At 43.4% G+C, this 60,948-nt stretch overlaps 1 protein-coding gene across 7 annotated transcripts; it reads left to right on the top strand.

Annotated features, from left to right (window-relative positions):
• Positions 1-11,416: 11,416 nt before the first annotated feature.
• On the top strand, positions 11,417-17,223 carry LOC107765886 (putative splicing factor 3A subunit 1). 7 transcript variants are annotated; one of them, XR_012706098.1, is made up of 8 exons: positions 11,897-12,075; positions 12,180-12,252; positions 13,598-15,762; positions 15,899-16,198; positions 16,370-16,540; positions 16,654-16,725; positions 16,840-16,911; positions 17,005-17,223. XR_012706098.1 is itself a non-coding variant. In XM_075246679.1 (4 exons), the coding sequence occupies exons 3-4, from the start codon at positions 13,606-13,608 to the stop codon at positions 16,166-16,168; spliced, it is 2,427 nt and encodes an 808-aa protein (XP_075102780.1). In that variant the 5' UTR covers positions 11,896-12,075; positions 12,180-12,252; positions 13,598-13,605; the 3' UTR covers positions 16,169-16,342. The 7 variants fall into 7 exon arrangements, 2 of the variants coding, with proteins under 2 accessions (XP_075102779.1, XP_075102780.1); XR_012706096.1 differs by lacking the exon at positions 12,180-12,252 and having other exon boundaries at positions 11,428-12,075; XR_012706097.1 differs by lacking the exon at positions 16,370-16,540.
• The last annotated feature ends 43,725 nt before the right edge of the window (positions 17,224-60,948 follow it).

Here is a 60,948-nt window from a genome sequence, read left to right as displayed (position 1 = left end):
ATTAAATAAATTACCCTATCCAAAATGATAAATTTTTTAAAATTCACCCCGGGCCCACGTGCCCGGGTTCTGAAAATTTTCGGATGAAAACGTTACACATAATCTCAAGAACTCAAATATATAATTTCTACCTAATTTCATAACTATTTTCGTGGTTAAAATCTCATTTTTATAAAAATCTAGGTTTTTCACCTAAACTTTTGATTTCTAAGATTTACTAGTTATAATCTACTTATAATCTATGTATTTAACTCAAGGAGTGTAGAATTAACTTACCTTCAAATTGTTAGTTGAACTCCCTTCTCAAAAGCTTTGAAATCGCCCGAAAATGGAGAGAAGATGGGCTCAAAATGTGTGAGCCCCGATTTTTAACCATTCTGCAAAGCAGTGGTTTCGCACCTGCGGAAGGGGTACCGCACCTGCGGATTTTGCACCTGCGGAAATTCCTCGCTGGTGCGAGTTTCACTCGCCTGGGCCACGATCGCATCTGCACAAAAATCCCCGCACCTGCGCGTTCGTAGGTGTGCAAATCGTCCGCACCTACGGTGGATTGCCCCTTCTCTTTTTCCGCTTATGCGCTCAAAATCTCGCATATGCGAGTGCCGCGCCTGCGAGCTTCTGTCGCATCTGCGAATGTCGCACCTGCGACTGGCTAAGCACAGGTGCGATTCTGACCGTAGCTAGGAGCTTCAGTTTTGGCTCCCAACTTCCAACTTGGTCCGAGCCTTGTGCGATTGACACTTGGGGTCCCCGGGACCCCGCTCGAACATACCAACAAGTTTGAAATCATAAAACGGACTCGCTCGAACTCTCGGGACGCGTAGAATAATATCAAAACTAAGAATCATACCCTAAACTAAATTGATTCAAACTTAAAAATTTTAATTTCTTCAAATTACTTTCAAATGCGCCGAAATATACTTAAACTACTCGGAATGACACGAAATTATGCGTGCAAGTCTTAAATCACTATACGGAGCCATTCCCAAACTCGGAATTCCAAACGGACTTTAATTTCTCAAAAATCTACTCCAAACCAAATTTAAAGAACTTTAAACCTTCAAATAGTTGATTTTTACTATTAAGCGTCAAAACGCTCCTGGGTTATCCAAAACCAGATTCGGACATACGCCCAAGTCCAAAATTATCATACGAACCTATTGGGACCGTCAAATCCCGATTTTGGGGTATCAAAATGTTGACCGAAGTCAAACTTGCCCCTTTAAGGTTAACTTAAGGAACCAAGTATCCCGATTTCAACCCAAACACTTTCAAATCCCGGACCAACCATCCCCGCAAGTCAATAATCATTAAAAGTACATACAGAAAGTTTTATTTTAGGGAATGGGGTTCAAAAAGTTAAAATGACCGTTTGGGTCATTGCATTTTCTACCTCTTAAACAAACATTCGTCCTCGAACGGATTTAGAGTTGTACCTGGAGTGCTGAATAAGTGTGGATATCTGCTCCACATGTCTTCCTCGGCCTCCCAAGTCGCTTCCTCAACTGGTTGGCCCCTCCATTGGACTTTTACTGCAGAAATCCTCTTGGACCTCAAGTGGCGAACTTGTTTATCAATAATGGCAAATGGCTCTTCTTCATAACCCAAACTCTGATCTAGCTGAACTGTGCTGAAGTCCAACACATGTGATAGGTCAGCATGATACTTACGGAACATAGCTACATGGAAAATTGGATGAACTCCCGATAGATTGGAAGGCAATGCAAGCTCATAAGCAACCTCCCCAACTCTTCTCAACACCTCAAATGGGCCTATAAACCTTGGGCTCAACTTTCCCTTCTTCCCGAATCTCATAATTCCCTTCATCGGCGAAACCTTCGAGAGAATTTTTTCACCTACCATAAATGATAAATCACGTGCTTTCTGATCCGCGTAACTCTTCTGTCTTGATGGTGCTGTACGGAGTCGCTCCTGAATCAACTTAACCTTTTCCAAGGCATCCTTTACCAAATTAGTACCATATAACTTAGCCTCACCGGGCTCAAACCATTCGATAGGTGAACGACATCGACAGTCATATAAAGCCTCAAATGGAGCCATCTCGATGCTGGATTGGTAACTGTTATTATAAGCAAACTCGGCCAAAGGCAGGAAATAATCCCACTGATCTCCAAAGTCAATCACACATCCCCTGAGCATATCCTCCAAAATCTGAATTGTCCGCTCTGACTACCCGTCGGTCTGCGGATGAAAGGTTGTGCTGAGCTCTACACGGGTCCCTAATTCACTCTGTACTGCTCTCCAGAAATGTGAAGTAAACTGAGGGCCTCTATCTGATATGATGGAAATTTGCACCCCGTGCAACCGAACTATCTCCTGAATATAAATCTGGGCCAATCTCTCTGAAGTATACGTAGTCACAACAGGAATAAAATCTGCCGACTTGGTTAACCTGTCAACAATCACCCAAACTGCATCAAACTTCCTCAAGGTCCGTGGCAACCCAACTACAAAGTCCATAGTAATTCGTTCCCATTTCCACTCTGGTATAGTCATCTGCTGAAGTAGGCCACCTGGCCTCTGGTGCTCATATTTGACTTGCTGGCAATTTAGACACCTAGCTACATACTCAACTATGTCCTTTTTCATTCGTCGCCACCAATAATGCTGCCTCAAGTCACGATACATCTTCGTAGTACCTGGATAAATAGAATACCGAGAACTATGTGCCTCCTCCAGGATCTTTTTTCTCAGTTCATCCATATTAGGAACACATAGACGATCCTAGAGTCACAGAACACCATCCGTATCAATAGTAACTTCTTTGGCACCACCTCGTAGTACCGTTTCTCGAAGAACCACTAAGTGTGGATCATCATACTGGCGAGCCTTGATCTGCTCAAATAGTGAAGACTGAGCTACGACACATGCAAGAACTCAGCTGGGCTCTGAAATATCTAGTCGCATAAGTCTGTTGGCCAAGGACTGGATATCCAAAGCTAATGGCCTCTCTTCTGCTAAAATGAAAGCCAAACTACCCATACTATCCGCCTTTCTACTCAAGGCATCTGCAACTACATTTGCTTTACCTGGATGATATAGGATAGTAATATCATAATCTTTTAGTAATTCCAGCCATCTGCACTGCCTCAAATTTAGGTCCCTCAGCTTGAACAAATGCTGCAAACTGTGATGATCAGTATAAACTTCACAAGACACCCATAAAGATAATGTCTCCAAATCTTAAGGGCGTGAACAATCGCAACTAACTCTAAATCATGTACCGGATAATTCTGCTCGTGGGGTTTCAATTGACGTGAAGCATATGCAATAACTCGCCCTTCCTGCATCAATTCACAACCTAAACCAACGCGTGAAGCATCATAGTACACTGTATATATTCCCAAACCGGAAGGTAACACTAACATTGGTGCTGTAGTTAATGCTGTCTTGAGCTTCTGAAAGCTTGACTCACAATCATCGGACAATCAGAACTGAACACCCTTATGGGTTAATTTGGTTAAAGGTGCTGCAATAGATGAAAAAACTTCCACGAACCGACGATAATAACCTGCTAAACCCAGAAAACTCCTGATCTCAGTCGCTGAAGTGGGACGATGCCAATTCTGAACTGCCTCAATCGTTTTGGGATCAACCTTAATACCTTCGCCTGATACAATATGTCCCAAAAATGCTACAAACTCTAGCCAAAACTCACATTTAGAGAACTTAGCATATAGCTTTTGTTCCCACAATGTCTGAAGCACTACTCTCATATGCTGCTCATGTTCCTCCTTGCTGCGCGAGTAGATCAAAATGTCATCAATGAAGACAATGACAAACGAATCAATATATGGCCCGAATACCCTGTTCATCAGATCCATAAACGCTGCCAGGGCATTAGTTAAACCGAAAGACATTACCAGGAATTCATAATGACCATATCTAGTACGGAAAGCAGTTTTCGGTACATCCATATCTCGAATCTTCAACTGATGATACCCGACCTCAAGTCGATCTTAGAGAACACCCTAGCACCCTGCAACTGGTCAAATAGGTCATCAATACGCGGCAACGGGTACTTGTTCTTAATAGTGACTTTGTTCAATTGGCGATAATCAATACATATCCGCATTGTTCCATCCTTCTTTTTCACAAATAATATTGGTGCACCCCAAGGCGATACACTCGGTCTGACGAACCCTTTGGCTAGTAACTCTTCAAGTTGTTCTTTCAATTCTTTCGGAGACATGCGATACTGTGGGATAGATATAGGCTGGGTATCTGGAGCCAAGTCAATACAAAAATCAATATCACGATCAGGTGGCATACCTGGAAGATCTGAAGGAAATACATCGGAGAACTCCCGAACTACTGGCACTGAATCAATAGCCGGAGTCCCTGCAGTAGTATCCCGAACATAGGCTAGATAAGCCAAACAACTCTTCTCAACCATGTGTTGAGCCTTTATAAAAGAAATAACCCGATTAAATGAACTAACCGACGAACCCTTCCACTCCAGCTTAGGCAAAGATGGAATAGCCAAGGTAGCAGTTTTGGCATGACAATCTAGAATAACATGATATGGAGATAACCAGTCCATATCCAGAATAATTTCAAAATCGATCATCTCGAGCGATAAGAGATCTGCTCTAGTTTCATAACCACAGAATGTAATAATACAAGATCGGTAGATCCGGTTCACAATAACAGAATCGCCTACAGGAGTGGACACATAAACATGAGTACTCAAGAACTCACGAGAAATACCCAGGAATGGAGCAAATAGAGATGACACATATGAATACGTGGATCCTGGATCAAATAATACTGAGGCATCTTTGCCGCAAATAGAAATAATACTTGTAATCACAGCATCTGAGGCCTCTGTATATAGTCTAGCCGGAAAAGCATAGAACCGAGCTGGAGCGCCAACTGGCTGGCCTCCGCCTAGCTGACCTCCACCTCTAGGACTGCCCCTACCCACTTGTCCTCCACCTCTTGGTGGTCGGACTACTGGTTGAGCAACTGGTCCGGTAAGCATAGGATGCTGACTCTGCTGTACTAGTCTTCCCCGAAGCCTGGGGCAAAACCTCCGTATGTGACTGGGATCCCCGCACTCATAACAACTCTTCGGTGCGATGGGCTACTGACTAAGTGTCTGGCCTTGGGGAACTGAATACCCACTGGGAGGACCCTGAATAACTGGTGGGCAGTAAGAATTCTCTGGTATAACACTGAGATAAGGTCGCACTAGAGCACCTCGAGGAGGTGGTGGTACTGAATATGGGGGTCTGCTGGACTGCCCCCTCACAAACTGACCTCTGTCCCCAGACGGAGCACCTCTGAACTCTCCAGAGTACCTGAACCGCTTATCTCTCATAATCTGATTTCGGCTCCGCTGACGCACACCCTCAATCCTCCGAGCTATCTCCATAACTCGCTCATAAGAAGTACCCATCTCAACATCTCGAGCCATAGTGGCCTGAATACCAGTATGTAAACCGGCTACAAACCTTTGCACTCTCTCCGCTTCAGTAGGGAGTATCATTAGTGCATGGCGAGATAATTTAGAAAACCTCACCTCATAATCAGTCACTGACATCTGACCCTGCTGGAGCTGCTCAAACTGAAACCGCAACTCTTCCCTCTGGGAGGGTGGAATATACTTGTCCAGGAAGATACGGGTGAACCTGTCCCAAGTCATGGGAGGAGAATTTGCTGGTCTGCCAAGAGCATAAGACTGCCACCATCTACGGGCTCTGCCCTCTAGCTGAAAAGTAGCAAAGTCTACCCCATGAGACTCCAATATTCTCATGTTGTATAGTGTATCCCTGCAACGATCAATGAAGTCCTATGGATCCTCATGTCGCTCACCCCCAAAGACATGAGGATGTAGTCTAGTCCATCTGTCTAATAGTTTCTGAGGATCGATGGCTAGAGCTGGCCTGGGCTCAGGTGTAGCTGCTGCCACTGGCTGGGCTCCACCCATGGGTAGTGCACCCTGGGTCTGAAATACAGCAGTTGCTTGTCCATGATCCTGCGCGGTAGGGGTTTGTGCTCCCCCGCCCGCCTGAGATGTGGCTGGGTCTGCCGGAAATAAACCAGCCATAGTCATATTGTCCATGAAATGCAGCATGTGACCCATGACATCCAGAAATCTCGGTACAGATGTGAAATTCACCGGAGCTGGCTCTGCCACAGGCACCTCACCCTGCTCCTCAATAATAGGATTCTCTGCTGGACCCACTGGCGGCATAGCTGGAATAGTCCTGGGACGTCCTCGCCCTCTACCACGGGCTGGAGCTCTCCCTCGTCCTCGGCCTCTAGCAACTGGGGAGTAGATCTTCCCCGGTCTGGAACTTCATTCGAGCGCGTTCTCACCATCTGTGATAGAATAAGAGAAGGATATTTAGTACTACATTAATTGCACGATGGAATATGAAGAAAGGTAATTTCCTAGCACCCTATAGCCTCTTGAAGATAAGTATAGATGTCTCCGTACCGATCCGCAAGACTCTATTAGGCCTACTTATAACTTGTAAGACCTAAGTGAACCTAGTGCTCTAATTCCATATTGTCACGACCCAGTTTCACCTATAAGTCGTGATGGCGCCCAACACTACAATTAGGCAAGCCAACTAATAAATTAAGCATACATTGATAAAATTTAAACCAGGAAAATATAATAAAATCCAAACTCTACCAATGTGTGTGCCAAGACCTAGTGTCACAAGTGTATGGGCATCTAGTAGATTATACAAAACCTCAATTACTGTCTGAAATAAAAATAGACAAAATAAAAAAAATACAATGAGAGACACTAGTAGCTGCAGAACGGATCAGAGAAACAGCTCACCACTATGCCCCTGAATAACGTGGGTGAAAGACGATAGGTCCCCCACTAGTACTTGCCTCAGTCCCTACACAAAAGTGCAGCAAGTGTAGTATGAGTACGTAAACAACGTGTACCCAGTAAGTATCAAGCCTAATCTCGAAGTGGTAAAGACGAGATGACCGACTTTAACACTCACTATGGGTCAACAATAATAATTGAAATATAACTAGGATATTTAAATCAGTGTAATTTACAGAGTTTTAAAAATAATTTATTTAATCAGCGGAAATAATGAAATTTCTCCAAATGCAACAATTCTCAATATATTAATTAAATTCTTTCAATTCAAATAATTTCTAATTTATCAATTAAATATCATTTACAGGAATAACAATTAATTCTTTAACAAGCAAGAATAATAATTCATTAAATTTCAAGGAATTTTTAATTTATCAATTAGATTCGCAAGCTGAAATAAATTATTAAAGTATCGTGTAATTATTAATATTATTAAGCACGATTTCTGCCGAGGACGTACGGCCCGATCCAGAGTGCCGTGTACACTGCCGAGGGACGTGCGGCGCGATCCATAGATGCATCTATCCAACCGAGGAGTTCGGCCCGCTCCACAAGAAAGGAGGACATTTTCTTATGTACCTCCGGAAGGAGAGTATATTTATTATGAGATAAACTCGGGAGGAAGAATAATTTCTTTTAATAATTAATTAATTTAAATAGATAATCAAACAAATAAATTTTTTCATCCTTTAATATTTTGATCTAACAATTCACATATATATATATATATATTATAATATATATATATCAATTAATATTAATTAAACAAAGAATACAATTTACACAAGTAATTCATGCTTTGAGTCCTAAACTATCCGGACTTTAGCATTAATAGTAGCTACGTACGGACTCTCGTCACCTCGTGCGTACGTAGCCCCCGCAATTATCAATAATTATTTAATTTAATCCTTATGGGGTAATTTTTCCCTCACAAGATTAGACAAGAGACTTACCTCGTCTCAAAGTCCACTTTCTGATTATCGCGTCGCGTAAAATTCTCGATTCGATGCCGAAAAATCCGAAACTATTCAAAAGTTATATAAAATAATTAATATATGTTCAATATTTCGAAATTCATCTATTAAATAAATTACCCTATCCAAAATGGTAAAATTTTTAAAATTCACCCCGGGCCCACGTGCCCGAATTCTGGAAATTTTTGGATGAAAACATTACCCATAATCTCAAGAACTCAAATATAAAATTTCTACCCAATTCCATAACTATTTTCGTGGTTAAAATCTCATTTTTATAAAAATCTAGGTTTTTCACCTAAATATTTGATTTCTAAGATTTACTAGTTATAATCTACTTATAATCTATGTATTTAACTAAGGAGTGTAGAATTAACTTACCTTCAAGTTGTTAGTTGAACTCCCTTCTTAAAAGTTCTGAAATCACCCGAAAATGGAGAAAAGATGGACTCAAAATGTTTGACCCCCGATTTTTAACCATTCTCCCAAGCAGTGGTTTCGCACCTGCGGAAGGGGTACCGCACCTGCCGATTTCGCACCTGCGAAAATTCCTCGCAAGTGCGAGTTTCACTCCCCTGAGCCACGGTCGCATCTGCGCAAAAATCCTCGCACCTGCGCGTTCGCAGGTACGCAAATCGTCCGCATCTGCGGTGGGTTGTCCCTTCCCTTTTTCCGCTTCTGCGCTCAAAATGTCGCATATGCGAGTGCCGCGTCTGCGAGCTTCTGTCGCATCTGCGAATGTCGCACCTGCGACTGGCTAAGCGCAGGTGCGATTCTGACAGTAGCTGGGAGCTTCAGTTTTGGCTCCCAACTTCCAACTTGGACCAAGCCTCGTCCGATTGACACTCGGGGTCCCCGGGTCCCCGCCCGAACATACCAACAGGTTTGAAATCATAAAACGGACTCGCTCGAATTCTCGGACGCGTAAAACAACATCAAATCTAAGAATCATACCCTAAACCAAATTGATTCAAACTTAAAAATTTCAAGTTCTTCAAATTACTTTCACATGCGCCGAAATATACTTAAACTACTCGGAATGACACGAAATTTTGCGTGCAAGTCTTAAATCACTAAACGGAACTATTCCCAAACTCGGAATTCCAAACGGACTTCAATTTATCAAAAATCTACTCCAAACCAAATTTAAAAAACTTTAAACCTTAAAATGGTTGATTTTTACTATTAAGCGTCAAAAAAGCTCCCGCATTATCCAAAACTCGATTCGAACATACGCCCAAGTCCAAAATAATCATACAAACCTATTGGGACCGTCAAATCCCGATTTCGGGGTCGTTTTCTCAAAATGTTGACCGAAGTCAAACTTGCCCTTTTAAGGCTAACTTAAGGAACCAAGTGTCCCGATTTCAATCCAAACACTTCCAAATTCCGAACCAACCATCCCCACAAGTCAATAATCATTAAAAGCACATACGAGAAGTTTTATTTTAGAAAATGGGGTTCTAAAAGTTAAAATGACCGTTTGGGTCATTACAATATAGTTCTCAATCATCTTGGTCAATATTTTTAACTTAAAATTTATTCATTGCTAATATTTCAGAAGTTGCCATGCTTATTTTTTACTTTCATCGAGAACACATAAACTTTTGAAAATTTATTTTTTTTCCCCCGAAATCTTCTTGAGAAGTATAGATTCTTAAATTCATTCAAAAACAAATACACACAGGATCATCTAACTGATAATAGACCTTCTGTTTTATCACAAGCAAAATGTAAATTAACCGAATTTATATTCTAAAATTATAAATTTTTAATGACGTCCTATTCCTAGCATCTCGGAGAATTAGGCCAGTTTTATCGTCTCGATAGTTTAGCCATGCACACTATTAACTGTAATGTGTTATATCTTTTTATATGAAATTTGATTAGTCGTATATATTTAAGTCTCATATTTCTAATTTTATGCAATTCTTTCTTCGTTAGAATTTTTTCTCAAAACAACAAATTACATGTTTATAGAAAATAGACATGTTAAATACAAATATTTCTCATGTAATATATAAAATACATTTATGATATAAATATAGTACTTATAAAAACTACAAGAACATCATTCAATATAATTATAGATTTTAATTGGTAGCTTGATCACTACGTAAAAATCACAAGAACTTTTGGCACTAAGAAAATCTTAAAAGACGTTTATTATCACAAAAGTCTGAGAACAAAATAAATGTTAGAAATTTTACCTCAAATATTCTTTTCCCCTTTTTAACTACGGAAAATTTGACCTCTTTAATAGCATATTAAATAATGGACCTCCTACTTATTGTCTTATTCTTTTTCCTTTTTTTAACCTACTAAACGTTTACCTAAAAGTTTGACTTTCTTACTTCTTCTCTTCTTCTTAATTTTTCCTTCTTTTTTTAATTTCATTTGTTTATGTTTACAATTTTATCCATTGTAAAGTGCATTCACGGAGGGTAAAAAAGGCAAACGATATTTCGCTAAGGGTCTTCGTGCTTTTAATATATATATATATATATATATATATATATATATATATATATATATATATATATATATATATATATATTATTTTACAGCCTTATGTACACCATCAAATACTACACACTATTTGTACTAATTAAAATAAGATATATGTACAACGCTCGTATCCAGAAAAGAAAAAGATGCTAAGAAACAAAATAGGTCCAGATTTCTAAAACCCCAAAAAATAAAGGGCAAAGAGAAAATAATACCAAAAAGAGAGTTGCAAGATATTTTTGGCATTTACGGCTTGTTTGGATGGTTGTTACACATTGTTTCATAATGTATTACATTGTACTGTATAAATTGATGAATATAATATTTGGATAGATTGTATCTTTTGTTGTTGTTTCATGATATCACACACCAACAATATGAAAAATAAACTTGCAATATTATAAAGAAAAATTATGATACGTGATAAATTTATTATATAAAAAAGTAGGGTAAATGATTAAATAATTTTTTTTAATAATAATGACGGGTGGATAAGAGAAAAAGACAAGATAACGGTGCAACCATACCAAATCGGTCGTTACATAAAGTGACACATTTCGTCGTTACGTAACGACAGATTTAACGATACGATACAATAAAATTTAAGTTACAACAAAAACAAACATCGTATTTAAAGTAACAATACGATATAATACAATATGTAACAACCATCCAAACAAGCTGTTAGGCACCAATTCTCCTCACCTTTACAAATGCTCCTTACAAATGCTTCTTTTGTTTTAACATTTGGACATAAATTCCCAAATATAATTTGAAAAAGTTATTTTAGGTGAAGTTTGATGTGAAATTGAAAATGTGTTTAGATGTGACATTTGGGGCAAATTTTGACATGTTAAAAAGTTTCAAATGATTATGATTTGGCCCAAAAATAGGTCTTGAGCTATATTTGAGATTTGAAAAATTAATTTTCAAAATTTCCTAAAAACTAGATTAATTCTATAAACGAACACATATTTGATTTTTTTTTTAAAAAAAATTCCAAAACTCATGACCAAACACCTACTAAAAATATCTGTCTTTTCAATTTTCATCTCTTAGATTTGTTCTTTCATATTTTTCTTTTTTGATTGTTCTATTTTTTTATATCTCGAACTTTTTCAACACAGACTGGATTTCATCATCCTCCAAGTATTCTATGTTTTTTACAGTATGAAGACAAAATGTTGGGGTGGTGCTTTAAGAACTGGTCTAATAATTCAATCATGAATTACTTGTCGGCAAAAATTAGTGCACATGTTTTAATTTCTTGTTTTAAATGTATCAAGACGCAGAGGTATACTTTGTCAACAACGAGGGAACAAAGCAGGTCTTCGTTTGACTTATCAAGAGTTCCTTTTCGACCAAAATATTGCAAGTTTAGATTTAAGGGCTAATGAGTTCCATTGTCAGCAAGAAAAGGGGGAAATCTGTACAGAAGCTCTGAATGTTAAGCTTTTCAATTTTAATCAGGAAATATTGCATAAAATTTCTCTTTTAAAAGAAGAATATAATGCATTGGAATGTGGAATCTTTTGATAATTTTCCCAAATTAAAAAAATTATATGGAGCGGGTTTGCGCGGGGCGGTTAAAAGCAGCAAATAAGCTTTGCGGGGCGGGGCGGGTTTAAGTCTTCACAGGTTTGCCCCGCCACCGCACCGCACCGTTTTGCCATCCCTATCGGCGAGCGACTCCTCTCCTCTTCAAGTCTTCAACAGGTTCGCCACTTCACGCTCAACTTTTTCATTCTTCAATCTTCATCATTTCTAAGGCAAACAGAAAATTATTTTTACTATACTCTGTGTTATTGAATCCTCCGCAGCATCTAATTATGGAAAGGTAATAACTTGCTAGAGCTACTATTACTTAATAAGAAAGAGAAGAGAATAAGCAAGGTATGCCCACTGCCCAAAACGTTTTTAAGATTTCAGGAAAAAGATACAATCTTTTGCAACATTTTTTGTGTTTTTTTTTTGGTTTTAGCCAGTTGTAAAAGTTCTCGTGTCAAGTTCTGATTATCGAATTGAGAATTTTAATAAACTAAATGAAAAACAATTGTTTTGGGATGATTTTCTGTTTATATAAATGGAAAATTGACAACTGAATTACAAACTAATTCTACTAATAAAGGAAATAGAAACTAGTAACTCTCCTGGGACTGGATACCTGCAGAAAAGAGAGGGTTAGATCAGAATTTAGAAGAAGAAGAAGAAGAGAAGGGAACACAAGGTTATAGAGAAGGAAGAAGGAGAAATTTACCCGAATTTTGTTATGCCCTTTCTCTCTATCCTAGCTGGCTTATATCTTCAATTGAACTGATCTGGGCCGTTTCTGCTCATTAAACTACTACTAATCTGGACCCTTAATTTGGGTATTTGTAATTCCGGTATAACTAATTCTTTCATTTACACAATTGAGCTTGAAGGTTCATGACATCTCGTGATTAATTTTGAGTTTTTAGCGCTTGTTGTTTAGAGAGCCCACTTTTAATTTGATTGATTAATTTTGGGTTTGGATAATTTTCTGATGCTTAATCAATGGGAATGTAGATTGCTTAGTTTGCCTTGTCTTGCTTCATATATTTTTTCTTCTCTGTTTGCATTACTCTTTTTCTGCATTTGGGTACTTTAGTTTCTGTAGATTGTTTACTATTTTTTGCTGGTTTTGTATGTAGTTCTGTTTGCTCAACGCTATTTTCTGCATATGACTCTCAGAAAATTGCCTATAAACTTTACAACTAAGTCAATTCAGCATTAATCTTCTGTAGATTCTTTTAGAAACTGCAAATGCACTAATAAGGCTTTCCGATGTTGTAGAATACTAGAATATGTATTTGCTTTTGCTTACTTGGGTGAAATGATACTATGAGCACATTTTTTTTTTTTTTTCTCTTTTAAATGAAAGTTAAGGTGTAAGTTTGTATTTAGGTTTTGCTTGCTTGAATGAAGTTTGAGTCATTGAGCTTACTTTTGGTTTTTGTTGTTGTTGCTTGAATGAATGAAGCTATCAGCATATTCTTGGGGTTTCTTTCTTGAATAAGTTGAGGTATAGGTTTTATTCTAGGTTTCGATTGCTTGAATGACAACTGAAGTGATGAGCATGTTCATGGGGTTTGCCTGAGGAAAGCAAAATGAAGATAGAAGCATATTTTTGGGTTTTTTTATACTATTATTGGTGCTTATGCTATGCCATAACTGCTTGATCGTTTTAAAAAAAAAAAGAATTTGCTGCAACTTGCAGGAATAGAAATGTTGAGCACCACGCCAATATTACCCCTTCCAGCGCCCCCGTTGGATGGGAATCTGGGACCAACACCTCCGGCGCAGGTGGTAGAGGAACCAAAGGATGATAACATGGAGGAAAATGAAGAGGACAACAATAAAGCCAATAATGTTCCAACGTCTGTTGCAACACATACGAGAACCATTGGTATCATTTATCCGCCTCCAGATATTAGGAGTATTGTCGACAAGACTGCACAGTTTGTGGCGAAGAATGGTCCAGAATTTGAGAAGAGGATTGTTCTAAATAACGCCGGCAATGCAAAATTTAACTTCCTGAATGCTTTTGATCCTTACCATGCCTATTATCAGCACCGTTTGGCTGAAGCTCGTGCACAGAATCAGGCTTCTGGAGAGCAGCCTACTCAACCAGCAGACCAAGAAGCAGCCCCTGCTCCTCCTACCGCTGATGGTGCTGAGGCAACTGCTAGGCCTGATCCGTCAGCTCAGTTTAGACCTGTCAGAAGGGTTCTTGAGTCACCTGAGGCAGAGCAATATACTGTTAGACTCCCTGAAGGGATCACAGGTGAAGAATTGGATATCATTAAGCTTACAGCACAATTTGTGGCCAGAAATGGGAAGTCTTTCTTAACAGGGTTGACGAGCAGGGAGATTAATAATCCGCAGTTTCATTTTCTAAAGCCTACTCACAGCATGTTCATGTTTTTCACTTCACTTGCGGATGCGTATTCGAAAGTTCTGATGCCTCCTAAAGGCTTGACGGATAAGCTGCGGAAGAGTGCTGCTGACATGACAACAGTCCTGGAGCGATGTCTGCATCGATTGGAGTGGGAAAAGTCACAGGAGCAGGCTAGGCAGAAAGCTGAAGATGAGATAGAACAGGAGAGATTGCAGATGGCTATGATTGATTGGCATGATTTTGTTGTCGTTGAGACTATAGATTTTGCTGATGATGAGGATCAGGATTTACCTCCACCTATGACCCTTGAGGAGGTTATAAGGAGGAGCAAGATGCCTACGTTGGAGGAAGAAGAGTATGTTGAGCCCGGAAAAGAGGTGGAAATGGAGATGGATGAAGAAGAGGCGCAGCTAGTCGAAGAAGGTATGAGAGCTGCGACTCTTCAAGAGAATGGTGATGTCAAGAGTGCTGCAACCATGGCAATTGCAGAGGAACAGGACCCACCTATGCGGATTGTGAAGAACTGGAAGAGGCCTGAAGAGAGGATCCCCGCAGAAAGGGACCCAACTAAGTATGTTGTCTCTCCTATAACTGGTGAGTTAATACCTATTAATGAAATGTCTGAACATATGAGGATCTCTCTCATTGATCCGAAGTACAAGGAACAGAAAGACAGGATGTTTGCAAAGATTAAGGAGACAACTCTTGCGCAGGATGATGAGATATCTAGGAACATTGTTGGGCTTGCAAGAACCCGTCCGGATATATTTGGTACTACGGAAGAAGAAGTTTCAAATGCGGTCAAGGCTGAGATTGAGAAAAAAAAGGAAGAGCCGAAGCAGGTCATATGGGATGGTCACACAGGTAGCATTGGTCGCACTGCAAGCCAGGCAATGTCTCAGAACACTAATGCAGATGATCAGAATGATGCTGCAAATGATGAAAGAAACCTTCCTGGTCCGCAGGCTCCTCCACCTCCGAGGCCTGGTTTTCCATCTGTTAGGCCACTACCTCCACCTCCTGGGCTTGCGCTGAATATTCCTAGGCCTCCTAATACAGTCCAGTATTCCACCTCCGCCAGTGCTGGGGTTGCTGCTCCGCCTCCACCTCGACCTCCTATGGTTAACATGATTCCTCAGGTTCGGCCCCCACCTCCTCCCATGCCACAGATGCTAGGTCAGCAAAATCTCATGGTAAATCGTCCACCAATGCCTCCATCAATGGCCATGAATTCGCATGGCCATCCTATTGCACCACCTCCTGGATCACAGTTTACACCTTTGGGAGCACCTCGACCCTTTGTTGCCCTCCCGATGTCCCAGCCCGGAATGTCTATGGTTCTGCCTCCTCCTATTCCCCAAGGAATGCCGCCTCCTCCTCCACTGGAAGAAGCTCCTCCTCTACCTGAAGAGCCAGAGCCGAAGAGGCAAAAGCTTGATGAGTCTGTTCTCATTCCTGAAGAGCAGTTTTTGGCTCAGCACTCGGTAGGGATAGCTTTCTTTGTTACTTTTTCCTCCAATATTTTTACATAATTGTCTGGGTCTCTTTTAGAACTTTGTTTAATGCCTCATGTTTACTTACATCCTTGCAAATTTTGTTTCCTGCTGGGTTGTATTGCAGGGTCCTGCAAGGATCAATGTATCCGTGCCGAATACTGACGAAGGGAATCTCAAAGGACAAGTTCTGGAAATCACAGTGCAATCTCTGTCTGAAAGCATTGCCAGTCTAAAAGAGAAGATTTCCGGGGAGGTTCAGCTTCCTGCAAACAAACAAAAGCTGAGTGGAAAGGCTGGTTTTCTCAAGGACAACTTGTCTCTTGCATACTATAATGTTGCATCTGGAGAAATTCTCAGTCTCTCTCTGAGAGAACGTGGTGGCAGAAAGAGATGAATGGGGAGTTATTTTGCATGGCCTTCAAAGGTTTATTTTGGAACTGTTTGGCATATCTAATCCTTGTTATGAATTTAAAGATTTCTCCATACTTCTTTCATGTTATTTTGGAGATTATATTGGTCTTGTACTTATAGTTTTTCTTTTTGCAATTTAATCAACTTTATCCTTCAAGCTGATGGTTGTGGGTATCTACTACAGATTTTGGCATGTTGGCGATCATCCATGAGGACAACAGGGAGTTTATTAGTTCTATGTTTATAAGTGCAATGACTGTGCGTTGTGTTTATGTTACTAATTTGTGTTTGTCTTGACGTGTGCAGTTGCTTCACCCTAACTAGAGCTCAGTTGTTATTTTGTTGTATCTTCTAGGTCCAAGGCCATTTTGGATTAGAATTTTCTAATGTATTTTTGGCAGATATTCCTTATAAATTTAGAGGCTTCGCATAGCAATTTAATATCTCTGATTCTTATCTGGACTTTAGGACTTATTTCTGTAGAAGATGTGCTTGTCGTGGTGGGAGATACTTGTCGCAAGCACAGCTGCCTCTTTTGTGGTGCGTTTTTTGGGGCACTTGAGCCCCTTTCATTGATTTGGTTTGTTTTGATGGAGTCTGCTGTATGGAGAAAGTGACTATGGTTTCTCTGATGCGTTTATTTTATCAACACAGCTTTCACCCTGTTAAGGGCTGTGATATATGCTGTATTTGTCGGTTGTTTTATGAGCTCGATAGCAAAAGCAGGTAGACTTATTGCCCTTTTCATTGGTGTGTTCATTTATTGTTTGGTGAGAACCTGTTGGAAGAAATCAAGATTCAACATTTTTCTTTTTGCAGTTTGCCCTGGCTTTTAGAGGATGTCGCAGATTGATGATTGATACATGCTTTTGTAATCTTTGGAAGTTACTTATTTTCTAGCGGATAATGTGCCATCTTAGGTTCATTAGCTATAATTTTTAACGGAATTGGTTGATCGGGTTATATGTCTGTACTTTTGTGCAGTTTGTAGCTTGCGCCACGCATTTGTGGGGTCTATTAATCATAATTTCACTCCAATTGATGATATTAGTACTAGTGAGATTTGGCAGCTGGGAATGTGACGGACATATTTTAAGAAGCTGCATCCTATGAAATCATGCTCTCTATCCATGTGTTATCTTTTAACTGCCCAGCTTTCCCTAGCAAGCAGAAGTTATGAACAGAAACCATTGGATGCGACTTCTAGATGAGGTGGCTTTTTTGGTGAGACAATGAAGTTTCAAGGAGTTTGCTTGGATTTTACCTGAATTAGATAATCGCCGAGAGGGCAGAGTGCATTGTTGACTCGTTTAATTTTCAGTTTTAAGACTAAATCACTAAGTGAGTGCGCCACATGGCCATTTCTTAGTTAATTTCCTATGTAGGTTTCACCATCCTTGGAAAATTCTAGTCTTCATGCGTTATGGAGGGGTATATGTTGCTTATTCTCGTAATGGAGTGCTTCCTGCTAACAACTTTTTGATTATATGATGGAGTGACAAGGGATTAGAGGGGTCAGCGTTAAAGTATGTAGTAGGGGAATGACCAACGAGGGGTAGAAAGAAGGGTTCGTTCTCCACCTGTATGAGATTTGATTGACACGATGCGGATACTAGTACTAGTTTAAAAGAAAAAGGTTGAAGAAGAAAGAAGTCGAAGATAGTGATATGGATGATTGAGCACAATGCTGAATTTGTGACCCCGGAGCAAACTATATCTCTAATTTACAACCAAGACAAGATGAATGCAGCAGCTGCTGGATGAGTTTGTTCCTTCTAGCGACACCATACGGGCAAAATAATAAGATATTACTTTTTCATTTAGACACCTTGATTAAACCTTGTTCCTATTCAATGCTTCAGTTTTTTGACCATTAGCCAAAAATTAATGTGCCGTGTTGTGGAACAAAATTTTCTTATCTTATATTGGCAATCATTTGGTGGATTTTTCCGCAGTGGTGAGCTTTCCAATGGAGTGGTTACGGGTGGTTTTCCATTGCTGGTGAGGTTTTTGGCATGGACAATGGGGGACAGTGGAGGAGGTGGTGGCATGGAGAGAGCGAAAAAGAAGAGAGTTTTTTTTTTAAAGAGAAAGATGGCCTCTCACGCGCTTAGAAAAAATGTGGTACACTCTTTGTGTCATGTCAGCAGTATGTGTCTAATATGCATAGTATGACTCAAGTTTAGGATTTAATAAAAACAAAGCTTAGTTTAAGTGCCTAAATGGAAAAATCAGGCAAGTTTAAGGGAATTAAATGGTATACCAATTACTACGTACAAGATATAAATAGTACTGGACAACGTAAACAATCATGTGTTCCTTTAGCACAGATGAATCCTCCATTTACATCGCAGAACTCTATATACATAAAGGGAAATCATCACAACAACAAAAGGAAATCACGTTACCCAAAAAAGAAAAGGAAACCAATTTTATGGACTCAACAGTTGGCAAAGGAGCATTAGGAATCTCATTGTAGTTTTCTACTAAATGTGACTCTTTGTGCTCCTGCTTCTTCAAGATCCATAATGTCAAAAAGGGTCCCAAGAGGAGCTGAAAATCATACGTTTTCAACAGTTGGCTAGGATATATAGAAAATATAAGGACCCGTCCAACCTTTGATGAGTGCCTTTTTGTACAATTTAGGAACAAGGTAAAAGAGCATAAGTCCATCCTTTTCTCTGTAAATAAATAATGGACAAGATTACATATGGAAGAAACAAGCTTGTTCCTACCAAATAGTTAATGATGGCATTAAAGATTATCATGGATATGAAGCTTCATAATTTCAAGAAATGGAATTTTTAAGGGAAGTAGGACATTATACATTTCAATTCAGAGTTCCGCTATCTTGAAAGTTGAACAATTAATATTTGCTAATAGTACTGAATCAACTTCATTAATGTGGTGCTTATGCTTTCCTAAGCCGATGTTCTAGGGTAAGGTCTGCGTACACACTACCCTTCCCAGACCCCACGGTGTGAGATAATACTGTTGTTGTTGTTGTTGTTGTTGTTGTTGTTGTTATTGTAGTACTGAATCAACTTTAAGCACATGAAATAGTTAAAACTTCACAAAATTCAGATCCAAGAAAGTAGTGATTTTACTGAACTGAACATGCTGAGAATGTTTCTCCATTTCTGGTTTCTGACCAGCATTTTCCATTGTTAACCGAACACCTTCAAGTCCAACGGCTGTCAGTTAATAGCAAGCCAGTTAGGTGGGAAAAAAAATTAAGTTGTCTAATGTTCAAAAGGGACTAGCAACTCAATAAGCCGATTATCTTCTAAACTTTCCTATGCCACTAGTAACTCCTAGCAAGAGGATTGCTAGTACAACTCAAATTGAAAGATTGAGCTCTTAAAAGTATTCAAGTGGGGACGTAATTCTGGACTGAAAATATCAATAAGCAATATTCTGATGAGATGAGGGTAACTTCCTAAACCAAGAACAGACATGTCAGCCTGTTGCTCAGATTCTCCAAAAATGCATAATATATTTTGAAGGATCCGAGCAACATAACCTGTAAAATTGACCATTAAATTCGGAGAAACCCACTTTAGTTTATCAGAAACAGAAAATGGGCATCTATATGCTTCTATTTAACTAGTCTTGCAAAGTTTACCAGAGATTAAAAAGAAGTTAAACAGCTATATTCTGGTATATATGTTCACATCCAGTAAATCTCTGTTTCCAAAGTGAAAACTATTGTCCATTGAGAATAAGCAGCAATTTAGCATACTCAGCTTATTTTACGCTATATGTTTTATGCAGGGCAGTTCAAAAAGATTGGGGCCTAAAACCAAACTATAACAAGAGGCCATTCAAAGTTGCAAATTATTTTTCTCTATATTTTTAAGGGGAAAAAAGAAACCAGACCTCTTAACGGTTTATTGGCAAAAAAAAAAAAAAAAATATATATATATATATATATATATATATATATATATATATATATATATATATATTTTGATGGTAAACTTTTGCTAACTGAACTAACCGCAATCAACATATCATACCAAATAGTCATGCCCAATAAAAACTCAAAATTTCAAGCTCATATGTTGAACAAATAGCTTCATTTTTAATTTTTTGATCCTAACAAGCTTCTACTAATTTCAATAAAATATTATATATTTGTAGAGTTTGAAATTTTATGCTTTAATACTTTTGATACGACTTTCCGACATGTTTGAGACGATGATTTAAGAGTTAGGCTGGATACGCTATCTGGTAAAATATTTCAATGCTTATTAGAAGAAGAAAAATAGTGAATATATATGTTGTACTATTCCAAAAATTTATATAGCTTTTGTACAAAAATTAATTATGTCGCATAATACCAATTTAAATTATGACAATTTTTATAAAAATTTATATTATATTGATATGAAAATTTGGGGCCCCAAAATCACTTGCTTTAGCTGCTTTAGGCTTCGGCCGCCCTTGGATCTATGGTCAAGGTCATGAAAAATTGGGACGGTATCAAACCTCCACTTAAACATATCAAAGGTTTTCCTTAAATCAAGCACGTAATACGTATGGCTTTCAAAACAGCAGCCCTCTCCAATTTTCCTTAAAGAAACAGTAAAAAAGAATTTGAGTACTCAAAGAGGGAGATAACATAGATCCACGGAGAATATTATATCCCTGGAAAGAATTATCATAAAATGCTAACAATTAGTTTACATTGGGCCTTATTTTTGCTAAATCTACACACATACCTCTATTGTTCTCGTGCTCCATCATATTTGCCCCTGCGCGAAACGCCATAAAATGAACCCGAAATTCATGTCGAAACAATGATTATTGGTTACTAGGTCATTTTCTATGGCCTTACAAATATTCAGGCCAATCGGAATCCGTCAAAAATATTCTACAAAACCAACATGTATTAATACACATGTAAAAGTGAATATAATCACAAATTCGTATTGCATGACTTCAAAACGCCATAAAATGAACCCAAAAGTTATGGCGAAGGTCGTTTCTGATGGGCTCAAAAATTTTTAGGCGATTTCCGGTGCCAGTCGCTCGAATTCATGAAGATGATGTGGACATTAGCACCCAAAAAATCAAAAATTGTGCTGAATTCCTATTTGATGGCCCTAAAACACTACAAAATGAGGAACAAACATGGAAAAGCAATGTCTATCGTTCATTAGGTCGTTTCTAATGGGCCCGCAAAATTTTAGGCGACTTGGGGCTGATCGCCCGAATTCATAAAGATGGCGTAGATATTAGAACACGAAAAATCAAAAATCATAAAGAATTCCTGTTTTATAGCCCTAAAACGTCAAAAAACAAAGAACGGTCATAGAGAAGCAATGACTATGATTTATTAAGTCGTTTCTGATGGCCCACAAAATTTTAGGCAATTCGGGGCCGCTCACCCAAACCTTAATGAGAACATATAAGTATATGTTAGAAGATTTCAAGGCTAATAAGCAAAACCTTATTAAGAACGTAGAAGATAATTCTTGAGTTTTTCTTTTGCCATTTTCTCTTCTATTCAGGTTAATATAAAAGGTTAATAACGCTTCGTGACTAAGTTGGCAGATTGATTATTTGGAGTAGTGTTAGAAAGTTTTTGTAAGGGATCTTTGTGCACTGTCATCAGTACCAAGGATTATATAGATTTTGCATTTCCGACAATATGTACAGTAAATCATATATAATTATCTAACAATACAAAAATATGATACACAATTAGAGGTCTAACATGAGGTTGAAGTATCATAATATTTTTTATATTATTGATGTTGGTGGAAATTGATATAGTAACATTGCGTTGCCATGTAAGTAGCAGGCGTTTTAATACTAAACTAGAGAGCACAAGGGCATAAAACTAGTTATGAATAGTTAAAACTTTAAAGGATCATAACTTTGTGTTTGATTGTCGGATTGACGCGATTTTTTTTTATTTCAGCTATTTTTTCGAGATCTAGCCGGACAAAGATCTAGCCGGACAAACAGCCGCAAGGCGATTTGACCGAGCCAATTTTGAGAAAAACAGCCTTTTACCCATTCAATTTGCATTTCCCCCAAAATAGGTGCAATATTTTAGTTCATTCTTATAGAAACATTAGATGAAAAAAATGAGTTCCAGGTTGAATTATTTGCGACATTGCGGATGTGTATATCAATTTCAATGTATGAGTTTCAATTTCAAAAACTGAAGCAAATCTCATTCGTGATTAATATCTATATTAAAAAGTGCATAAATTATACTAAGTTGTAATTTGGCTCCTCGGTTAAGCTCTAAAATAGGCCCGATCCCACGACAGAAGGCGTGGGCTATAGCATACGAAAATCCAAGAATCAGGCGAAATTTCAGTTTTATGGCCGTAAAATAGCAAAGAACTAGGAACGGTCATGGCAGGGTGCTGACTGTGGTTCCTTAGGTCGTATTTGATGTCCCGAAAATATTTTAGGCTATTCGGGTCCGGGGCCTGGCGAAAGGCGTGGGTTAGCACACGAAAATAAGGGAATCAGGTGGAATTCCAGTTTTATAGCCGTAAAACGCCAAAAAACGAGGAACGGTCATGGAGGAGTGGTGACTATGGTTCTTTCGGTCGTATTTTATGTTTCGGACAAATTTTAGGCCATCCGAGTCCGGGATCCCAGCCCCCGGCGGAAGGCGTGGGCAATAGCATATAAAAATCTGGGAATCGACGGAATTCCAGTTTTATGGCCGTAAAATGCCAAAAACTGAGGAACGATCATGGCGGGGCGGTGACTGTGGTTACTTAGGTCGTATTTGATCTACCAAAATTTTTTTAGGCGATCCGGATTGGGGGTCCGGGTCCACAGCGAAAGGCGTGGGCTATAACACACGAAAATTTAGGAATCGAGCGAAATTCTAATTTTATGGCCGTAAAACGCCAAACAATGAGGAACGATCATGGAGGGGCGGTGACTATAGTTCCTTAGGTCATATTTGATATCTCAAAATTTTTTTAGGCGATCCGGGTCCGGGGGCTCGGGACACGGCGGAAGGCGTGGGTTATACCACACAAAAATTTGGGAATCGGGCGGAAGTCCAGTTTTAGAACTGTAAAACGCCAAAAAATGAGGAACGATCATCACAAGATGGTAACTGTGGCTCCTCAGTTCGTATTGGATGTCCCGGAAAATTGTTAGGCGATCTAGGCCCGGGGGCCAGGCCCACGATGGAAGGAATGGGCTATAGCACACGAAAATATAGGAATCAAGCGTAATTCTAGTTTTATGACTGTAAAACGCCAAGAAACGAGGAACGATCATGGAGGGGAGGTGACTGTAGTTCTTTAGGTCATATTGGATATCCCGAAAAAATTTTAAGCGATTCGGGTTTGGGGGCCCGGGCGCACGGCGGAAGGCGTGGGCTGTAGCACACGAAAATCTAGGAATCGTGCGAAATTACCGTTTTATGGCCGTAAAACACCAAAAAACGAGGAACGGTCATGGAAGAGCGGTGACTGTGGTTCCCTAGGTCGTATTTGATGTCCAGGGAAATTTTTAGGCGATTCGGGTATGGGGGCCACAGATGAAGGCGTAGGCTATAATACACAAAAATATGAGAATCTGAAGGAATTCTAGTTTTATGGCCGTAAAATGTCAAAACACGAGGAACGGTCATGGTGGGTCGGTGACTGTGGTTCCTTAGGTCGTATTAGATGTCCCAAAAATGTTTTAGGCGACCCGGGAGGCCCCTAGCTCACGGCGGAAGGTGTGGGCTGTAGCATACGAAAATATGGGAATCAGGTAGAATTCTAGTTTTATGGCAGTAAAATGCAAAAAAATAAAAATAAACGGTCATGGCAGGGCGGTGACTGTGGTTCCTTAGGTCGTATTGGATCTCCCAAATTTTTTTTAGGCGATTCGGGTCCAGTGGCCCAGGCCCACGACGGAAGGCATGGGCTATAACACATGAAAATCTGAGAATCGCGGGCAAAATTCCAATTTTTTAGTCGTAAAAAGCCAAAAAGTGAGGAACGGTCATGGATGGGAGGTGATTGTGGTTCCGTAAGTCATATTTGATGTTCCGGGAAAATTTTAAGCGATCTGGTTCGAGGGGCCTGAGCCCACGGCGGAAAGCGTGGGTTGTAGTACACGGGAATCGAGCGAAATTCCAGTTTTATGCCCGTAAAATGTCAAATAACGAGTTACAGTCATGGAGGGGCGGTGACTGTGGTTTCTTAGGTCGTATTGGATGTCCCGAAAAAGTTTTAGGCGATCTGGGTCCAGGGGCCTGACCCCACGGCAGAAGGCGTGGGTTGTAGCACACAATAATCAAGCAAAATTCAAGTTTTATGGCCATAAAACGCCAAAAAACGAAGAACGGTCATGGAAGAGCGGTGACTGTGGTTCCCTAGGTTGTATTTGATGTCCCGAAAAAGTTTTAGGCGATCCCGGTATGGGGGCCAAGGCAGAAGGCATGGATATAACACACAAAAATATGGGAATCACGCAAAATTCTAGTTTTATGGCCGTAAAACGCCAAACAAAGAGGAACGGTCATGGAAGGGTAGTTACTGTGGTTTCTTAGGTCGTATTAGATGCCCTAATTTTTTTTAGGTGATCTGGGTATGGGGGTCCGGGCCCACGACGGAAGGCGTGGGCTGTAGCACACAAAAATCTGGGAATCGAGCGAAAGTCTAGTTTTATGGCCGTAAAATGGCAAAAAATGAGGAAAGGTCATGGAGGGGTGGTGACTGTGGTTCCTTAGGTCGTATTGGATGTCCTGAAAAGTTTTTAGGCGATCCGGATCCCGGGCCCACGACGGAAGGCGTGGGCTATATAGCACACGAAAATCTTGAAATCAGACGGAATTGCAGTTTTATGGCCGTAAAATGTATAAAATTAGGAACGGTCATGGATAGGCAGTGAATGTGATTTCTTAAGCCATATTGGATGTCCCAGAAAAATTTTAGGCGATCCAGGTTCAGGGGCCTAGTCCCACGGTGGAAGGTGTGGGCTATAGCACACAAAAATCTAGGAATTGGGCAGAATTCAAGTTTTATGTCCGTAAAATGCCAAAAAATAAGGAACGGTCATGACGGAGTGGTGACTGTGGCTTGGGCCCACGACAGAAGGCGTGGTCTATACCACACGAAAATCTGAGAATCATGCGGAATTCCAGTTTTATGGCCGTAAAATACAAAAACACGAGGAACAATCATGTCGATGCGGTGACTCTGGTTCCTTAGGTCGTATTGGATGTCCTGAAAAATATTTAGGCGATCCAGGTTCTGGGTCCCTGGCCCACGGCTGAAGGTGTGGTCTATAGCACATGAAAATATGGGAATAAGGCAGAATTCTAGTTTTATGGCCGTAAAATGCCAAAATATGAGGAATGGTCATGGAGGGGAGGTGGCTGTGGTTCCTTAGGTCATATTAGATGTCCCGAAAAACTTTTAGGCGATCCGAGTTCGTGGGCCCAAGCTCACGGTGGAAGGCGTGGGCTGTAGCACACGAAAATATGGGAATCCGGTAGAATTCTAGTTTTAGGACCGTAAAACGCAAATACATAAGGAACGGTCATGGAGGGGCGGTAACTATGGTTTCTTAGGTCGTATTGGATGTCCCAAAAAAATTTTAGGCGATCCGGGTCTAGGGGCTCAAACCCATGACGGAAGGCGATTGTGGTTTCGTAGGAATCAAGAGGAATTCCAATTTTATGGTCGTAAAAAGCCAAAAAATGAGGAAAGGTCGTGGAGGGGAGGTGATTGTGGTTCTGTAGGTCGTATTGGATGTTCTGAAAAGATTTTAGGTGATCTGGGTCCAGGGGCCTAAGCCCACGGCGGAAGGCGTGGGCTGTAGCTCACGAGAAACGAGCGGAATTCCAGCTTTATGGCCGTAAAATGCCAAATAACAAGTAACAATCATGGCGGGGAGGTGATTGTGGTTTCTTAAGTCGTATTGGATTTCCCGAAAAAAAAAATAGGCGATCGGGGTTCAAGGGCCCTAGCTACGACAGAAGGCGTGGGCTGTAGCACACGGGAATCGAGCGAAATTTCAGTTTTATGGCCGTAAAATGCCAAATAACGTGGAACGGTCATGGCGGGGCGGTGACTGTGGTTCCTTAGGTTGTATTGGATGTCCTGTAAAACTTTTAAGCGATCCAGGTCGGGTGCCCAAGCCCACGGTGGAAGGCGTGGGATGTAGCACATGAAATTCTGAAAATCGGGCACAATTTCTGTTTTATGGTCGTAAAATACCAAAATATGAGGAACGATCTTGGAAGAGCTGTTTCTGTGGTCCCCTAGGTCGTATTTAATGTCCAGGATAAACTTTAGGCGATCCGCGTATAGGGGCCACGACGGAAGGCATGGGCTATAGCACACAAAAATATGGGAATCAGGCGGAATTCCAGTTTTATGGACGTAAAACGCCAAAAAATGAGGAATGTCCATGGAAGAGTGGTGACTATGGTTCCCTAGGTTATATTTGATATCCTAGAAAATTTTTAGGCGATCCGGGTCTGGGGGCCACGGATGAAGGTGTGGGCCATAACACAAAAGAATATGGGAATGAGGCGGAATTCTAGTTTTATGGTCGTAAAACGCCAAACAATGAGGAACGGTCATGGCAGGGCAGTGTATGTGGTTCCTTAGGTCATATTAGATGTCCCAAATTTTTTTTAGGTGATCCGAGTATGGGGGTCCAGGCCCACAACGGAAGGCGTGGGCCGTAGCACACAAAAATCTATGAATCGGGCGAAATTATAGTTGTACCGCCGTAAAATGCCAAAAACGAATCATGGTCATGGAAGGGCGGTAACTGTGGTTCCTTAGGTCGTATTGGATGTCTCGGAAAATTTTTAGGCAATCCGGGTTCGGGGGTTTGGTCCCACGGCGAAACGCGTGGGCTATAGTACACGAAAATCTGGGAATTGGGCGGAATTCCAGTTTTATGGCCGTAAAATGCAAAATATGAGGAACGATCATGGAGAGGAGGTGAATGTGGTTCCTTAATCCGTATTGGATGTCCCAGAAAAATTTAAGGCAATCCGGGTCCGAGGGCCTGGGCCCATGACGGAAGGCGTGGGCTATAGCACACAAACATATGAGAATCAGGTGAAATTCTAGTTTTATGGCCGTAAAATACCAAACAATGAGGAACTGTCATGGAGGGGCAGTGACTGTGGTTTCTTAGGTCATATTGGATGTCCCAAAAACTTTTTAGGCGATTCGGGTCTGGGGTCCTGGGCCCACGGCGGAAGGCGCGGGCTATAACACACGAAAATCTGGGAATTGGGCAAAATTCCAGTTTTATGGCCGCAAAATGCAAAGAATAAGGAACGGTCATAGAGAGGCAGTGACTGTGGTTATTTAAGCCATATTGGATGTCCTGGAATAATTTTAGGCGATCCGGGTCCGGGGGCCTAGGCCCACGGCGGAAGGCGTGGGCTATAACATATGAAAATCTAAGAATCATGCGGAATTCCAGTTTTATGACTGTAAAATGCAAAAACACGAGGAACAATCATTGATAGGCGGTGAATCTCGTTCCTTAGGTAGTATTGGATGTCCTTTAAAAACTTTAGGTGATCCGTGTTATGGAGCCCTGGCCCACGGTGGAAGGCGTGGTCTATAGCACATAAAAATATGGAAATCGGGCGAAATTCCAGTTTTATGGCCGAAAAAAGCCAAAATATGAGGAACGGTCATAGTGGGGCAGTGAATGTGGTTCCTTAGGTCGTATTGGATGTCCCGAAAAAATATTAGGAGGTCCGGTTCCGGGGGCATGGGCCCACGACGGAAGGCGTAGGCTATAGCATACTAACATCTGAGAATCAGGCGGAATTCAAGTTTTATGGCCGTAGAACACCAAAACATGATGAACGGTTATGGCAGGGTGGTGAATATGGTTCCTTAGGTCGTATTGGATGTCCAATAAAACTTTAAGGCGATCCGGGTCCAGTGGCCCAGGCCCATGGCGGAAGGCGTGGGCTATAGCACACGAATACCTGGGAATCGGGCTGAATTCCAATTTTATGGAAGTAAAAAGCCAAAAAAATGAGGAACGGTCATGGAGAGGAGGTGATTTTCCATAGGTAGTATTAGATGTTCCGGAAAAAATTTAGGCGATCTGGGTCTAGGGGCCAGAGCCCACGACGGAAGGCGTGGGCTGTAGCACATGGGAATCGAGCGAAATTCCAGTTTTATGGCCGTAAAATGCCAAATAACATGGAACGTTCATGGAGGGGAGGTGACTGTGGTTCCTTAGGTTGTATTGGATGTCCTGTAACACTTCCACGGCGGAAGGCATGGGCTATAGCACATGAAACTCTCGGCATCGGGCAGAATTCCAATTTTATGGCAGTAAAAAGCCAAAAAAGGAGGAACGGTCATGGCCCTGCGGTGAACATGGTTCCTTAGGTCATATCGGATGTCCTGCAAATATTTTAGGCAATCCGGGTCTGGGGTCTGGGCCCACGACAGAAGGCGTGGGCTATAGCACATGAAAATCTGGGAATCAATCGGAATTCCAGTTTTCTGGCCGTAAAACACCAAACAAATATGGAACGGTCATAGAGGGGCTGTGACTGTGGTTCCTTAGGTCATATTGGATTTCCCTATAAAATATTTAGGAGATCCGGGTATGGGGGCCTGGGCCCACGACGGAAGGTGTATGCTATAACACACGAAAATTTGGGAATCGGGCAAAATTCTAGTTTTATGGCCGTAAAACGTCAAAAAAAGAGGAACTGTAACGGCGGAGCAGTGACTGTGGTTCCTTAGCGCGTATTGGATGTCTCAGAAACAATTTAGGCTATCCGAGTTTGGGAGCCTAGGCCCACAGTGGAAGGCGTGGGCTATAGCACACGAAAATCTGGAAATCATGAGGAATTCAAGTTTTATGTCCGTAAAAAGCCAAAAAATGAGGAACGCTCATAGAGAGGAGTTGATTGTGGTTTCGTAGGTCTTATTGGATGTTTCTGAAAATTTTTAGGCGATTTGGGTCTAAGGGCCTGAGCCCACGGTGGAAGGCGTGGGCTGTAGCACACAGGAAGTTTGGCGAAATTCCAGTTTTATGGCCGTAAAATTCCAAATAACGAGGAATGGTCATGGTGGGGCGGTGACTGTGGTTCCTTAGGTCGTATTGGATGTCCTGAAAAAATTATAAGCGATCTGAGTCTGGGGGGCCCGGGCCCGCGGCGGAAGGCGTGGGCTGTAGCACACAAAAATCTGGGAATCATGCGTAATTACTATTTTATTGTCATAAAACGCCAAGAAATGAGGAACGGTCATGGAATAGCAGTGACTGTGGTTCTCTAGGTCATATTTGATGTCGTAGAAAATTTTTAGGCGATCCGAGTATGGGCCCACAGATGAAGGCGTGGGCTAGCACACAAAAATATGAAAATCGGGCAGAATTTTAGTTTTATGGAAGTAAAACGCCAAATTATGAGGAACGGGCATGGCGGGGTGGTGACTGTGCTTTATTGTTACATCCCGTAATTTTGTACGTTGGATTTGTCGTAAGATAATTGACATAGGTTCAAGGATAAGACTATTTTTGAGGTTATAAGCATTTATGCTATTTATAATAGGTGATAAGTCAATTCGTGAAGGTGAGAGGTTAAGCGAATCGAAGAAAATGAGTTCCGGCCAAGTTTGACATTTTGAGATTAAATACGGTCCAAGCTATAATAACCCGTATTTATGGACTAGTGTCATACAAGGTACCACATGGCCATGATAGTAGGGTACATAAAGTATGTTAAAAGTTAGTAGTATTTTAAGTAATTTGAGATAATTCTTAATTATGTGAAAAATTGGGTAATTATTGATTTTTTGGTGGGAGATTAGCTAATTAATTATAAATTTTGGATAAGCTTAATCCCCTCCCCCCTCCCAACGTGGCAGCACACTATCCCAACTAGTGACTCTTAAATTAAGTTGCAAGGTGGCACATTTAAGAGAGTTTTGTGGCTAGGTCATCACCTAAGTGGGGCCCACACCCACCAAGATTGAAAAACCTCTCTAAATCACTTAAGGAGATATTGATATCTCTACAATATTATGAATGATGGCTTCAACAAATTCATACAAGAATTTATATGGTAATAACGTGATTTTCTTGAAACAAAATTCATACGAGACTACTTAATACTATAGCAATGTGAGATTTGCGATTCTAAGGAAGTACGGTGCAATCTTTCTCAAGAATATCATACGGATTTTCCCCCTACTTTCATCCTCCATTACGTGTTTTGTCGCAATTAACGTGTATTAGAGGGATTGCCAAGAGAATCGGCTCAGGTATGTTAAGCCTATCCCTCCTTTTCTTTTGGCATGATCCAAGTAATGATATGTAAACGTAATGTTATCCCATAAGTGGTTCTACTCTTAGCAGTTAAGGATGTCTATGCTATTCATTCCGGTAAAGTTATATTCAAGTATGTCTAAGTACGTTCCTAAGTCTCTATTGAGGTATATGATAAAGATGTTAATGTTATAATATGGTGAGACATACATCTTTATGCATTTACCACCGAGCTATGGCCGGTCGGGCAGTTATATATTTACCACCAAGCTACGGTCGGTCGGGCAGTTACATATTTACCACCGAACTACGACCGGTCGGGCAGTCATGCATTTACCACCGCGCTACGACCGGTCGGGCAGTTACCACTGATCAGTTGGACAGTCATGTATCATACGATATGGATAAGAGTCTCAAATAAAATCATTTTATATATATATATATATATATATATATATATATATATATATATATATATATATATATATATATGCATATATGGTGGCACTTTAGAGATTCAGCTTAATTCTTTTATATCTTTAATAAATGTTGACCTATTGTTATGTTTTAGTTTCGCCTTACATACTCGGTACATTATTCGTATTGACATCTTTTTGTTGGGGACGCTGCATTCATGCTTGCAGGTATAGATAATCAGTTTGATAAGCCCTCATAGTAGACGAGGTTAGCATTCAGCGAAGGATCGGTACGACTCCACCTCATTCGGAGTGCAGCCGAGTCTATGAGTCATCGCGTCAGAGTTTTGCTACAGACTTATGGGTAGGCCGGTACCCTATCCCATTTGATGTCAAATAATCTTAGAGGCTTTGTAGACAAAGGTTCATTTTGTATAGTATGTCAGAGACCTTGACGCCCTATATGTATACATGTTTTAAGAACGATGGTTCATTGATACAATGTTTGCCCACTTATAGTTATACATTATGAGTTGTGGCCATGTTGGCCTATGACAGTTACAGAAGAAAAACAAATGAGTTACAGAGTGGTTCACTCGGGCTAGTACAACAACCGGGTCCCAGCCACACCTCCCCAGGATGGGGCGTGACATTCATTAGGTCGTATTGGATGTCCCTAAAAAGTATTTAGCGGTCCGGGTCCGGGGGCATGGGCCCACGGCGGAAGGCGTGGGCTATAGCACACTAAAATCTGGGTATCGGGCGGAATTCAAGTTTTATTGCCGTAAAACACCAAAAACGAGGAACGTTCATGGAAGGGCGGTGTCCTTAGGTCATATTGGATGTACCGGAAAGATTGTAGGCAATCCGGGTTCAGGGGCCCAGGCCCACAGCGGAAGGCGTGAGCTATAACACACGAAAATCTAGGAATCGAGCAGAATTCCTAGGGTTTCGTAGGTCTTAATTGATGGGCTGTAAAACTTTTAGGCTATCTGGGTCCAAGGGCCTGAGCCCACGGCGGAAGGCGTGGGCTGTAGCACATGGGAATCAGACGGAATTCCAATTTTATGTCCGTAAAATACCAAATATCGAGGAACGGTCATGGCTGAGTGGTGACTGTGATTCCTAAGGTCGTATTGGATGTCCCAAAAAAATATTAGGTGATCTGGTCCAGGGGGCCCGGGCCCACGGCAGAAGGCGTGGGCTGTAACACACAAACATTTGGAAATCAGGCGTAATTATTGTTTTATGGTCATAAAATTCCAAAAAATGAGGAACGGTCATGGAATAATGGTGATTGTAGTTCCCTAGGTCATATTTGATGTCCCAATTTTTTTTAGGCGATCTGGGTATGGGGGCCACGGAAGCAGGCGTGGGCTATAACACACAAAAATATGAAAATCATGCAGAATTCTAGTTTTATGGCCGTAAAACGCCAAACAACGAGGAACGGTCATAGTGGGGTGGTGAATATATTTCATTAGATCGTATTGGATGTCCCTGAATAATTTTAGGCAGTCCGGGTCTGGGGGCATGGGCCTACGTCGGAAGGCGTGGGCTATAGCACACGAAAATCTTGGTATCGGGCGGAATTAAAGTTTTATGGCCGTAAAATACCAAAAAAGAGGAACGGTCATGGCGGGGCGGTGACTGTATTTCCTTAGGCTGTATTGGATGTCTCGGAATATTGTTTAGGTGACCCGAGTATGGGAGTGTGGGCCCACGGTGGAAGGTGTGTGCTATAGCACACGAAAATTAGGGAATCAAGCGAAATTCTAGTTTTATGGTTGTAAAAGGCCAGAATAAGAGGAACAATATTGGCGAGGCGGTGAATGTGGTTCTTTAGGCCTTATTTGATATCCCAGAAAATATTTAGGCTATCTGTGTCTAGGGGCCTAGGCCCACGGCAGTAGGCGTGAGCTATAGCACACGAAGATCTGAGAATGAGGCGGAATTCAAGTTTTATGGCCGTAAAAAGACAAACAATGAGGAACAATCATGGAGAGGAGGTGAATGTGGTTCCGTAGGTCGTATTGGATATTCAAGAAAAGATTTTGGCGATTTGGGTCTAGGGGCCTGAGCCTGCGGCAGAAGGCGTGGGCTGTAGCACACGGGAATCGGGCGGAATTCCAGTTTTATAGCCGAAAAATGCCTAATAACGAGGAACAGTAATGGCGGGGCAGTGACTGTAGTTCCTTAGGTCTTATTGGATGTCCCAAAAAAATTTGAGGCGATCCGGATCTGGGGGCCCGGGCCCACGGCAGAAGGCGTGGGATGTAGCACATAAATATCTGGGAATCAGGCGTAATTACTGTTTTATGGTCGTAAAATGCCAAAAAATGAGGAAAGGTCATGGAAGAGTGGTGACTGTTGTTCCCTAGGTCATATTTCATGTCTCGGAAAATTTTTAGGCGATCCGAGTATGGTGGCCAAGGATGAAGGTGTGGGCTATAGCAAACAAAAATATGAGAATCGAGTAGAATTCTAGTTTTATGGCCGTAAAACGCCAGAAAACGAGGAGTGGTCCTGGAGGGGTACTGACTGTGCTTCATTAGGTCGCATTGGATTTCCCTGAAAAATTTTAGGCAGTCCGGGTCCGGGGGCATGGTCCCATGGCGAAAGGCGTGGGTAGGAATCGGGCAGAATTCAAGTTTTATGGCCGTAAAACACCAAAACACGGGGAACGGTCATGGAGGGGCAGTGAATGTGGTTCCTTAGGTCATATTGGAGGTCCCGAAAACTTTTTAGGAGATCCGGGAATGGGGTCCCGGGACTACGACAGAAGGCGTGGGCTGTAACACACAAAAATCTGGGAATCGAGCGTAGTTACTGTTTTATGATCGTAAAACACCAAGAAACGAGGAAATGTCATGGAAGAATGGTTAATGTTGTTCCCAGGTCATAATTAATGTTTCGGAAATTTTTTAGGCGATATGGGTATGGGAGCCACGGATGAAGGCGTGGGCTATTGCACACAAAAATATGGGAATCAGGTAGAATTATACTTTTATGGCCGTAAAACGCCAAAAAATGAGTAAAGGTCATGGCAGGGCTGTAAATGTACTTCATTAAGTCGTATTGAATGTCTCTGAAAAATTTTAGGCGGTCTGGGTCCGGTAGCATAGGCCCACGACGAAAGTCGTGGGCAATAGCACACTAAAATCTAGGGATCGGGCGGAATTCCAGTTTTATGGTTGTAAAACACCAAAGAAAGAGGAACAGTATTGGCGAGGCAGTGTATGTGGTTTCATAAGCCTTATTTAATAACTTGGAAAATATTTAGGCGATCCGTATCCAGGGGCCAAGGCCCACGGTGGTAGGCGTGGGCTATAGCACATGAAGATCTGGGAATCAGGCGGAATTCAAGTTTAAAGGCCGTAAAAATCCAAAACACGAGGAACAGTCATGGAGAGGAGGTGAATGTGGTTCCGTAGGTCATATTGGATGTTTAGGAAAAAATTTAGGCGATCTGGGTCCAAGGGCCTTGGCCCACGGCGGATGGCGTGGGTTATAGCACACGCAAATATAGAAATCAGGCGAAATTCTAATTGTATGACCGTAAAATGAAAACATTATTTAACGGTCATGGAGAGGTGGTGACTGTGGTTGCTTAGGCCGTATTTGATGTCCCAAATTTTTTTTAGGCGATCCGGGTCCAGGGACCTAGGCCCACGGTGAAAGGCGTGGGCTATAACGCACGAAAATCTGGGAATTGGGCGGAATTCAAGTTTTATGGCCGTAAAATGCCCAAAAATGAGAAACGGTCTTTGAGAGGTGGTGAATGTTGTTCCTTAGGCCATACGGGATGTCCCGGAAAAATATTTAGGTGACCCGGGTATGGGGGTCCTGGCCCACATCGGAAGGTGTGTGATATAGCACACGAAAATCTGGGAATTAGGCGAAATTCTAGTTTTATGGCTGTAAAATGCCAAAGAAAGAGGAACAGTATTGACAAGGCAGTGTATGTGGTTCCTTAGGCCTTATTTGATATCCCGGAAAATATTTAGGCGATCCGTGTGTAGGGGCCTAGGCCCACGGCGGTAGGCGTGGGCTATAGCACACGAAGATTTGGGAATCAGGTGGAATTCAAGTTTTATGGCCGTAAAAATCCAAAACATGAGGAACAGTAATGGAGAGGAGGTTAAAGGTCATATTGGATGTTCCGGAAAATATTTAGGCGATCTGGGTCCAAGGGCCTGAGCTCACGGCGGAAGGCGTGGGCAATAGCACACGGGAATCAGGCGAAATTCCAGTTTTATGGCCGTAAAATGCCAAATAACGAGTAACGGTCCTGGTGGGGTGGTGACTGTGGTTCTTAAGTCGTATTGGATGTCGTAGAAAATGTTTAGACAATTCGGGTCTGAGGGCCTGGTCCCACGGCGGAAGGCGTGGACTATAGCACACGAAAATATAGAAATCGGGCGGAATTCCAGTATTATGGCTGTCAAATGCAAAGCATGAGGAACGGTTATGGAAAGGTGGCGACTGTGGTTCTTTAGGCCTTATTTGATGTCCCGAAATTCTTTTTGGCTATCCGGGTCCAAGGGTCTAGGCCCACGGCAGAAGTTGTGGGATATAGCGCACGCAAATCTAGGAATATGGCATAATTCAAGTTTTATGATCGTAAAAAGCCAAAAACTGAGGAACGGTCATGGAGAGGAGGTAATTGTAGTTCCGTAGGTCGTATTGGATATTCCGTAAAAATGTTAGGCGATCTGGGTACAGGGGCCTGAGCCCATGGCGGAAGCCGTGTGCTATAACACACGAAAATATGGGAATCAGGCAGAATTCCAATTTTATGGCTGTAAAATGCAAAACATGAGGAACGGTCATGGAGAGGCGGTAACTATTGTTCTTTAGGCCTCATTTGATGTTTCGTAAAATTTGTAGGCGATCTGGGTCCCCTGTCTAGGCCCACGGCGGAAGCCTTGGGCTATAATACACGAAAATCTGGGAATTAGTCGGAATTCAAGTTTTATGGCCGTAAAAAGCCAAAAAATGAGGAACTGTCATGGAGACAAGGTGACTGTGGTTCCTTAGTTTGTATTGGATGTTCCGGAAAATTTTTAGGCAATCTCGGTCCAGGTGCTTGAGCCCATGGCGGAAGCCGTGGGCTATAACACACGAAAATCTGGGTATCGGGCTGAATTCCAATTTTATGGCTGTAAAATGCAAAACATGAGGAATTGTTATGGAGAGGCAGTGAATGTGGTTCTTTAGGCCTCATTTGATGTCCCAGAAAAATTTTAGGCGATCCGGGTCTAGAGGTCTAGGCCCACGGCGGAAGTCGTGGGCTATAACACACGAAAATCTGGGAATCAGGCGAAATTCAAGTTTTATGGCCGTAAAAAGCCAAAGAAAGAGGAACGGTCATGGAAAGGAGGTGATTGTGGTTCCGTAGGTTGTACTGGATGTTCCGAAAATATTTTAGGCGATCTGGGTTCAGGGGTCTGAGCCCACGGTGGAAGGCGTGGGCTGTAGCACATGGAAATCAGGCGGAATTCTAGTTTTATGACCGTAAAATGACAAATAACGAGGAACAGTCATGGAGGGGCGGTGAATGTTGTTCCTTAGGCCGTATTTTATGACCTTGAAAATTTTTAGATGATCCGGGTCCAGGGGCCTAGGCCTACAGCAGAAGACGTGGGCTATAGCACACGCAAATTTGGAAATCGGCTGGAATTCAAGTTCTATGGCCGTAAAACACCAACAAACGAGGAACGGTCATGGAGGGGTGGTGAATGTGGTTCCTTAGGTCATATTTGATGTCCCGCAAATATTTTAGGTGATCCAGGTCTAGGGGCCCAGGCTCACGGCGGAAGGCGTGGGTTATAGCACACGAATATCTTGGAATCGGGCAGAATTTCAATTTTATGGCCATAAAAAGTAAAACAATGAGGAATGGTCATGGAGAGGAAATCGGGCGAAATTCCAGTTTTATGGCCGTAAAATGCCAAATAACGAGTAACGGTCCTGAAGGGGCAGTGACTGTGGTTCCTTAGGTCGTATTGGATGTAGCAGAAAATCTTTTAGGTGACCTGGGTATGAAGGTCCGGGGCCACGACGAAAGGTGTGTGCTGTAGCACACAAAAATCTGGGAATCGGGCGAAATTCTAGTTTTCTGGCCGTAAAATGCCAAAACAAGAGGAAAAATAATGGTGAGGTAGTGACAGTGGTTCCTTAGGTCGTATTGGATGTCCAAAATATTTTTTAGGTGATCCGGGTGCAGGAGCCTGGGCCCACGGCGGAAGGCGTGGGTTATAGCACACGAAAATCTGAGAATTGGGCGAAATTCCAGTTTTATGGCCGTAAAATAAAATAAATGTTTAACGGTCATGGCGAGGCAGTGACTGTGGTTCCTTAGGCCGTATTTGATGTCCCGAAAATTTTTTAGGCGATCCGAGTCTAGGGGCCTAGGCCCACGGCAGAAGGCGTGGGCTATAACACACGGAAATCTAGGAATCGGGCGGAATTCAAGTTTTATGGCCGTAAAATGCCCAAACACGAGGAACGATCTTTGCAGGATGGTGACTGTGGTTCCTTAGGCCGTACGGGATATCCCGAAAATTTTTTGAGGTGACCCGGGTATGGGGGTTCTTGCCCACGGCAGAAGGTGTGTGATATAGCACATTAAAACCTAGGAATCAAGCGGAATTCAAGTTTTATGGCCGTAAAATGCCAAAAGAACGAGCAACGGTCATGGAGGGGTGGTGAATGTCATTCTTTAAGTCGTATTGAATTTCCCATAAAATTTTAGGCGATCCGGGTCCAGGGGCCCAGGCCAACGGCGGAAGGCGTGGGCTATAACACACGTAAATCTGGGAATCGGGTGGAATTCCAATTTTATGGCCGTAAAAATCCAAACAAATGAGAAACGATCATGGATAGGAGTTGAATGTGGTTTCGTAGGTCGTATTGGATGTTCCGTAAAATTTTTAGGCGATCTGGGTCCAGGGGCCTGAGCCCACAGCGGAAGGCGTGGGCTGTAGCACACGGGAATGAAGCGGAATTCCAGTTTTATGGACGAAAAATGCGAAATAACGAAGAATGATCATGGAGGGATGGTGAATGTGGTTCCTTTGGTCGTAGGGATAGTGACTTTGGTTCCTTAGGTTGTATTGGTTGTCCCGGAAAACTTTTAGGCGATTCGGGTCTTGGGGCTCGTGCCCACGGCGAAAGGCGTGAGTTGTAGCACACAAATATCTGGGAATCGGGTGTAATTACTGTTTTATGGTCGTAAAACGCCAAAATTAAGGAACGTCCATGGAAGAGTGATGACTGAGGTTCCCTAGGTCATATTTGATGTCCCGAAAAATTTTTAGGCGATCCGGGTATGGGGGCCAAGGATGAAGGCGTGGGCTATAACACACAACAATATGGGAATGAGGCACAATTCTGGTTTTATGGCCCTAAAAATCCAAAAAATGAGGAATGGTCTTGGAGGGGCGGTGACTGTGCTTCATTAGGTCATATTGGATTCCCCTAAAAAATTTTAGGCAGTTTGGGGGCATGGGCCCATGGCGGAAGGCGTGGGCTATAGCACACTAAAATCTGAGGATCAGTCGGAATTTAAGTTTTATGGCCGTGAAACACCAAAAATCGAGGAACGGTCTTGAAGGGGTGGTTAATGTGGTTCCTTAGGTCGTATTGGATGTCCCGGAAAATATTTAGGAGATCCGGGTCCAAGGGACCAGGCCCAAGGCGAAAGGCGTGGGCTATATCACACGAATATTTAGGATTCGGGCGGAATTCCAATTTTATGGGAGTAAAAAGAAAAAAACATGAGGAACAATCATGGAGAGGAGGTGACTGTTGTTCTGTAGGTCTTGTTTGATGTTCCGAAAAATGTGTAGGCGATGTGGGTTCAAGGGCCTAAGCCCACGGCGGATGGCGTGGGTTGTAGCACACGGGAATCAGGCGGTATTCTAGTTTTATGGCCGTAAAATGCCAAATAACGAGTAACGGTTCTAGTAGGGAAGTGACTGTGATTCCTTAGGTATTATTGGATGTTCCGAGAAAAAAATTTAGCCTATCCGGGTATGGGGGTCCGGGCCCACGGCGGAAGGTGTGTGATATAGAACACGGAAATCTAAGAATCAGGCGAAATTCTAGTTTTATTATCGTAAAATGCAAACAATGAGGAACAATCATGGTGAGGCGGTGACTGTGGTTCTTTAGGTCGTATTTGATGTCCCGGAAAATTTTTAGGCAATCCGGGTCCAGGGGCCTAGGCCCACGACGGAAGGCGTGGGCTGTAGCACACGAAAATCTGGGAATCGGGCGGAATTCAAGTTTTATGGCCGTAAAATGCCAAAACACAAGGAAAGGTCATGGTGTGGTGTACAATGTGGTTCCGTAGGCCGTATTGGATGTCCTAGAAATTTTTTAGGCGATCCTGGTCTGGGGGGCTGGGCCCGCGGACAAAGGCGTGATCTATAGCACACGAAAATCTGGGAATTAGGCGGAAATCAAGTTTTATGCCGTAAAATGTCACAAAATGAGGAATGGTCTTGGCGGGACGGTGTCTGTGGTTCCTTAGGCCGTATTGGATGTCCTGGAAAATATTTAGGCGATCCAGGTTCGCGGGCCTGGGCCCATAGCAGAAGGCGTGGGTTATAGCATACGAAAATCTGAGAATCATGCAGAATTCCAGTTTTATGGCCGTAAAATGCAAACAAATGAGGAACAATCATGGTGAGGCAGTGACTATGGTTCCTTAGGTCGTATTGGATATCCCGGAAAACATTTAGGCAATTTGGGTTCCGGAACCCTGGCCCACGACGGAAGGCGTGGTCTAGCACATGAAAATATGGGAATCGGGCAAAATTCCAGTTTTATGGCTGTAAAAAGCCAAAATATGAGGAACAATCATGGAAGGGTGGTGAATGTGATTCCTAAGGTCGTATTTTATTTCCTAGAAAAATATTAGGCGGTCCGGGTGCGGAGGAATGGGCCCACGACGGAAGGCGTGGGCTATAGCACACTAAAATCTGGGAATCGGGCGACATTCAAGTTTTATGGTCGTAAAATGCCAAAAAATGAGGAACAGTTATGGAAGGGCTATGAATGTGGTTCCTTAGGTTGTATTTGATATCTCAAATTTTTTTAGCAGATCCGGGTCCAAAGGCCCAGGCCCACAGCGGAAGGCGTGGGCTATAGCACACGAAAATCTAGGAATTGGGTAGAATTCCAATTTTTTGGCCGTAAAAAGACAAAAACCGATGAACAGTCATAGACAGGAGGTGGATGTGGTTCCGTAGGTTGTATTGGATGTTCCGGAAAAATTAAGGTGATCCCTGTCTAGGGGACCAGGCCCACGGCGGAAGGCGTGGGCTATAGCTCACAAACATCTCGGAAACGAGCAGAATTCCAGTTTTATGGTCGTAAAAAGCCAAAAAATGATGACCGGCCTTGGCGAGGTAGTGACTATGGTTCCTTAGGTTGTATTCGATGTCCCGGACAAATTTTAGGCGAACCTGGTCTGGAGGCCCATGACCACGGCGGCATGCATGGGTTGTAGCACACGAAAATCTGGGAATCAGGTGGAATTTAAATTATATTGCCATAAAACAACAAAAAACGAGGTGTGGTCATTGAAGGGCGGAGAATGTGGTTCCTTAGGCAGTATTGGATGTCCAGAAAAAAATGTAGGCGATCCGGGTCCGGGGGCCTGGGCCCACGATAGAAGGCGTGGGCTATAGCACACGAACATCTGAGAATCATACGGAATTCCTGTTTATGGCCGTAAAATGCAAAAGAAAAAGAGGAACAATCATGGAGAGGTGGTGAATCTGGTTCCCTAGGTCATATTGGATGCCCCACAAAAGTTTTAGGTGATCCGGGTCTCGAGGCCCGGGCCCACGGCAGAAGGCATGGGCTATAGCACACGAATATATGGCAATTGGGCAGAATTCCAATTTTATGGCCGTAAAACACCAAAAAAAGAGGAACGGTCATAGAGGGGAGGTGGATGCGGTTCCTTAGATCGTATTTTATGTCCCAGAAAAATTTAAGACGTGGTCTATAGCACATGAAAATCTTAGAATCAGGCAGAATTCTAATTTTATGGCCGTAAAACACCAAAACATGAGGAACTGTTATGGAGGGGAAGTGATTGTGGTTCCTTAGGTCGTATTGGATGTTCCAGAAAATTTTTAGGTGATCCGGGTCTAGGAGCCCGAGTCCACGGCGGAAGGCGTGGGCTGTAGCAAACGAAAGTATGGGAATCCGGTGGAATTCAAGTTTTATGACCGTAAAATGCAAAATAATGAGGAATGGTCATGGAGGGGTGGTGACTGTGGTTTCTTAAGTCGTATTTGATGTCCCGGTAAAATATTTGGCGATCCGAGTCCGGGGGCTCGGGCCCACGACGGAAGGCGTGGGCTGTAACACACGAAAATCTGGGAATCATGAGGAATTCCAGTTTTATGGCAGTAAAACGCCAATATATGAGGAACGGTCATGGCGGGGCGGTGATTATGGTTCCTTAGATTGTATTGGATGTCTCAAAAGAAATGTAGGCGATCCGGGTCTGGGGGCCTAGGCCGTAAAATGCCAAACAATGAGGAACGGTAATGAAAGGGTAGTGACTGTGGTTCCCTAGGTCGTATTTGATGTCGCTGAAATGTTTTAGGCAATCCAGGTATGGGGCCACGACGTAAGGCGTGGGCTATAGTACACAAAATATTGGAATCAGGCAGAATTCCAATTTTATGACAGTAAAATGCCAAAAAACAAGGAACGGTCATTGCGGTTCGGTGACTGTGGTTCCTTAGGTCATATTAGATGTCTCAGAAACTTTTTAGTTGATCCGGGTCCGGGGGTCCGAGCTTACGGAAGAAGGCGTGGGTTGTAGCACATGTAAATATGGGAATCGGTCGGAATTCTAGTTTTATGGCCGAAAACCGCAAAACAACATGGAACAATCATGGCAGGGCAGAGACTGTGGTTCCTTAGGTTGTATTTGATGATGGAAAACCTTTAGGCGATTTGGGTCCAGGGGCCCGAGCTTACGGCGGAAAGCGTGGGCTATAGCACATGAAAATATGGGAATCAGGCAGAATTCTAGTTTTTTTACCGTAAAATAAAAAAAATGAGGAACGGTCATGGAGAGGCGAGGCCCACGGCAAAAGGCATGGGATATACCACACCAAAATCTGGGAATCGGGAGGAATTCTAATTTTATAGCAGTAAAATACCAATTTATGAGGAACGGTCATGGCGGGGAAGTGACTATGGTTACTTAGATTGTATTGGATGTCTCGAAATAAATGTAGGCGATCCGGGTCTAGAGGCTTGGGTCCACGGCGGAAGGCGTGGGTTATAGCACACAAAACATCTGGAAATCGGGTGGAATTAAAGTTTGATGGCCGTAAAATGCCAAAATTCAAGGAACGGTCATGGAGATGCGGTGAATGTGGTTCCTTAGGTCATATTGGATGTCCCGGAGAAGTTTTAGGCGATCTGGGTCCAGGGGCCCAGGCCCACTGCGGAAAGCGTAGGCTAGCACACTAAAATCTGGGAATCAGGCGGAATTCCAATTTTATGGCCGTAAAAAGCCACAAAACGAGGAATGGTCATGAAGAGGAGGTGACTATGATTATGTAGGTCATATTGGATGTTTCAGAAACATTTTAGGTGATCTGTGTCCAGGGGCCTAAGCCCAAGGCGGAAGGCGTGGGCTGTAGCACACGGGAATCAGGCGGAATTCCAGTTTTATGGCCATAAAATGCCAAATAACGAGGAACGGTCATGGAGGGGTGGAGAATGTGGTTCCTTACGTCATATTGGATGTACCAGAAAAATTTTAGGGGATCCGGGTCTGGGAGCCTGGGTCCACGATGGAAGGCGTGAGCTGTAGCTCACAAAAATCTAGGAATCGAGCGTAATTACTGTTTTATGGCCGTAAAATGCCAAACAACGAGGAACAGTTATGGAAGAGCGGTGACTGTGGCCCCTAGGTCTTATTTTATGTCTCAAAAAATGTTTAGGCGATCCGCGTATGGGGTCCACGGCGGAAGGCATGGGCTATAGCACACAACAATATGAGAATCGAGTGGAATTCTAGTTTTATGGCCGAAAAATGCCAAAAATGAGGAACGATCATGGCGGGCGGTGACTGTGGTTTGTTAGGATGTATTAGATGTCCCAAAATTTTTTTAGGCGATCCGGGTCCGGGGATCCGAGCTCACGGCGGAAGGCGTGGGTTATAGCACACGAAAATATGGGAATCGGGTGAAATTCTAGTTTTATGGACGTAAAACGCAAACAAACGTGGAACGGTCATGGTGGGGTGGTGACTGTGGTTTCTTAAGTCGTATTTGATATCCCGGTAAAATATTTGGCGATCCGAGTCCGGGGGCTCGGGCCCACGACGGAAGGCGTGGGCTGTAACACACGAAAATCTGGGAATCATGAGGAATACCAATTTTATGGCAGTAAAACGCCAATATATGAGGAACGGTCATGGCGGGGCGGTGATTATGGTTCCTTAGATTGTATTGGATGTCTCAAAAGAAATGTAGTTGATCCGGGTCCGGGGGCCCGAGCTCACCGAAGAAGGCGTGGGTTGTAGCACATGTAAATATGGGAATCAGTCGGAATTCTAGTTTTATGGCCGAAAACCGCAAAACAACATGGAACAATCATGGCAGGGCAGAGACTGTGGTTCCTTAGGTTGTATTTGATGACCTGGAAAACCTTTAGGCGATTTGGGTCCAGCGGCCCGAGCTTACGGCGGAAAGCATGGGCTATAGCACATGAAAATATGGGAATCAGGCAGAATTCTAGTTTTTTTACCGTAAAAGAAAAAAAATGAGGAACGTTCATGGAGAGGCGAGGCCCACGGCGAAAGGCATGGGATATACCACACCAAAATCTGGGAATCAGGAGGAATTCCAATTTTATAGCAGTAAAATACCAATATATGAGGAACGGTCATGGCGGGGTGGTGACTATGGTTCCTTAGATTGTATTGGATGTCTCGAAATAAATGTAGGCGATCCGGGTCTAGAGGCTTGGGTCCACGGCGGAAGGCGTGGGTTATAGCACACAAAACATCTGGAAATCGGGTAGAATTAAAGTTTGATGGCCGTAAAACGCCAAAATTCAAGGAACGGTCATGGAGATGTGGTGAATGTGATTCCTTAGGTCGTATTGGATGTCCCGGAGAAGTTTTAGGCGATCTGGGTCCAGGGGCCCAGGCCCACTGCGGAAAGCGTGGGCTAGCACACTAAAATCTGGGAATCAGGAATTCCAATTTTATGGCTGTAAAAAGCCACAAAACGAGGAACGGTCATGAAGAGGAGGTGACTGTGATTACCTAGGTTATATTGGATGTTTCGGAAACATTTTAGGCGATCTGTGTCCAGGGGCCTAAGCCCAAGGCGGAAGGCGTGGGCTGTAGCACACGGGAATCAGGCGGAATTCCAGTTTTATGGCCATAAAATGCCAAATAACGAGGAACGGTCATGATGGGGTGGAGAATGTGGTTCCTTACGTCGTATTGGATGTACCAGAAAAATTTTAGGGGATCCGGGTCTGGGAGCCTGGGTCCACGGTGGAAGGCGTGAGCTGTAGCTCACAAAAATCTAGGAATCGAGCGTAATTACTATTTATGGCCGTAAAATGCCAAACAATGAGGAACAGTTATGGAAGAGCGGTGACTGTGGCCCCTAGGTCTTATTTGATGTCTCGAAAAATGTTTAGGCGATCCGCGTATGGGGTCCACGGCAGAAGGCATGGGCTATAGCACACAACAATATGAGAATCGAGTGGAATTCTAGTTTGATGGCCGAAAAATGCCAAAAATGAGGAACGATCATGGCGGGCGGTGACTGTGGTTTGTTAGGATGTATTAGATGTCCCAAAAAATTTTTAGGCAATCCGGGTCCGGGGATCCGAGCTCACGGCGGAAGGCGTGGGTTATAGCACACGAAAATATGGGAATCGGGTGAAATTCTAATTTTATGGCCGTAAAACGCAAACAAATCTGGGCACATGAAAATCTGGGCATCGGGCGAAATTCCTATTTTATGGCCGTAAAATGCCAAAAAACGAGGAACGGTCATGGAACTGCAGTGACTATGGTTCCTTAGGTCATATTGGATGTCATGGAAAACTTTTAGGAAATCCGGGTCTAAGGTCTTTGGCCCACGACGGAAAAATTTTAGGCCATCCGAGCCTAAGGGCCCAGGCCCACGATGGAAGGCGTGGGCTAAAGCACATAAAAATCTGGGAATCAGGTAGAATTCCAATTTTATGGTCGTAAAAGGACAAAATACGCGGAACGGTCATAGAGGGGAGGTTATTATGGTTTCTCAGGTTGTATTGGATGTCCCGAAAAAAATTTAGGCGATCTGGGTCCAGGGGCCCGGGTCCACTGCGGAAGGCGTGAACTGTAGCTCACAACAATTTGGGAATCGGGCATAATTACTGTTTTATGGCCGCAAAATGCCAAACAACGAGGAACGGTTATGGAAGAGCGATGATTGTGGTTACCTAGGTCATATTTCATGTCCCGAAAAAAGTTTAGGTGATCCAGGTATAGGGGCCATGGATGAAGGCGTGGGCTATAGCAAACAAAATATGGGAATGGGGCGGAATTCTAGTTTTATGGCCGTATAATGCCAAAAAATAAGGAATGGTCATGGAGGGGTGGTTACTATGGTTTCTTAGGTCGTATTAGATGTCCCGGAAAAATTTTAGGCGATCCGGGTCCAGGGGCCCGAGCTCACGGCGGAAGGCGTGGGCTGTAGCACACGAAAATATGGGAATCACGTAGAATTCTATTGTTTTGGCCATAAAAAATAAAATAAAACAAGGAATGGTCATGGAGGTGCAGTGACTCTGGTTCCTTAGGTCGTATTGGATGTCCCGGAAAAATTTTAGGCGATCCGGGTCCAGGAGCCCATACCCACGACGGAAGGCGTGGGCTATAGCACACGAAAATGTGGGAATCAGGCAGAATTCCAATTTTATGGTCGTAAAAATCCAATAAATGAGGAATGGTCAAAGATAGGAGGTGATTGTCATTCCGTAGGTCGTATTGGATGTTCCGGAAACTTTTTAGGCGATCTGGGTCTAGGGGCCTAAACCCATGATGGAAGGCGTGGGTTGTAGCACACGTGAATCAGGCTGAATTCCAGTCTTATGGCTGTAAAATTCCAAATAATGAGGAACGGTCATGGCGGGGCAGTGACTGTGGTTCCTTAGGTCGTATTGGATTTCCCAAATATATTTTAGGCGATCCGAGTCCAGGGGCCCAAGCCCACGGCAGATGGCGTGGGCTATAGCACACGAAAATCTGGGAATCGGGTGGAATTCCAATTTTATGACTGTAAAAAGTGAATAACGAGGAACGATCATAAAGGGGATGTGAATTTGGTTCCATAGGTTGTATTGGATGTTCCGTAAATATTTTAGGCGATCTGGGTCCAGGGGCCTGAGCCCACGACGGAAGGCATGGGCTGTAGCTCACGGGAATCGGGGGAAATTCCAATTTTATGGCTGTCAAAATGTGAAATAACGAGGAACGGTATTGGAAGGGCGGCGACTGTGGTTCCTTAGGTCATATTGGATGTCCCGGAAAAAACTTTTAGGTGATTCGGGCACAGGGCACAGGCCCACGACGGAAAGCGTGGGCTATAGCACACGTAAATCTGGGAACTGGGCAGAATTTCTAATTTTATGGTCGTAAAAATCCACATAACAAGGAACGATCGTGGAGGGGTGGTGATTTTGGTTCCGTAGGTCATACTGGATGTTCCAAAAAAAATTTAGGCGATCTGGGTCCAGGGGCTTGATCCCCCGACGGAAGGCGTGGGTTGTAGCACACGGGAATTAGGCGGAATTCCAGTTTTATGATCGTAAAATGCTAAATAATCAGGAACGGTCGTGGCGGGGTAGATATCCCATAAATATGTGAGGAGATTCGGGTTTGGGGACCGAGCTCACAGGGAAGGCGTGTGCTGTAGCACACAAAAATATGGGAATCGAGGAACGGTCATGGCCGTAAAACACAACAAAACGAGGAACGGTCATAGAAGGGTGGAGACTGTGGTTCCTTATGTCGTATTTGATGCCCCAGAAAATTTTTAGGCGATTTGGATCCTGGGGCCTGGGCCCACGGTGTAAGGGGTGGGCTATAGCATACGCAAATCTAGGAATCAGCAGGAATTTTAGTTTTATGTCCGTAAAATGCCAAAACTCGAGGAACGGTCATGGCGGGGTAGTGCCTATGGTTCCTTAGGTTGTATTGGATGTCCCAGAAGAATTGTAGGTGATCCGGGTCTGGGGGCCTATGCCCATGGCGGAAGGCGTGGGCTATAGCACACGAACATTTGGGAATCAGGCAGAATTCCAGTTTTACGGCTGTAAAATGCATAAAACGAGGAACGGTCTTAGAGGGGTGGTGACTGTGGTTCCTCAAGACGTATTGGTTGTCCCAAAAAATTATAGGTGATCCGGGTCCAAGGGCATAGGCCCACGGCAGAAGGCGTGGGCTATAGCATACAAATATCTTTGAATCAGGCGGAATTCCAGTTTTATGGCCGTAAAATGCATAAAACAAGGAACGGTCATGGAGGTGCAGTGACTATGGTTACTTAGGTCATATTTGATGTCCCAAAAAACTTTTAGGCGATTCGGGCCCTGGGACATGGGCCAACGACGTAAGGCGGGGTTGTAGCACACGAAATTATGGGAATCAGATGGAATTCTAGTTTTATGGCCGTAAAACGCAAACAAATGAGGAACGCTCATGGAAGGGTGGATAATGTGGTTCTTTAGGTCGTATTTGATGTTCCAGAAAAAATTTAGCCAATCCGAGTCCAGGGTCCCGAGCTCGCGGCGGAAGGCACACGAAAATATGGGAATCGGGCAGAATTCCAGTTTTATGGCTGTAAAATGCAAAATACAAGGTACGGTCATGGAGGGAGGAGAATGTGGTTCCTTAGATCGTATTTTATGACAAAATTCTTTTTAGGCGATCTGGGTATCAAGGCATGGACCCACGGTGGAAGGCATGGGCTATAACACACGAAAATCTGGGAATCGGCCGAATTCCAGTTTTATAGCCGTAAAATGCCAAAATATGGGGAACGGTTATAGCGGGGCAGTGAATATGGCTCCTTAGGTCGTATTGGATTTCTCGAAAGAATTTTAGGCGATTCGGATTTGGGGACCTGGGCCCACGACGGAAGGCGTTTGCTATAGCACACTAAAATTTGGGAATCAGACGGAATTCATGTTTTATGGCCATAAAATGCAACAAACGAGGAACGGTCATGAAGGTGAGGTGATTGTGGTTCCGTAGGTCGTATTGGATATCCCGGGCCTACGGCGGAAGGCGTGGGCTGTGGCTCACAAAAATCTGGGAATAGAGTGTAATTACTGTTTTATGGCCGCAAAATGCCCCAAAATGAGGAACAATTATGGAAGACCGATGAATCTGGTTCCCTAGGTTGTATTTGATGTCTCGGAAAATTTTTAGGCGATCAGCGTATGGGAGCCACGGCGGAAGGCGTGGGCTATAACACACAAAAATATGGGAATCAGGCAGAATTCTAATTTTATGGCCGTAAAACGCCCAAAAATAAGAAACGGTCATGGCAGGGCGGTGACTGTGGTTCTTTAGGTCGTATTTAATGTCCCGAAAATTGTTTAGGTGATTCGAGTCCGGGGGCCCGAGATCACGGCGAAAGGCTTGGGCTGTAGCACACAAAAAGATGGGAATCAGGCGAAATTCTAGTTTTATGGTCGTAAAACGTAAACAACCGAGGAACGGTCATAGAAGGGCAGAGACTATGGTTCCTTAGGTCGTATTCCAAAAGTTAAGGCGATCCGGGTACCGGGACCTGGGCCCACGGCGGAAGGCATGGCCTATAACACACGAAATTCTGGGCATCGGGCGGAATTCCAATTTTATGGCCGTAAAATGACAAAAAATGAGGAACGGTCATGGCGCTATGGTGACCATGGTTCATTAGGTCATATTGGATATCCCTGAAAATTTTTAAACGATCCGGGTCTGGGGGCTATAGCACATGCAAATATGGGAATCAGGCAGAATTCCAGTTTTATGGTCGTAAACCACCAAAAAACATGGAACGGTCAAGGAGGGCAGTGTCTGTGGTTCCTTAGGTCGTATTGGATGTCCCTGGAAAATTTTTAGGCAATACGGCTATGTAGGCCTAGGCCCACGACAGAAGGCATGGGCTATATAGCACACGCAAAATCTGGGAATCAAGCGAAATTCAATTTTATGGCCGTAAAATGCCAAGAAAAGAGGAACGGTCATGGCAGGGCAGTGACTGTGGTTCCTTAGGTCATATTGGATGTGCTGGAAAAATTTTAGGCGATCCGAATCTAGGGGCCTGGGCCCACGGCGGAAGGCGTGGGGCACACGAAACTCTAGGAATCGATTGAAATTTCAGTTTTATGGCCGTAAATCGCGAAACACAAGGAACGGTCATGGTGGGGCGGTGACTGTGGTTCATTAGGCCATATTTGATGTCCCGGAAAGGTTTTAGGTAATTCGGGTTCGGGGCCTAGGCCCACGGCGGAAGGTTTGGGCTATAGCACACAAAAATCTTGGAATCGGGGCGGAATTCCATTTCTATGGCCATAAAATGCAAAAAATGAGAAAATGTCATGGAGAGGGCGGTGACTATGATTCCATATGTCGTATTGGATTTCTCGAAAAACATTTAGGCAATCCGGGTCCGGGGGCCTAGGCCTACGGCGGAAGACGTTGGTTATAGCACACGAAAATATGGGAATCAGGCGGAATTCCTGTTTATGGTCATAAAATGCAAAATAAAAGAGGAATAGTCATGGCGAGGTGGTGACTCTGGTTCCTTAGGTCATATTGGATGCCCAAAAAAACATTTTGGAGATCCGGGTCTCGGGGCCTGGTCCCACGGTGGAAGGCATGGGCTATAGCACACGAAAATACGGGAATGAGACAGAATTCTAGTTTTATGGCCATAAAACACCAAAAGATGAGAAACTGTCATGGAGGGGGTGGTGACTGCGGTTCCTTAGGTCGTATTTGATGTCCCGGAAAAATTTAAAGTGGTCCGAGTCTGGGGGCATGGGCCCACGGCGGAATACCTGGGCTATAGCACACTAAAATCTAGGAATCTGGTGGAATTCAAGTTTTATGGCCGTAAAATGACAAAACACGAGGAACGGTCATGACGGGGCGATGCCTGTTGTTCCTTAGGTCGTATTGGATGTCCCTAAAATATTTTAGGCAATCCGGGTCCAGGGGTCTAGGCCCATGGCAGAAGGCGTGGTCTATAGCACATGAAAAATCTAGGAATCAGGCAGAATTCTAATTTTATGGCCGTAAAATGCCAAAACATGAGGAACTGTTATGGAGAGGAAGTGATTTGGTTCCTTAGGCTGTATTGGATGTTCCAAAAAAAATTTAGGTGATCCGGGTCTAGGGGTCAGATCCCACGGCGGAAGGCGTGGGCTGTAGAAAACGAAAATATGGGAATCCGGCGAAATTCAAGTTTTATGGCCGTAAAATGCAAAATAATGAGGAACCTTTATGGGGGTGGGGTGACTGTCGTTTCTTAGGTCGTATTTGATGTCCTAGAAAAAAATTTGGCAATCCGAGTCCGGGGGCTCGGGCCCACGATGGAAGGCGTGCATTACAGCACACGAAAATTTGGGAATCAGGTGCAATTCTTGTCTTATGGCCGTAAAATGCAAAACAATGAGAAATGGTAATGGACAGGTGGTGACTGTGGTTCCCTAGGTCGTATTTGACATCGCTGAAAATTTTAAGGCGATCCAGGTATGGGGGCCACGACGGAAGGCGTGGGCTATATCACACAGAAATATTAGAATCGGGCGGAATTCCAATTTTATGACAGTAAAATGCCAAAAAATGAGGAACGGTCAGGGAGGTTCGGTGATTGTGGTTCCTTAGGTCATATTAGGAACGCAGAAGGCGTGGGTTGTAGCACACGAATATATGGAAATTGGTCGGAATTCTAGTTTTATGGGCGTAAAACGCAAAAAATGAGGAACAATCATGACATGCCAGTGATTGTGGTACCTTAGGTCGTATTTGATGACCTGAAAAAATGTTAGGTGATTCGGGTCGAGGGGCCCGAGCTCACGGCGGAGGGCGTAGGCTGTAGCACATGGAAATCTGGGAATCAGGCATAATTTCTGTTTTATGGCCGTAAAATGCCAAACAACGAGGAACAGTCATAGAAGAGAGACAACTGTGGTTCCCTAGGTTGTATTTTATGTGTCGGAATAATTTTAGGCGATCCGATTGTGAGAGCCACGGTGGAAGGGGTGAGCTATAGCACACAAAAATATGGAAATCGGGCGGAATTCTAGTTTTATGACCGTAAAATTCCAAAAAGAGAAACGGTCATGGCAGAGCGGTAACTGTAGTTCGTTAGGTCATATTAGATATCATGGAAATTTTTTAGGCGATCCAGGTCCGGGGGCCCGAGCTCACGGCGGAAGGCGTGGGCTGTAGCAGACATAAATATGAGAATAGGGCAAAATTCTAGTTTTATGGTCGTAGAAAGCAAACAACCTAGGAACGGTCATGGAAGGGTAGAGAATATGATTCCTTAGGTCGTATTGGATGTATCGAAAAGTTTTTAGGCGATCCGAGTACCGGGGCCTAGGCCCACGGCGGAAGGCATGGGCTATAGCACACGAAAATCTGGGCATCGGGCGAAATTCTAATTTTATTGCCGTAAAATGCCCAAAAATGAGGAACGGTCATGGTGACCATGGTTCCTTAGGTCATATTATATGTCCGTGAAACGTTTTAGGCGATCCGTGTCTGGGGGCCTGAGCCTACGGCAGAAGGTGTTGGCTATAGCACATGAAAATCTGGGAATCAGGCGAAATTCTATTTTTATGGTCAACACCAAAACACGTGGAATGGTCAAGGAAGGGCAGTGTCTGTGGTTTCTTAGGTCGTATTGGATGTCCCTGTAAAATTCTTAGGCAATCTGTTTATGGGGGCTTGGGCCCACGGCGGAAGGCGTGGGCTATATAGCACACGCAAATTTGGGAATCGGTCGAAATTCTAATTATTTGGACGTAAAATGCCAAGAAAAGAGGAACGGTCATAGAGGGGCGGTGACTATGGTTCCTTAGGTCGTATTGTATGTGCCGAAAATATTTTAGGTTATTCGGGTCTGGAGGCCTGGGCCCACGGCGGAAGGCATGGGCTATAGCACACGAAAATCTGGGAATCGAGCGAAAATCTAGTTTTATGGCCGTAAAACGTCAAAAAATGAGGAATGGTCATGGTGGGGCAGTGACTGTGGTTCCTTAGGCCATATTTGATGTAACAGAAATATTTTAGGCGACCCGAGTCCAGGGGCCCAGGCCCACGGCGAATGGCGGATGGGGGATGGCGTGGGCTATAGCACACGAAAACCTGGGAATCGTGTCGGAATTCCATTTTTATGACTGTAAAAAGTGAAAAAATAAGGAATGATCATGAAGGGTATGTGACTGTGGTTCCATAGGTCGTATTGGATATTCCGGAAATATTTTAGGCAATCTGGGTCTAGGGGCCTGAGCCTACGGCGGAAGGCATGGGCTGTAGCACACGGGAATCGTGCGAAATTTTAGTTTTATGGCTGTAAAATGCCACATAACGAGGAACAGTCATGGAGGGACGGCGACTGTGGTTCCTTAGGTCATATTGGACATCCCGGAAATTATTTTTAGGTTATCTGGGCACAGGGTCCAGGCCTACGACGGAAGGTGTGGGCTATGGCACACGTAAATTAGGGAATTTGGTGGAATTTCATATTTTATGGTCGTAAAATGCCAAAACAAGAGGGACGATCATGGAGGGTTGATAATTTTGGTTCCGTAGGTCGTATTGGATGTTCCGGAAAAATGTTAGGCGATCTGGGTCTAGTGGCATGAGCCGAGGACGGAAGGCGTGGGTTGTAGCACACGGGAATCTGGTGGAATTCTAGTATTATGGCCATAAAATGCCAAATAATGAGGAACGGTCATGGAGGGGCAGTGATTGTGGTTACTAAGGTCGCATTAGATATACCAGAAAAATGTAAGGCAATCGGGTCCGGGGCCCGAGCTCACGGCGGAAGGCGTAGGCTGTAACACACGAAAATCTGGGCATCGTGCGAAATTCCAATTTTATTGCCGTAAAATGCCCAAAAACGAGGAACGATCATGGATCTGTGGTGACCATGGTTCCTTAGGTCATATTGGATGTCCCTGAAAAATTTTAGGCGATCCGGGTTTGGGGGCCTAAGCCCACGGCGGAAGGTGTTGGCTATAGCACATGAAAATCTGGGAATGAGGCGGAATTCTAGTTTTATGGTCATAAAACACCAAAAAACGTGGAACGGTCAAGGAGGGGCATTATCTGTGGTTCCTTAGGTCGTATTGGATGTCCCTGAAAAATTCTTAGGCAATCCGGTTATGGGGGCTTGGGCCCACAGTTGAAGGCGTGGGCTATAGAGCACACGCAAATTTGGGAATCAGGCGAAATTCTAATTTTATGCCCGTAAAATGCCAAGAAAAGAGGAAAGGTCATGGCGGGGGTGTGACTGTGGTTCCTTAGGTCGTATTGTATATGCTGAAAATATTTTAGGTTATTCGGGTCTGGGGGCCTGGGCCCACGGCGGAAGGCATGGGCTATAGCACACGAAAATCTGGGAATCGAGCGAAATTCCAGTTTATGGCCGTAAAACGCAAAATATGAGGAATGGTCATAGTGGGGCGGTGACTCTGGTTCCTTAGTCCATATTGGATGTAATGGAAATGTTTTAGGCAATCCGGGTCTAGGGGCCCAGGCCTACGGCGGATGGCGTGGGCTATAGCACACGAAAATCTGGGGAATCGGGACGGAATTCCAATTTTATAACTGTAAAAAGTGACAAAATGAGGAACGATCATGAAAGGGATGTGACTGTGGTTCCATAGGTTGTATTGGATGTTCCGGAAATATTTTAGGCAATCTGAGTCCAGGGGCCTGAGCCTACTGCAGAAGGCATGGGCTGTAGCACACGGGAATCGTGCGGAATTCCAGTTTTATGGCTGTAAAATGCCATATAACGAGGAACGGTCATGGAGGGACGGCGACTGTGGTTCCTTAGGTCATATTGGACGTCCCGGAAAATTATTTTAGGAGATCCGGGCACCAAGCCCGGGCCTACGACGGAAGGTGTGGGCTATGGCACACGCAAATCTGGGAATTTGGTGGAATTTCACATTTTATGGTCGTAAAAAGCCAAAAAAAAGGAACGATCGTGGAGGGTTGGTAATTTTGGTTCCGTAGGTTGTATTGTATGTTCCGGAAAAATGTTACGCGATCTGGGTCAAGGGGCTTGAGCCCAGGACGGAAGGCGTGGGTTGTAGCACACAGGAATCAGGTGGAATTCCAATTTTATGGCCGTAAAATGCCAAATAATGAGGAACGGTCATGGAGGGACATTGATTGTGGATCCTAGGGCTGGCAAGTGGGCCGGTCCCGGGCCTAAATAGGCCAAGTGGGCCGGTCCAAACGGTCCCGGTCTCGGGCCGGTCCCAAATTAAAAGGGTCAAACAGGCCCGGGCCTAAATGTCCGTAGGGATTTTTGTAGGGACCGTGACCGTTTGGTCCCGGGCTAAACGGTTCCGGCCCGCGGGCTAAGTGGGCTAAGTGGGCCCAATATATTTTTTTTTAAAAAAATTAAATAGATATTAGCGATAAAAGGATGTTAAAAAAAATATCTAACACAATGCTTTGTAAATTTTATTATAGAATTGTGACCTAAATTTTAATATTCAATATTTAATATCAAATATATATAGTATATAAGATGTATATATAGTATATATATATATATATATATATATAAGCTATATATATATATATATATATATATATATATATATATATATATATATATATATATATATATATATATATATATATATATATATATATATATATATATATATATATATATATATATATATATATATATATATATATATATATATATATATATATATATATATATATATATATATATATATATATATATATATATATATATATATATATATATATATATATATATATATATATATATATATATATATATATATATATATATATATATATATATATATATATATATATATATATATATATATATATATATATATATATATATATATAAAAGCTATATTCGATAAGCTATATATACATCTTATATACTATATATAAGATGTATATATAGTATAGTATAATATATATATTAAATGTATAAAAAGTTTGGGGTTAAAACAAAGTTGGGGGGTTAAATGACTTTTTTATAAATAGCCGTTGGGACCGTTTGGCCCGCTAAGGTACCGGTCCGGTCCCTGGCGGGCTAAATGGTCCCGGACCTGGCAGGCCCAAATCATAGGACCGGCCCACGAGACCGGTCCAGGCCCACTAAAATCGGGCCAAACGGTCCTGGCCCGTTTTAGCCCGTTTGGCCCGCGGTCCCGCGCCTGGACCGGCCCACTTGCCACCCTTACTAGATCCATAGGTCGTATTAGATATCCCGGAAAAATGTGAGGTGATCGAGTCCGGGGCCCGAGATCACGGCGGAAGGTGTGGACTGTAGCACACGAAAATGTGGGAATCGAGGAACGGTCATGGCCGTAAAACGCAAAGAAATGAGGAACGGTCATGGAATGGTGGAAACTGTGGTTCCTTAGGTCGTATTTGATATCCCGTAAATATTTAAGGTGATTCAGGTCCTTGTGCCTTGTCCCACAGCATAAGGCGTAGGCTATAGCACACGAAAATCTAGCAATCAGGCGGAATTCCAGTTTTATGACCGTAAAATGCCAGAAACGGAGGAACAGTCACGGCGGGGCAGTGCCTATGATTCCTTAGGTCGTATTGGATATCCCGGAAGAATTTTAAGCGATCCGGGGCTTGGACGCATTGCAGAAGGCGTGGGCTATAGCACACGAACATCTGGGAATCAGGCAAATTCCAGTTTTATGGTTGTAAACACACAAAACAAATGTGGAAAGGTCATAGAGGGGCGGTGAATGTGGTTCCTTAGGACGTATTGGATGGCCCAGAAACTTTATAGGTGATCCGGGTCCGGGGGCATAGGACCAAGGCGGAAGGCATGGACTATAGCACACAAAAATCTGGGAATCGGGCGGAATTCCAGTTTTATGGCTGTAAAATGGATAAAACGAGGAACGGTCATGGCGGTGCAGTGACTATGGTTCCATAGGTCATATTTGATGTCCCAGGAAATTTTTAAACGATTCGGGTCCTGGGGCATGGGCCCACGACGTAAGGAGTGTGCTATAGCACACGAAAATTTGGGAATCGGGCGGAATTCCAGTTTTATGGCCGTAAAATAAAAAATACGACTAACGATCATGGCAGGGCGGTGCCTGTGGTTCCTTAGGCCGTATTGGATGTCACGGAAAATTTTTAGGTGATCCGTGTCCGATGGCCCGAGCTCAAGGCGGAATGTGTGGTCTGTAGCACACGAAATTATGGGAATCGGACGGAATTCTAGTTTTATGGCCGTAAAACGCAATACAATGAGGAACGGTCATGGAATGGTGGAGATTATGGTTCCTTAGGTCATATTTGATGTCCCGTAAAACCTTTAGGCGATCTGAGTCCAGGGGCCCGAGCTCACGGCGGAAGGCTTGGACTGTAGCACACGAAAATATGGGAATCAAGTGAAATTCTAGTTTTATGGCCGTAAAATGCAAAAAACAAGAAACAGTCATAGAGGGGCGGAGACTGTAGTTCCTTAGGTCGTATTGGATTTCTCAGAAGAATTTTAGGAGATTCGGGTCTGGGGCCCTAGGCCCACGGCGGAAGGCGTGGGTATAGCACACTAAAATCTGGGAATCAGTCGGAATTCATGTTTTATGGCCATAAAATACAAAAAACGAGGAACGGTCATGAAGGTGAGGTTACTGTGGTTTCGTAGGTCCGATTGGATGTTCCGAAAATATTTTAGGCGATTTGGGTCCAGGGACCTGAGCCCACGACAGAAGGCGTGGGGTGTAGCACTCGAGAATCGGGTGGAATTCTAGTTTTATGGCTGTAAAATGCCAAACAACGAGGAATGGTCATGGAAGATCAGTGGCTGTGGTTCACTAGGTCGTATGTGATGACCCGAATTGTTTTTAGGCGATCCGGGTATGGGGGCCACGGATGAAGGCGTGGGCTATAGCTCAGAAAAATATGGGAATGAGGCAGAATTCTAGTTTTATGGTTGTAAAATGCCAAAAAATGAGGAATGATCATGACAGGGCGATGACTATGGTTTCTTAAGTCGTATTAGATGTCTCGGAAAAAATTTAGGTGATCTGGATTCGGGGGCCCGAGCTCACGGCAGAAGGCGTGCGTTGTAGGACACGAAAATGGAGGGGCAGTGACTATGGTTCCTTAGGTCGTATTGGATGTCTCGAAAAGATTTTAGGCAATCCGGGTCCAGGGGCTCAGGCCCACGACAGAAGGCATGGGCAGTAGTACACGGGAATCGGGCAGAATTCCAGTTTTATGGCCGTATAATGTCAAATAACGAGGAATGGTCATGGCGGGGCGGTGACTATCGCTCCTTAGGTCGTATTGGATGTCCGGGAAAATTTTTAGATGATCCAAGTATGGGGGCCCGGGCCCACGGCGGAAGGCGTGGGCTGTAGGACACCACAATCTAGGAATCAGGTGTAATTATAGTTTTATGGCCGTAAAATGCCAAAACACGAGGACCATTCATGGAAGAGCGGTTACTGTGGTTCCCTGGGTTGTATTTGATGTCTCGAAATATTTTTAGGCGATCCGAGTATGGGAGCCACGGCGGAAGGCGTGGGCTATAACACACAATAATATGGGAATTGGGTGGAATTCTTGTTTTATGTTCGTAAAATGCCAAAAAATGAGAAACGGTCATAGAAGGGTGGTGATTGATGTTCGTTAGGTCGTATTAGATGTCCCGGAAAGTTTATAGGCGATCTGGGTCCGGGGGCCCGAGCGCACGGTTGAAGGCGTGGGCTGTAGCACACAAATATATAGGAATCAAGCAAAATTCTAGTTTTATGGCCGTAAAACGCAATCAACCGAGGAACGGTCATGGAAGGGCAGAGACTATGGTTCCTTAGGTCGTATTGGATGTCTTGAAAAAAGATTAGGCGATCCGAATACCGGGGTCTGGGCCCACGGCGGAGGCATGGCCTATAGCACAAAAAAATATGGGCATCTGGCGGAATTCCAATTTTATGGTCGTAAAATGCCAAAAGATGAGGAACGGTCATGGAGCTGCGGTGACCATGGTTCCTTAGGTCATATTGGATGTCCCTAATATGGAGCTGCGGAAGGCGTGGGCTGTAGCACACGAAAATATGGGAATCAGGTAGAGTTCTAGTTTTATGGCTGTAAAATGCAAAAAAACAAGGAACAGTTATGGAGGGGCAGTGATTGTGGTTCCTTAGGTCGTATTGGATGTCCTAAAAAAATTTTAGGTGATCCGGGTCCAGGGGCTCAGGCCCACGACGGAAGGCGTGGGCAGTAGCACACGGGAATCGGGCGGAATTCCAGTTTTATGGTCTTATAATGTCAAATAACGAGGAATGGTCATGGCGGGGCGGTAACTATCGTTCCTTAGGTCGTATTAGATGTCCCGGGAAAATTTTTAGATGATCCAAGTATGGGGGCCCGGGCCCAAAGCGGAAGGCGTGGGCTGTAGGATACCACAATCTGGGAATCGGGTGTAATTACAGTTTTATGGCCGTAAAATGCCAAAACACGAGGACCATTCATGGAAGAGCGGTTACTGTGGTTCCCTGGGTTGTATTTGATGTCTCGAAAACTTTTTAGGTGATCCGAGTATGGGAGCCTCGGCGGAAGGCGTGGGCTATAACACACAATAATATGGGAATCGGGCGGAATTCTTGTTTTATGTTCGTAAAACACCAAAAAACGAGAAACGGTCATGGAAGGGTGGTGACTGAGGTTCGTTAGGTCATATTAGATGTCCCGAAAAGTTTTTAGGTGTTCCAGGTCTGGGGGCCCGAGCTCACGGCGGAAGGCGTGGGTTGTAGCACACAAATATATGGAAATCGGGCAAAATTCTAGTTTTATGGACGTAAAACGCAATCAACCGATGAACGGTCATGGCAGGGAGGAGACTATGGTTCCTTAGGTCGTATTGGATGTCTCGAAAAATATTTAGGTGATCCGAGTACCGGGCCTGGGCCCACGGCGGAAGGCATGGGCTATAGCACACGAATATTTGGGCATCGAGCGAAATTTTAATTTTATGGCGTTGCGGTGACCATAGTTCCTTAGGTCATATTGGATGTCCCTAAAAAAGTTTAGGCGATCCGGGTCTGGGGCCTAGGCCCACGGCGGAAGGCTTTGGCTATAGCACATGAAAATTTGGGAATCACGCGAAATTCCAGTTTTACGGCCATAAAACGCGAAAAATGAGGAACGATCATGGCGGGGCGGTGACTATGATTCCTTAGGTCGTATTTATATCTTGGAAAAGTTTTCAGCGATCCGGGTCCGGGACCATGGCGGAAGGCGTGGGCTATTACATATGAAAATACAGGAATCGGGCGGAATTCAAGTTTTATGCCGTAAAACGCCAAAAAATGTGGAACTATCTTCGCGGGGTAGTGACTATAGTTAGTTAGGTCCTATTTTACTTCCCGGAAATGTTTTAGCCATTCTGGGTCCGGGGGCCCAGGCCCACGGAGGAAGGCGTGGGCTATCGTACATGAAAATATGGGAATCGGGTGGAATTCCAGTTTTATGGCTGTAAAATGCCAAATAATTTAGGAACGGTCATGGCAGGGCGGTCATAATTTGTTCCTTAGGTCATATTTGACGTCTCGAAAAAACTTTAGGTGATCCGGGTCTGGGGGCCTGGGCCACGGCGGAAGGCGTGGGCAATTGCACACGAAAATATGGAAATCGGGCGGAATTCTAGTTTTATGGCCATAAAATGCCAAAAAATGAGGAACGATCATGGAAGGGCAGTTACTATGGTTTCTTAGGTCATATTTACATCCCGGAAAAAATTTATCCGATCCGGGTCCAAGGACCCTGGTCCAGAGCGGAAGGCATGTGCAATAGCATACGAAAATATAGGAATCGTGCCGAATTCCAGTTTTATGGCCGTAAAATGCCAAAAAATGAGGAATGGTCATGTCGGGGTGTTCAAATATGTTCATTATATCATATTCGATATATCGGGAAAATGTTACGCGATCCGGGTCCAAGTGACAGGGGCCACGGCGGTAGGCATGGGCTATAGCACATGGAAATTTGGGAACCGGGAGGAATTCCAGTTTTATGGACGTAAAATGCCAAAATATGAGGAACAATCATGGCGTGGCAATGAATTTGGTTTCTTAGGTCGTATTTTACATCTCAAAAAATTGTTAGGTGATTCGGGTCCGGGGGCCTGGGCCCACGACGGAAGGCGTGGGCAATTTCACACAAAAATAGAAGAATCGTGTGCATTTCAAGTTTTATGGCCTTAAAATGCCAAAAATGAGGAACGGCCACAGAGGGGTGGTCAAAATTTGTTCATTAGGTTGTATTTGATGTCCTAGAAAATTTTTAGGCGATCCGGGTCTAGGGGCCCAGGCCCAAGGCGGAAGGCGTGCGCTATAGCACATGAAAATATATGAATCGGGCAGAATTCCAGTTTTATGGCCGTAAAATGCCAAAAACTAAGGAATGGTCTTGGCTGGTGACTATGGTTCCTTAGGTCTTATTTGACGTCCCGGAAAAGTTTTAAGTGATCCGGGTCTGGGGGCCCGCGCCCACGGCGGAAGGCGTGGGCTATAGCAGACGCAAATATGGGAATCGGGCGAAATTCTAATTTTATTGCCGTAAAATGCCAAAATATGAGGAACGGTCTTGGTGGGGTGGTGACTATGGTTTGTTAGGTCGTATCTTACGTCCTGGAAATGTTGTAGCCATTCCGGGTCCGGACTCCAGGCCCACGGCGGAAAGCGTGGGCTATAGTACACGAAAATACGGGAATCAGGTGGAATTCCAATTTTATGGTTGTAAAATGCCAAA

This window comes from Nicotiana tabacum, chromosome 23 (genome assembly GCF_000715075.1).
Source record: "Nicotiana tabacum cultivar K326 chromosome 23, ASM71507v2, whole genome shotgun sequence".
Taxonomy (NCBI): Eukaryota; Viridiplantae; Streptophyta; class Magnoliopsida; order Solanales; family Solanaceae; genus Nicotiana; species Nicotiana tabacum.
Note: the sequence above shows the minus strand (reverse complement) of the source record. Positions and strands in the feature narration are given on the sequence as shown.

Coding starts and splice junctions, on each gene's coding strand:
- LOC107765886 (XM_075246678.1), top strand. CDS start 13,606: ATGTTGAGCACCACGCCAATATTACCCCTTCCAGCGCCCCCGTTGGAT. Junction 15,763..15,898: donor AGTTTTTGGCTCAGCACTCG/GTAGGGATAGCT, acceptor GTTGTATTGCAG/GGTCCTGCAAGGATCAATGT.